The sequence below is a fragment of the Dermacentor albipictus genome, unplaced genomic scaffold (assembly GCF_038994185.2).
Source record: "Dermacentor albipictus isolate Rhodes 1998 colony unplaced genomic scaffold, USDA_Dalb.pri_finalv2 scaffold_118, whole genome shotgun sequence".
Taxonomy (NCBI): Eukaryota; Metazoa; Arthropoda; class Arachnida; order Ixodida; family Ixodidae; genus Dermacentor; species Dermacentor albipictus.
Window position 1 is genome coordinate 51,614 of NW_027225672.1, and position 72,089 is coordinate 123,702.

At 46.6% G+C, this 72,089-nt stretch overlaps 1 protein-coding gene across 2 annotated transcripts; it reads left to right on the plus strand.

Annotated features, from left to right (window-relative positions):
• The first annotated feature begins 27,749 nt into the window (after positions 1 to 27,749).
• Positions 27,750 to 54,071, plus strand: LOC139053413 (uncharacterized). Of its 2 annotated transcripts, none has more exons than XM_070530433.1 (5): positions 27,750 to 27,887; positions 43,979 to 44,946; positions 47,914 to 48,841; positions 51,421 to 51,793; positions 53,276 to 54,071. In XM_070530433.1, the coding sequence occupies exons 2-4, from the start codon at positions 44,054 to 44,056 to the stop codon at positions 51,781 to 51,783; spliced, it is 2,184 nt and encodes a 727-aa protein (XP_070386534.1). In that variant the 5' UTR covers positions 27,750 to 27,887; positions 43,979 to 44,053; the 3' UTR covers positions 51,784 to 51,793; positions 53,276 to 54,071. The 2 variants fall into 2 exon arrangements, with proteins under 2 accessions (XP_070386534.1, XP_070386535.1); XM_070530434.1 differs by having other exon boundaries at positions 53,279 to 54,071.
• Positions 54,072 to 72,089: the final 18,018 nt, after the last annotated feature.

Below are 72,089 nucleotides of genomic sequence, written 5' to 3' on the forward strand. Positions count from 1 at the left end.
TGAAAGTGCTCGCGCGAGGCGCTAGCAGGAGCCTCAGCCTCACCGAATTCACCACGACTCCTGCGTGCACCTTTTACAAGAGGTGTGATGAAGAGAGCTGTCCTGTACACGTCACCCAAGCGTTCGTCGAAGCATCGGACCACAAGGACGGCGCACTGGCGGACATCCTGGTATGACCCTGTTCTAACTATTTTTTGTCTGATCACAATAACAAAGGAAGTGATAACCTGCTAAAGACAGCGCCCGCAGAGGACTGTCCACATTGAATATTCTAGGAAAGTTACTAGGCGGAACTCTTGATTGTCATTAGCATATTGCGTCATAAATGCCACCATTCTACATGATCTACACATATGCACTGAGACTAATAACATTGCTTTAAGACTGTGAGTACTTGAAATTTATAAAGCTAAAATCTGTGATAAAAGGCGTCAAAAGAATGCTCAAGGCTACAGTTAGGCGCACAAAATGTACCGATTATCCATGATTCACACGTTAGCTGAATGATGAAATCACCAGACTTCCCTGTGGGAGACTCCGTGAGACATTACGGAATTAATCTTGGTACCGACAAATCGGACAGTAAACTTCGCTTGGTCGTTGACACATAGACTGCGACACACTGCGCCTTTCCTTGCGTGCACTTCTTAAACTAATGAAGTGCATTGTTAAGTCTCCCACATGTAAAATAAACCTACGACATTTCATGAAATTGAACTTGATCTTCGCCTTCCGTTCACGTAAAGACGCTTGTTCGAGGTATGCGAGTCGAGCATGACCGAATCATCAGAAAATGTTACTGCGAGAGCGGTTAAGTACTCGAAACTGGGTGTGGGACAACGATTGTGTTTTTCTTTCGACGTCCCAAGCCACCTCGCAATCCCCAGCTTCACCATTTGCCTAAGCGCGAAGAAAAAAATTACTACGGATCTCCACAACCGATCGTACTGGAATCTGCACTCCGTGCCACCGTAGCAATGTACATTGCAGAGTGAAACGCGCTAACCACTAAGTAATCGCGGAACATCAATAAAGGGTAATTAGTGCAAGGCTTCGCGCTGATTATCCAACGAGTGCAAAATGCTCATGCATTTCGTATACGAGAAGAAGCAGCATTGCAGGGCGCGAGGTATAAAATTCTTGTGCATTGGAAAACAATGTGTTCTTGAGAAGATGGCGGTGGTGTCCTTTTCGCGATGTTACTTGTTGTGTTCGTGAAAACAGCGCCGGTAGCACAAAAGAGGCCCTACAATACAATGATGACGATAAACCACACAAAAGGTACGTAACCACGATAGGAGATCCACCGAAGTATAAAGTTGTTGGTGGAAAACAACGTGAATAGCATCGCCGATGACGATGCTCAACAGCGACGTCTAAGGGTCAAACGTCGAATGCATATCTCGTATATCGCTTCTGGCATCAGTTGTAGTGAAAGATCTTGACTCCACACTCTGCTTGAAAGTATCAGGCAGGAACTTCGAAACGAGTCACCGAGCCTTAAAACCATTAGCGTTTTAACAGCGCAACGATTCTTTTACCGGCGTACTACAAGCTGGTACAAAAGACAAATTAATCAAGCGATGGAGCCAGATTTAAAATTGGTAAGACATTTCAAAAGCCACGCTGAAGTGACTAGACGTTGCACTAAGACTTTCTGCTAACGAACGAAGGAAATACGAATTGTGTAACTTTTCCACAAAACAAGTAAAAAAAACGCAATAGCTTATAGAAAAAGCACAAAAACAGTATATTTGCAGGGTAGCTCGAATACAATAACATGTCCAGCGTCACTTAACACGTGACCTTAGGTGAGTAGGCACGTTACTTATATAGGAAAGTTACTAGGCGGAACTCTTGATTGTCATTAGCATATTGCGTCATAAATGCCACCATTCTACATGAATTACATGAATTCATACATGAATTCTACATGAGCTACCTAATGCTATCAAGGCAGCCAGATTCAATATCCTCGCCATCGGGCAAACAAAAAGGGATGTTACACATCCAGCCACTATGAGCGGCGCTGGCTAACACTCTTACGGCCCTATATCTCGTAAATATAGATACCCAAGTTAGTGGCCGGATCGATGACCGTGGCTGTATCACAATTGGTAGTTCCACGAACGCGTAATGCTGGCGTTGTGGGTTCAGTTCCCAACGGTGACAAGTTACCATTTCGTCCACTTTCATTTCCCTTTTTCTTGATGATTGCGTACTTTTCAACAACAGCTAATTTAGCCAATGCGTCCCCAATATATATATATATATATATATATATATATATATATATATATATATATATATAGAGAGAGAGAGAGAGAGAGAGAGAGACGCTGCGCGCTAGGCAGGAGAAGTAACCATTCGTTGCAGACACGATTCCTGACAAGTGTTTTTTTACTAAACGGCGAATGCTTCAAATTACGTAGGCCTTGACCGGGGTTGCATCGGCCTAATCTTTAATTACACTCCCATGCTATCGTGTCAGCAAATGCCGAGTCTCGCGGGCCATTGCATTTGCAACCAAAATTAAAAATTAAATTATGGGGTTTTACGTGCCAAAACCACTTTCTGATTATGAGGCACGCCGTAGTGGAGGACTCCGGAAATTTCGACCACCTGGGGTTCTTTAACGTGCACCTAAATCTAAGTACACGGGTGTTTTCGCATTTCGCCCCCATCGAAATGCGGCCGCCGTGGCCGGGATTCGATCCCGCGACCTCGTGCTCAGCAGCCTAACACCATAGCCACTGAGCAACCACGGCGGGTGCATTTGCAACCAGGCTTATGTTACGCACTACGGCTATCACAATGTGACAACACGCTCGTCAATCACGTCGGATGCTTGCCTCCACTGCACATATGCCAAAATTTTGTGAACGAATATATTAGGTACTCTGATGGAGTGAAGAAATCGGGAAATTTGCAAGCTACACTTGAAATCTGCTCGCACAGCGGGATCGCTGTGAGAGGCCTTCATCATGCAGATGACATAAAAATATACTGATGATGATGATGACGATAATGAAGGCGATCTTCCTGCACCCACAATGGCGTTTGCCTGTAGTGTTTGGTTACTCTATCTCAAATCCTGTGGTTGCACTGGATGGCCAAAATGCTCATAATCACGTTGCGTAGACTTCATATCGGCAAACTCTGAGATTATTTCTGCGACGACGCAAGCGATGCTATGATCTAGACGGCGCGTCATATTTTTAAAGTATATGCACTGCTACTTTCAATTTCCTTATGTATTCCCACACGCTATCCACTTCAGTTCCGTTTTCGCGTACACTACAGAAATGCTTGGAGCGTTTTACTTTCGCAGGCTTACATTTCTTTGGCTTTCCCAACCGTGGCTCGTCTCTGTACACGCAGGAAGTGGCCAGGAAGAATGCATCCGCCATCTTGGACGCTGCAGACTTCGTGCTGGCCGAACAAAATGGCGTCGAGGGTGCCCGCGCCCTCGAGCTGATGCGTGACCACCCGCGTCTCCTCGAAATGGTGATGGAAGGTGCTGACGTCACTAAGGCCGAAGCCAAGAAGATGATCCGCAGCGCCCTGCTTCGCGTCCGCCGCAGCAGCATCGACGAATTTATGAGAATGACTGGCGTCGTGAAGGAGACGGTGCAGTGCCTCAGTCATCCCGGTGCCAGGAGGCTTCAGCTCGTCGACGTTGGCCACGACTGCTGGCTCCACATTCGAAGTTTCCTGAAGATAGCGGAGGTCGTGTCACGTTGAGCCAGTCTAGGTCGGTGAAAACAATCTAGCAGCTTTTTTTTTGTTTGTTTCGCCGTTTGCATGGGGTCGGGGCTTGAAGGAATAGCTGGTTTAACACAGCAAGACGAAAGTGAATGTGACTATCCAAAAACAAAAAAATGAAAATTACATGAATTTGTCCTAGATTGCTGGAAAGGCATTAGGCAGCGACTTACGGAGAATTTGTTAAGTTTGTCAGATGCCTGCTACGGCCGTCATTAGCGTTTTTATGACTTAATCGTAAAGCTCAGATTGATTTGTTTATGTGCCACATATTTCCTTTGGTAGTATAAAACGCGCAAGCTCAGAAGGCGCATATCTAGTAAATATTCAATAGCGTCTTGGATAGTATTTCAGTCACATGGATTATCAAATGATTACTATCTTATTAATACCTTTACCGTTTTTCATACACAATAATAATCTTGTGATGACATCACAGACAACACGACTTGTTCCATATGGTGGGCTTTGTTATTCATTGGCAGCTGTGCAGGCGAGTGAGTTTATTGGAATGTGAGCATACCATTCCGGTTATGCAGGCCTTTTTAGCTCAATTACGGAGAATAAAATGGTAGTAGGAGGAATAGAATGAAAGGAAAAAATTTATAATAAACGAGGTTCAGAGTTCAGATTCCGTGAAGCATTTACAAATTGCTATTTTTTTGTTTCCCTGTATATATAAAGGAAAACTGACATGCCCTTTCATCTAGTTAACTTTTGCATAAACCGAATGTCTTCGGCATGTACCATATAATAAACACCCACAGCACCAAACGAACCTAGAACATACCTAGTACTAGATGGCCCACAGACTACATTTGGGCTAATTTCTCGGCAGATTTGTGTGTAATGACGTCATAATGCAGAAAATCGTTAAATGTGGTGTGAACATCGGGATGGTTGGTTCACGTGTTTCATCACTCGGTGCGGTGCTGTGCTGCCGCCCAGGGGCACGCAGTGAGTAGCTGTGTAGAACATAGCTGAGCATTTTACTTCAGCTATTTAATTAATTTTTTTCATAAATTAACTTTCTTTAGGGTCTTCTCCTTTCCCTAACGCCTTCATTTTAAAGGCACACAAATTACCACACGTTAGAGGAACAAAATGGCGGTGAAAGGGAATGTTGGCGTCCATTCATGCAGTCTTCTTTTATGAACCTAGTACGAAAAGCAAGAGACCCCAAGAAATGAAGATAATTATAATGCGCAAACATAAACTACCGTCAATACTGTCATGACACACAGAAACAAATGGAACATACAAGGTCCTGATAGATTATGCTTCTGCAATACATAATTCATTCGTAACTAAAACATAGCTTTTGCAAACTAGAAAGGGATGAAATATCACGACCTCTAATTTTGATGAGTTAGCCTGTACGAATACTATTATTTTCTACACAACCTGCAGTGTGGCACTGAGACGACTAAGGGTATTCACACATATGTATGATTATCGCTTCCTCGTTGTGTTGTTAATGCTAATCAATAAATTTTACCAATATCTGCTTCATTTTGCAGTCTTCCGCAGCAGAGAATGGCAGCCTGAGGGGAGAAGAAAGCAAGGTGGCTCCTCCTGCTGGCGTCGAAGTACGTCTGTAAATAGGGGCTGTTGTGCACCTTTTCACTTTTCCCACTCGTTACACCTTCCACCCAGGAAGCTGTTAGGAAGTCACTGAACACCGTTTGCCATCGCCGATGTGGAACTGTTACAGCGTGTATTCACTTTGTGGTGGCGTTGAAGCAGTGGAGGAGGCGTCCTGTCGTTTTCCTCGTATTACTTCGCGTGACATCAACGGCGATTGGAGTTCACTTGACGCGTGCTAATTTTGGAACCATAGCGGCGGCCCCGTTTTTCTTCGTTGATCCTGATTTCAGTCCTGAAAGAAAGCTTAGACATATCTCTCTCTCACCCGATACTATGTGCAGCTGTTGTTTTAGTTTGCGTTGTGCACTCCGGAGCGACTGATATAAGGCACTTATTAGACGCTAGTGTTCTGCTTGGTTTTATTGCGGTAAATATTAACATGCAATAAAGCGACCATGCGTCTTTTGAGCGTGTCTACCACCATTTGTTCGAGTGCCGAGACGATTCTAACACTTTTGTATCGCTCTCTCCGCAAAGTGTCAACTCTCAGTGTTGTACTGTGCATTGTAGTCTTCCTGCCTGACGAAAGTAACAAATATTCTACGTGTGTTTCCGCAGTGGAGCCCGAGCTAGCATTTCGAGCAGGAATCAGTTCGCGACAAGCATTGAATGTGAGAGACTAGAGACGAGAACTCGAACGTATTTGAATTGAACGTGAAGAAGTTTCGGTTATTTCCCTCAACGGATTCTCATTCCTCTTTAAAAGCATTGTATTTAAGTTTCTCTTTACACAGGGGCAAAGTCAAGTATACAGTACCACGCACTCGACATAAACTGTCACCAATAGTTATATTATCGCAATTATTACCTCGGTATGCCTACATCAACAGTCAGAATGCGTTTCCTTTTTGAACTAGATATATTTCAGGATGTGTAGTTCTGACCTCTAACCGCGCGTTAATACTACAGTGGTGGAACTCAACGGACACAATTAGCTTACCAGACCGGAAAGAGTAGTGATGTTAGGTGTAGATATGTATAGATTGCCTACTCTATTACGGTGACATCTTCCCAAAGTAGAAGTTGACGGCATGTAAATGGGGGGCCGAGGGCACCGAAGGACTAGGCGCAGTGACAATTTCTAGTAATTTTGCCAGCGTAAGGCGAGTTTCATTCACACAGGAACCCATCACCGTGTTTTAGCAGCAAAATGTAGCCACAGTAGCACGTGAATAAACTGAAAAACAAGCAAGTTCCTTGTCGACAGATTTGTGTTTCTTGTTGCCTGTATGTACATAAAAGTTTCAATAAATGAGTGTGTCATATCAAAAAGACTGTGTGTGGACTTTTATTGAATAAAGCACATGCTGTGTACAATACAAATTGAGAAAGTGAACACTCCCAGGTTCAGTTTAGTAGCAAGGCATAATTAGTGAGTACAAGTGACTTACCCTATGTCGTCATTGGTGCCTGTTTGCTGGCTTCTCATGATATCGTTAATGAAAATCGGGCCCCTCAGTTCTCTTTCTTCTCGTTCATTACATTACGAGGGTTTCGAATCCGGCAGCATTGATGCCTTGAGGTAGTTCGTGTGGGTTTATTGACCAGTTGACGTTACCCAAATAGATGACGTAGTCGTGACGCCTGCGGCATATAAAATGTTCAACATCCGACGCCTAGGTTCGTGACTGGTGGCGCTGGCTAACACTCCTGGGGTTAGTTCTAGTAGTAAAGCGCAGAAAGTGAATGGGGAAACGGCGCCGCCATAGCTCTATTGGTAAGAGCATCGTACGCGTGATGCGAGCACGCCGGATCGTATCGCACCTGCGGCCAGTTCTTTTTCATCCACTTTCATTTCCATTAGTTTCTCATCTTGTAATTAGTAAGTACGTATTTTCCCCTATGGTGCGGTTGGTGCAATTGTTGGTTGGCTTCTTATGATATGGTTAACAAAAATGGGGCCCTTCGGATCCCTTTCTTCTGGTACCATTATATATCGATATATATATATATATATATAATTAGAGAGACAGGGAGAGAGAGAGAGAGATGTGAAGGAGAGGGAGAAGTGGCCGCACATCTTAGGGAAGTGACAGGAGATGCCTTTGCAGCTTGCAGGCTCTACAAAAAACTGATACGCTCCCGCCTCGACTATGGAAGTATAGTATATAGCTCTGCTGCGCTTATATTGCTTTGAAGATGCTAGATCCCATTCACCACTTGGGTATACGCCTGACTACAGGCACTTTTAGGACAAATCCCGTATAGAAAGCCTGTATGTGGAGCCTAATGGATGGTCTTTACATCTCCAAAGGACATATTTAACTTTTTCCTACGCTCTCAAGGTTAAATCAGACATGCAGCATCCGTGCCCCTCATCTATTCGTGACCTATGTACTGCCGGGCTTTTTCGTAACCACCCACCTATTGGGGCTCCGTTGAACCTTCGTATGATAGCACTGGGTGTCTCAGTCCCACAGAATGTCCTAATGGCACCCACTCGCCTGCCCCCACCGTGGGAATGGCAGAACACTGAATGCGACATCTCTTTCGTAGAAATATCTAAGAGGGCGCCGGAAGCACATATGCAATTTCATTTTTGTGAACTTCAGGAAAAGTACTCCTGTACAGAAGACTATACAGACGCTTCCAAGTCCTCTAAAGGAGTTTCCTGCGCAGCTCTGGGTCCTTTATTTTCAGTACCTGGGGCACTAAATCCACACACACGTATTGTTACGTTTCGCCTACGACGCGCGGTATAGCCGGCGCGGATGCAACGGACGCCAGGGCTTCGTTCAAAGCGGCGGACATTTTGGCCAGTTCGGAGCTGCCGCAACGCATCCCCGCCAAGCGCGTCCAGGCATGATTCAGTGCCACGTGTCTTCGTGTGTGCGTGTGTGTGTGTGTGTGCCCTCGCTTGTCAAAGCGCGGCAGCCGGGGAGAGGAGCTCCTCAAGTGTGAAGCGAGGAGATCTGACCGGCGCCGGCCCGGCTGATGCGTCACTACACTCGTCTCAACATGTCTCTCAGCTTGTCCGTGCCCTGCTGTCACGCGGCCTCGTCCCGTGACGTTCCCTCTTGCCCTCAACTCCGAGAGTATAAAAGCAGCTGCCCCCGGACGCCAGGAGAGAGGCTCCGATTTCTTCTGCTGAGTAACGTGCTCTCCCCTCTCTCCACTTCGGTCGACCTGACCGGCCGCTCTTTAGCGATGCTAGAATAAACAAGTTCTGTTAGCAGTCGACTCATGCTTTGCTCGGACCTTCGGATGCTTCCAGTTGTGCCCCAGGCCACCAGGCCAACGCTACCCTTGGGGCTTGCGACCCAGTTGCAACAACTCGTGCCAGCGGTCCGATTGCAACAACGGGTGTCAGCACGGAGGTTCCAACAGTATGTTTTCGGCGGAAGCCTACGCTATACTATCGGCTATTCAAAACATACGGCTCACAAACCTTGCTAGGGCTATTGGGTTTACTGATTCATTAAGTGTAGTCAGAGCCCTACTTAGTCCCAGAAAATATGAGAACTCAGTTTTTAGTGAGCTGTACAGTCTGTTGTGCAATATAGTAATTGTCATATGCTGGTTACCTGGTCACAAGGATATAAAAGGCAACAAATCTGCTGACGAAAGCGCTAGGTCAGTAACTTTTAGAGATGCAGATGGAAATATCCCCATCCCTACCAGAGACCTAAAGCCTTTCCTACACCGTAAATTGAGCAATCATTGCAAAGCGAGTGGGATACACAAGCAATGAATAAGCTTCACGTAATAAACCTAAAACTGGGGAACTGGATAAATGGGAAAACAGCACGGAGCAAGGAAGTGCTTCTTTGCCGATTAGGGATAGGCCACACATACCGTACTCACTGTTATCTCTTGACCGGAGGCGATCCTCAAAATTGTGTTAAAGGACCCTGAAACGATTTTGACGATTTTCTACAACCTACTGAGTCCTTAGAGTACGTCCTTCTCATCATTAGTTGACACATCTAAGTGCTCCGCGTAAGGCGTGTAATTTATTATAAGGTTTTAAAAAGGCACATCGCTGATGATCGCAGCACACTGCTCAGCGGAATTTTAAGCCGCCTCTGCCCATACTACGGAAATCACCCATATGACGTCAGTGGGGCGAACTATCCGATTGTCTGACCAGGGCGCGTGATCGATAATTTTTCCAACCTTATGGTAAACAAATGATCTTCGTAATAGTTGGAATGTTAGTTCATTTGTTTTTATAAAAAGAAAGCAACAGAAAGAGAATGCACAAGAACAATTTTTCAGTACAGTTAAGCACTTCCGGCACACAACAAGAGTCGCCTGCTTGTGTTACAACGTACTCAATTTTGACGAGAACTCCGCGGTCAGATTCGGCATCAGTCTTTTCGCGAGCACTATGATTCGACTTTGTTGCCTTGTGGGCTGCAAACGTAGTAACAAGTGACAAGTGACAAATGTCGCAGCTTGACAATATGTCAAGCTGCGACATCGTGTCCCTCTGCAAGGCAGCGTACGAGCGAACTGGCTGCTGCGTATCGGACTCGCTATCCGATCGGCGCCAGGATTTGCGCGTTTGTGGCCGTCACTTTACACCGGAAGATTGCTAACGCAATAGCGTTTCGCGAGTTCGGTTTTAGGCCAAACGCAAGCACAAGGGCACAGGGTCTGGCCGCTTGACTGTGCCGTAACGGGTTGAGCCATGAGATGAGCAGAAGGGCAAATGTGAATGGTCTGCACGGTGCAGCCACCTGGTGGCACAGAGCTCAACCATACACAGTAGCAGCAACGAAGTGTATTCTTTGCTGCTGGTGTGTATTTTTCGCGGGAGTGTAATAATCAGCACGTTGTTTTATAAATCTTTAAAATGTTTTTACTTGGCTAGAGCAAATTAGCGCTTTGTTTGGCTGGTTAAGCGCTGCGCCAACAAGTGTCTGGACCGTGCAGACCGATCAGGCCGCTCACGTACGTCTACGCTAAAGTTCCTTCATCAGCTCGAGTTTATGCCTCCAGTCATTTGCCGAAATGACCAGTTTGCCTGTGGTTACCGCAATACCAGACACGTTCGGCGCTACGACAGAATGCTCGCAACGCACGGTGCTTTGATAGCTCTAGATCGAAGGCCAAGCGGCTTGCGGAGAGGTCTCGCGCGGGCGGGGCGGGCTCCAAAACAACCGGAAGTGGACGACGTGACGCCGCATCGTGGCGTTGTACCAGTGAAGGCGGAGCTTAGCCCCGCTCGCTCGGCGAACGAGTTGAGGAAGAAAAGCATGGCTAGGGAAGAGGGTAACTTCTAATTGCTTGCAACTTCATTAATACGTAACGTTTCACCTCAATTGTAGTGCGAATGTTCTACTTAAGCTGTATCCTACGCGTGTACAAAATTTGTCCGAACCGTTTCAGGGGCCCTTTAAGTGCGGCAATAGTCTCAAAGTCCTCCATGTTCTTATTCAGTGTCCAGCAATAGAAAGAGAGAGGAAAAGTGTTTCCCTTCTGCATATCGCGAAAATATACCTCTCCACCCTGCATTTTTTATTATCGATGAACCGTTTTTTAATCTGCAAATAGTTTTAAATTTCTTAGACGAAACCGACACCCTGGAGATCATTTGACCAGTTAACTTTTAGCACATGGGCAACAGACCTGCATTCAAGGGCTCTCGTGGAACTGTGGTCTCATTGTTATGTTTTGTTGCATCATGCTTTTTTTAATTACAGCCCACTGCCATAGCCCACATCACTACGCAGTCAACATCGATATGTTTTGCATCTATATATTCCACGCCACTTACAGCGACAGTTTTTAGGCCCTTTTACAGCCATATCACATCTACAATGAGGAATTCATTGTGCACGTCATCCATAATACGTCGTTAACATTACCACTTGTCATGGCGCTCTTTGGCCACACCTTGTCCTAGCTCCAATGAAACACCACACGTCATCACTATCTGATCGCTTTGCGCTGGGAGTAAAACATAAAACATAAGAGCGCATGATCATGCACGGCCAACCTAAGGCAACCATGAAACATGTAAGCGGCAGGCGCTATCAAATAATTGTGATAAACCAGCATCCTTGTGGTGCATTTCAAGTCTAGTATATAGGCTTGAAATTACGATATATCTACGCTATAGCCTTCCAGCATGAGGCCGATGCCGCTGCTCAACACTGCGATCACTGCGGTTGGTGAACCAGCGCGGCACATATACAAGTCGTGTGCTTCGGCAGAGCCTTTTTGGCCTGTATACAGTCATAATAAATGAGAGGGATCGCATAGGAAGAATGCGATGGCTATTTTTGAGGACAAAATTTCCGTAATACGCGGGTGAGTTCGTCGTCGAGAACGGAACGAGCACAACCGAAAAAAAAAAAACTCGGTTATCATCCTCTTTCTCGAAAAAGCAAGAGAAAAGGGGCTAACGCCATAACACGACCTCGCATAGTCACGCCGTGCAACATGTATAGATATATAACCACTGACGCCATAGGCTTGGACCATCCGCTATATAGAACAAAGAGATCTGTAGTCCAGCACCTATACCACTGCTTACGACGCTCGCGCAGTTCGTAAACGGTCGCTTTGCTGGACAAGCTTAATTCAGAGTTTAACGTATGCTGCTATTACTAGCCAAAACTATTTTATTCATGGGTGGAAACCTCATCCATCGAACCAAGTAGTCACGCAATGTAACCTGCAGCAAACGGCTGAACGCTTGTCAAAGTATAACAATAAATCTCCTACCGTAGCAGAACGGCACCCACGCTGCTACGATTGTCGCGTATGTTTCATTTCTCTTAAACCGCAGCTTAGAACTAGAGGATAACACTGAAATAAGTACGAATTAGTGAATGGAATATTCAGAAACACACAATTGATCTCCGAGGCTGATTGTAGGCTCAAATATACGCGCGCTCCGTCCGCCTCAATGCCAGCAGAAAGAACGTCCATACTGGCTTAAACCACTTCAGTACGTCTCACACAACCGTTTAGCGTGCAGAAGGCGCAGGTCATGCTAAATGGTAAGTAAGTAAGTAATAGTAATAATAATAATAATAATAATAATAATAATAATAATAATAATAATAATAATAATAATAATAATAATAATAATAATAATAATACTTTATTGGTGACTACAGAATAATACAGTGCAAGAATCGGGCCTGCCGAAGCCGCAGTGGGCTTGAACGGCAGTGCCTGGCAGACAGCGACAGAGCCATCAGTAACACGTTGTTGGTTTGTTGAGAACAGTGAAGAAAACACACACACACATGAACAGGCTTCCGATCACGCATTAATGTGTCTAAGAGCCTTTCTGAGACCATATTTCGTCTTCACATCTTGTATGCATTGGGCAAGTAAATTAAGCATTGCTGGGCATAACACTTACGGAGTCTTCGACCGCATCTTGTCTTAAAGCGGGGTGTAACATAAGGATTCTTTGGCCTCAGGCAACGAATTGGCACATAAGCAACATTATACTGGCTTATCCAAAAAAGCTTTAAGACAACAGTTTCTAGCAGCAAAAAAAATGAAACCAGGTAAAGACAAAGTTTTGAACACATCAGATTCCGGGGAGACATCATTTGCAGCATGCTTCAGAATAATACGGAGGACGGAATTGACCCGGTTTACCTAATGTTGAGCGCCATGATCATATGTAGATATTCCATACCGGATTACACTGTAGCACAAGGCATGTACTACAAGCCTCCGTACAGAGAATGGCATGTAAAATTTAACAGTATACAAAAGACAAGACACTGCGCGAATTTTTGACAAATATGTGCGAAATGAGAGTTCCAGGATAAATCACTGTCAAAAAAACACCAAGGTATTTAATTGAACTAGCGTATTGCACAGGGTCACAAGAACAAGGATTGCAATGTAATGTGTGCAAATATAATGGGGACGATAGGGTAACTTGCTTGACAGGGTTGTGGAAACAGATTAGTTCATTTTGGACTCCTTGATATCGACTAAATTAGTCCGAAACCAGTCCATCACTTTTGTTGTTGCTTGATTACCATTAATATCACACTAACTTTTCTGTGTTATTTTTTCTACCTTTTTCTTGCTCTGTTATACGTTTGTTACAAACTTATAGAGTTCCTTTTTATTGCACTCATATGCAGCTTTATGTAGTTAATATGTTTCTCTGACTTTTAGGCTGTGCACTTGGCTGCTGTTTTCTTTTATTATTGTTGTTACTAGATTGTATGCCCCCTTACTCAATCCCCATGTAGGGGCCATGTAAGGTTTTTTACAAATAAATAAATAAATAAATAAATATATACATAAATAAATGTCGCCGAGGATGTATAGCAAGCTCGAACTAATGGAAATAGATGGAGAGTGGAAGTACAGCCTCGGAAGTGGTCACAAGCATGTTAGTCTACAGTTGAGAGCCCTGCTCAAAAGAGAATTGCAGGGAAGTTGAAAAGAGTATACAAAATTAAATGACGAACAAATAGCGCAAATAGCGGCCGGCATAGAGGAAGCAATAGAGAAACATCCCATGGAAAAGTGGGATTATAATCAGTTAGAACTACTTATTGGTACAAAAATAAAAGATGTAAAAGGAGTAAACCGCTGGAGAGGAAAGAGGAAGCCAGGAAGTTGGTGATATAAGAAACTTAGGGAGGCCATCGAACAACGACGTTTGGCATCATGGGAACAAAGAAAAGCAAAGAGGGCGCAGTTATCTGAAGAGGAAATGGGCAAAAAATGGAAATCTTATCGACAAAAGAATTAACAAGTGCAGGTCCTCGTCCAGGCTAAAGTAAAGCAGTCCTCTGATGCAACTAAAGGGGGGTCAAGAAAATTCTGGAACCATATAAGCTCGCTCGGTAATGCGAATCACAGAAAGCAGGAACAGATTCACGATGCCGAGGGAAATTGTTTAAAGAGAGATGATGATGTGAACTACGTTGGTTCAGTTATAGCTCAGTCATTTAGGAAAGATGACAGGGTAATCACGCCAAATGAGGGAGCAAGGATAGAACAATATAAAACAGCTTAGAATTGACCAATATTAACTGGAAAAGGCGGAAGCAAATGTTCCAAAATGCACGTTCACAGGGATAGAAAAAATTCCAATCAAGGTAATTAATGAACTTGACCCAAGAAGCAAGGAAACGCTGATAAAAGCATTGGAGGCAGTCATAACAAATAAGCGAATTCCGCCCAGCTGGAAACAGAGTAAAATAAATTTGATTTATAAAGGAAAAGGCGATAAGACGAACATAAAAACCTTCCGACCAATAACGATAACATCAGTTTTATATAGGCTGGCGATGCAGGCGGTGAAATTAAATATGAAGTCACGTGTAGAAAGTAATAGAATACTCGGAGAACTTCAGAACGGGTTCAGAAGTGGTAGGCGCTTAGATGATTGTGCCTGTCCGTGCTTACCCAATGCATAGAAATAGCTAAGGCGGAAAATATACACCTGTATTTAGCCTTCCTGGACATAAGCGGTGCATACGACAACTTGAACAGGGAACGCCTGTGGAACATAATAAAAGATGAAGGTATCGGTCATGAGGTAATTGACTTTCAACAGGAAATATATCGAGAAAATAATGTTGAAATAACATGGGAAGGAATTAGGAGTACGATAGCTGTCGAGGTATACAAAGCATTAAGGCAAGGTTGTCCGCTATCACCGCTGCTGTTCAAGCTTTATATGATGAGTATAGAAAGAAGGCTACAAGGAAGCAATCTAGGGTATAATCTGTCGTACAGATTACGAGGAAAGGCTGTTGAACAATAACTACCGGCTTTAATGTATGCGCAAGATATTGTACAGTTAGCAGATAGCCAGGAAGACTTGCAAACTCTGTTTAATTACTGTGGAGACGAAGGAGACTACTTACGTTTCCGTTTTAGTGCAGCTAAGTCTCGTGGCATCTTTTTCAACGATACAACTGATCAGTAGCTTGCAATACAAGGCCATGAAATACCCCGAGTGGTAGAATACAAATATCTCGGGGTATGGATAAACGAAGGGCAGGTGTACACGGAAAAGCACGAACAATCTCTCATAGCAAAAGGGCGAAGAGATGCCGGGATAATGAAATATAGGGAATTGTGGGGGTACAACAGGTATGAGGTACTGAGAGGTATTTGGAAGGGAGTAATGGTGCCGGGGCTTACTTTCGGGGATGGGGTCCTGTGCTTAAGGGCAGAAGTTCAATCGAGACTAGAAGTAAATCAGAGAGCTGTTGGAAGATTACCGCTAGGTGCCCACGGGAAAATCACAAACGAAGCAGTACAGGGGGATATGGGCTGGGCATCTTTCGAAGACTGTAAGCTAAGGGTAAAATACTATACGGAAAACGTCTGAGGCAGTTGGACGATAACAGGTGGGCAGCTAAGGTATTTAAATACCTATACAAAAAGAGTATTGACTCACAATGGCGGAAAAGAACTAGGAAACTAAGCAGTAAGTATACCAGACACGAGGATGGAGAAAAACAGAGCATTAAACGACAGGTTAAAAATGCGGAAGGTAAAAATTGGATAAATTCAATGGAAAAGAAGCATAGTGTTGAACTAATCGATACTGGAAACAGCAAATCAGGAAGGAAGCATCTTATGATAACTCAAGAGGCAGTGCCCTACTATTTGACGCTAGGTCAGGATGTCTTAGAGCGCGGAGATTAAAAAAAAATTAACGAAGGAGAAGACCCATCTACTGTGTGTGGGAAATCTGCAGAAACAATAGAACACCTCATACTAAAATGTGATGGTATCCATCCCTATGTCGAATGCAGACACAGTCAGGCTTCCTGAGGCCCTAGAGAGAGAGAGAAAGAGAGAGAGAGAGAGCAAATGATAAATGAAAGGCAGGGAGGTTAACCAGGCCTGAGCCCGGTTGGCTACCCTACACTGGGGAAAGGGAAAGGGGGACGGAAAGATTAAAGAAAGAAGAGAAAGTCCACCGGGGATATCGTTCAGTCACTGAGTCCGGATTACAGACGCTGACTCAATCCTGTATCTTTCAAATATCGCAGCAGCGCTTTTGTGGCCTTTTGTAGCTGCGATATGCGAGGCCATGGTCCCAAGTTCTTGTTCAAGGTGACTGATTTTCTATCTAACTGGTTGAGAGCTGTGCAGAGATCTTGTCTTTCATTTTCAAATGATGGGCAGTAGCACATCATTTGTAGCCCTAGGATTCAGAGATAACAAAAATCGTGTGAATAAATATGCAGTGGAAATTAGCAAAAGGCGATTGGAAGATTGGTGGCTCAAAAGTAGAGAGGTTTTAAAAAAAACGGTTTATAGCCGCCATTCCATAGCTGCCATCCACAATTGTGACCCGCGTCGAGGACAAGAGACGGGCTCTTGGTGGTTGGTGGTTACAAACTTTATTTCTTCTATTTACAAGAGAGCTGTGAGCTGAGCCCTAAGGGCCCAGCCCTTACAAAGTCTAGGGGGCGGTCCCTAGTCCGGGACCCCCGTGGCCTCTGCAGCGGCTTTGGCTCGGGCCACCAGGGCACGTTGTTCCTGGAGAGTTGAGCAGCCGAGCAGGGTGGCCTCCCAGTCCTCTCGGGTAGGGTGGGGGTTTGGGGGGAAAGCAGGGTTGGAAGGGCATGCCCACACCATGTGGTATGTGTCCGCAAACACCTCCCCACAGTGCGGACACTCGCCCGAAAATGCCGGGTTGAAGTGTTTCAGCACCGCCGGGCACAATACTGTATTTGTGTAGAGACGGAGAAGCCAGCGCTCCTCCGTCTTATTGAGGCCTTTGCAAGGGGGGAAGTATCGGCCGTGATTAAGCTGATACAGCTGTACGATTTCTTTAAAGGTGACTGCCGGTTTAAATTCAGGGACCTCGTCGACGGGTGATAGAGGCGACGCCCGGAAATGAAGCGCGCGGGCTGTAGCGTCGGCTACTTCGTTCCCCTCTATTCCCTGATGAGCTGGGGCCCAAATAATGGAGCGCCGGGGTTGGAATCCCTGGTTCTCACATTTCTTAAGGATTTGGAAGGCACGATATGCAATTTGGCCTTGTTCTATATTGCGGCAAGCACCCCTCGAATCAGTGATGATGACCCGAGACGCTGGATCTGCGGCAGCAAGCGCGATGGCCACCTCCTCCGCGTAAGTAATATTGGGGGCCTGGAAAGTGAGACCATTAACGGGTGTGTTTTGATGGACGACTGCCGCCGTAAACCAACCCCCGTGGTGAGGGCCGGCAGCGTCCGCATAGAATACTCCCGGGCGATCTCCATATGTTCTGGTGATCCTTGTAGCGCGCGCTTGGCGGCGGTTCTCGTGAGTATCTCGTGTCACGTTGTGAGGGAGAGGGTTTACCTGTAAGGTGAGACGCCCTGCGTCTGGCAGGGAGACTCTGGGTTCCGTGTGGGCTATATATCGAATGTGCAAGCGGGACAAGAGGCGGCTTCCCGCTGGTGTTTTGCTCAACCGCAAGAATTGATTGTTAAGATGAGCCTCGCGTAGTTCCCCAAAACTATTCGTCATCCCCAATTCGAGGAGACGTTTGTTGGACGTAGTTATGGGAAGATCAAGGGCTCTCTTATAGATTTTGCGTAAAATCACCTCAAGGGCGTTTTCATCGCATTTGCGTAGGTGGAGATAGGGCGCCGAGTAGAGTATTCGGCTGGTTACGAATGCGTTCGCTAGCCGCAAAGCGTCTTTGCATCGCAAGCCCCCCTTTTTATTCGATACCCTGCAGATCATACGACCCACTTGGTCCCCCACCTTACGGAGCTTTTGAAGAGTGGTATCAACTTTGCGGTTCCTATGTATGCAAAGGCCCAAAACTCGGATCTCGTCGCGTTCCGGGATGGGGCCTGTACATAGGCATAGGTGGAGTTTAGTGGTGCACTTCGGGTTGGGTCGTAAATGCACAAATTTCGATTTGGTCGGGGAGCATTCCAGGCCGCATCGACGGGCATATTCGTCCACAATAGCCGCCGCATGCTGCAGGTTGGCCTCGATTGCCCCAACCGATCCGTGAGTAGCCCACAATGTGATGTCATCCGCGTACAGAGCATGCTGCACGCCTGGGACCTCACCCAGTAGGGCAGGGAGCTTCATCATGGCCAGATTGAAAAGGAGTGGTGAGAGTACCGCTCCCTGCGGGGTACCTCGTGTACCGAGCTGGTACGGGCCATGTTCCGTGTCTTGTATCCGGATAAAGGTTTGGCGGTCTGTGAGGAATTTTTTAATGTAGTTGAAGGTGTTGAATCCACAGTCTACCTGCGATAAGTGGGTTAGGATGATTTCGTGCGTGACGTTATCGAAGGCACCCTTTAGGTCTAGCGCAAGGACTACCTTACCGTCACTAGGGTGTTCGACTGGCTCGAGAATCTCCATATGAAGTTGGAGTAAGACATCCTGCGCGGACCTGTGTGGGCGGAAGCCGTACATGGTGTCTGCAAAGATGTGTTGGGTCTCTAGATGGGTGGACAATCTATCCCGTACCATAGACTCCATCAGCTTTCCCACACAAGAGGTGAGGGAGATGGGCCGGAGATTGTCTGTGTTTATGGCTTTTCCTGGTTTAGGGATGAAGGTGACCAACGCCGTTTTCCAGTCAATGGGAAGAGGGGTGTCACCTTGCCAGATAGCATTAAAGTAAGTGAGGAGCTGCTCATAGGCTGGGTCGGGGAGGTTGGCTAGAAGCTTTACCATTACCTTATCCCTGCCCGGAGCTGTTCCTCGTTTCATTTTGGCAAGTGCCGCTTTGAGGTCATGAAGCTGGAACGGTCGATCCAGCTCAGCGTTCTCAGAGCCTGCATATGAGTACGCGTGACCTCGGGCATCCTGGTGTGTGGAGAGATATTTCTCTTTGAGGGAGATAGCCAGTGCGGCTGTGTCTCCATTAAAGTTGTGGATCGCTCGCTGGAGGTGTTTATGGGTTTCTGTCCGGGTTTTCGTAGGATCAATTAGGGCGCGGAAAAGACGCCATGTACTCCGGTTCGATATTTGTCGAGCGGCCGTATTGCATCGGTCTACCCAGTTGGAGTCGGCGAGCTGGGCCGCGTACTCTGCCGCCTCCTGGGTGAGTTCGGCGATGCGAATTTTGAGTTTACGGTTGTGTTTTTGCCGGCGCCATCGGCGGACAAGGCTGTGCCGGGCCTCCCAGAGGTGAAGGAGGTGGTTGTCCACCACCGGATTCGCCTCAGAGAGCTGAACCTGCTGTTCAGTGTCTGTGAGTTGCGTGATTAACTGTTGTGACCAGGTGGTGTACCCCTGTTCCACTATAGGTTGTGGGTTGTTGTAGTTGGAACGAAATTTTGGCCAGTCTGGAAGGGTTGCCTTGTGGTGAGGACGAGTGAGGGGTGAAGTGCGAATTGTGGTCGTGAGAATGCAGTGGTCGCTACCGAGGGTTTCCTCGGTATTGTTCCAATCTGCGTATCTTATGTTTTTAGTAAATGTTAGGTCCGGGCAGGTATCCCGAGTCACGGAGTTCCCAATCCGAGTGGGTTTGGCAGGGTCCGTGTGAAGAGTGAGGCCCAGCGTAGACGCAAGCTCCGCCAGCTTGCGTCCGCGTTTCTCTTCGCGGTGGTAGCCCCATAATCGACTGGGGGCGTTGAAGTCCCCAACAATTATGAGGGGTTCCCTATTTGCCACCTTTAGTGCCCTGCTGAAGAGATCAGCAAAAGTGACGTTTGGTAGGTTTGGTGAGCTATACACATTTAGAATGTGAAGCGGGGGATTGTTTTTTTGAAGCGGAAGAAGGGTGACCATCGCATACGAAAAAGCTACATTACAGTCCAGGTCCACTGGAGAGACCGTATAATTTTTATGGCCACAGATACAGCTCTGTGCGTCCTGCTGATAGCTTATGTAGTTCGTGAAAGTGACGCCCTCTCCCGGCTCTTGGAGGGCTACTACAGCAGGAAGTTGAGGGAGGGTTGTAATGAAGAGTCTAAGGTCAGCTCGCTTGGTGCGCGCCTTGAAGCCTCGACAATTCCACTGCAGAATTTCAGCAGTATTCGAGTTGCGTTGTGACACTCGGAAGGATTTAGGGTGTCCCGCCATGTTGAGTGCTGGAATTTAAAATGGTCAGGTGCGGGGCCTGTTCTGAGCCGTGGGCCCCGGCTCTTGAAGGGCACGAAGAGGAGCGGCCGGTGGCGACTCTCCCTCTAACAACGGGCCCGTTCTGCCTAAAATTCCTTTGGACGTCCTAAAGCCCCTCCATCCACGCGCCACCACCGCGGAAACGTGTATGGATGGGCTTTAGGACGTCTCACCGTCGACAGGACCGGTGCCGACGTCAACCGCGTCGCTTTCTTCTTTCGTCAAAGCAGGAGGCTGCATAAAACCGGGCTCCACGGAAAGGGTCAGCAGATTTGTAGAATTCTGAAGGGTGACAGTGGATTCGTCGTGGTTATAGTGTACTAGAACGGTACAATGTAGTCGTGGTGCTCTGTGCTCCCGGGCTACTCAGTGCGACCCACGGAAAGGGCTCGGCAGTTTCGTGGTACTGTGCCAGCACTAAGGGCAACCACTTCAGAAGAACGGGTAGGGGAGATTGGAGCGCGGGTTGTCTCGATGTAGGCAGGCAGCGTTGGCACAACAGTTCATACTCTGTCCTATCTTTTGGAGGTCATCAGTGGTTCTACTGGACAGGAGTTAACGAGAAGGAAAGTGTGCGTGGGACTAGGCAGGGCACTGATCGCGCTAGTTGTGTATTTGCAATACACAATTAGTAGTTCTTGCTGACAGCTTCCACAAGTGGTGCCTTTCTTTTTGGCAAGCTTGGTCGACTTAGTAGGAGCAGGCTAGCCTGACAGCACGAGACCAAAGGAGTTGCTCTCTGTCATTTCGCCCTTGCTTGCTTGGAGTGAAGTGTGTGGATATTATTTGAGCGTCGCATGGCCTATCAGGAATGACGCCACGTGCAGTCATGCGGGACCACAACTCAAAGCATCCGGCACTCGTATAAGGTGAGTCAAGAACTCCTGTTTTGTCGATGCAGTATCTTACCGCAACAAATTTTACATCCAAATTATATTTTACAACAGTTGTTTGAGTGCTCGCGCAACAAGCGTGGCCGAATGTTTAGAAGATGACGAAGCTAGTCGTCAATATATGCGGTTTAACTTGTTGAAAAGAACTCGTATACACGACCTTTGCTTCTTTTTTGGTTGTTCAGAGAGGGAGAGAGGTCTTACGTTGACGAACCGAAACAGCCGACAGTTGGACGAACGTCGTTGTTCCTTAACGTAGTAAGTTAAAATTCTAGCGCTGTATGACAGATCTTGCGTGCTTAAACCAAACATGACTGCATGCACACTATTTCAGCGGCGACCGCTGAAAACACGAGTTCGTAATGGGGAAGCGGTCGCGTTTTGTCCTCAGCGGTTGGTGTCAGTGAGGCGTATGTAAAATAACGTTAACACTATTTTGACAAGGTCACCACTACCAGTGTCATGGTAATGCGCAGCTGCTGCCTACGCCTGTGAAAACGATATTTTCATTCTAAAAACTCAGTCAATACAACATCTGAAGCTATTGGTTTTTTTAGTGAATTTAGCGCCATTTTTATAGATAGACAATTAAATCTAAATCTAAGGAGATAACATGTCTATAGGAATAATTCTACTCATAGTAATAGCTATAATGGCTGTGTATGTTGATTTGCGGCGATTTTGTCCTAATAGATGCTGAGAGGGACAATGCTTCGATAACGCCGAAATATTTCAGCACACCTCCAAGTGAAAAATTTGGATGGGACTAAAAGACTGGCGACACACATGATCGTTTTCGCTGTTTCTCAAGACAAGTCGGGCTATTAGAGTTGTGTTTTATATTGTAGTTGCTGTAGAACTGCTACAGAAAGGGGCATATTCTCTTCCTCTATTGGCTGTCAGACATATAAAGGCATATTTCAGTTGCATTGGACACCTCATATATTGGACGCGTTCATAAATATTTTACGATACATGTCGGCATCCCCCTGCACACTTTGGTATGCCAAATAATCACACGGAGGTATATCTTTCCTTGAGAAAACAGTTACTTGTGAGGGTGACACGATAAATAAAAAAATAAGATTTGCAAATTTTTACACTCGCCTTGCGCCTGCTATTAGTTTGCTATACTACTCAAAGTTAGCGCCGTTATCAAGGCGTTCGCTCGCAGTTGATAGTATAGACTGACGGCTTATCGTCTGTAGCTATACGGGAATTTCTTTAGCACCGTCTATGCCGCTGATTTACGTCTCACGAGAGCCGCTTGAGAAAGTTCTTTACGAATGCAGGTTACTTACGAACGCAGCTGCCCTGCACTGTAAAAATTCACGCTCAACGGTGGCGCAACCAGTCCTCGCTCCAAATGATAGCTGCAATGCACAGTGTCTGCGCACGCACGTGGCTTCTGGAGACGCCTGCATGCCGCTGCTATAGACCGTTTGTAGTCTCTCTCTATCGGCTTCGACACACCCTTATGATTCCATTATTTCAGCTTGCTGAGGCGCTCTTACGATCTGCTTGTGGCGCGCAGCTAAGGCGATTGCCGAAGTCATTGCTCGCGGCATGGGGCAGCCGCCTTCGTGCATGAATTTGCAGATTTTTGCAACTCGGTCGGCCATATTTGGCACCAAAGTTATGCGAAAAAGCCACTGCCCGTCAACATCGGGGCGCGCGCTTTGCCGGCAGTGTTTTAAAGCGAAGCTTTCTTTGCCCCTTCCTGCGGCTTCCCCTTTGTTGCTGCTGCTGCTGCCGCTGCTGTCAGGGGCACCGCTTGAGTACAGCGGGGGTGGCGAAGTCGGCTCAAAGCGTGTTCATACATGTCAGGAGCGAATCGGAGAAGAAAGGCCACACTAAAAACTAGTTTTCAGCCCACCGCGTCGAATGTGCACAATGCGCTCTGGAGCTCCCTGGCCGTCGCCACAATAGCCTCTTGACAGCTGTAATTACCCGTGACTCCCCTCAGAAGCATTGCAGAAACGGCAGCGCTCCCCTTTCTACTAAGGCGCGATTCCTGCGGGGACGCAGATAGTACTGTAGAGAGGAGGGAGGAGAAGAGGCAGTTCCCATACAAGGGAGGTGAAGGAGGAGAAGATGCACGAACAGAAGGCAAGCAAACCCTACGACGTTTTCGGGGGAACTGGATAAATTTAGGTTCAAGGTACACTACAGTATGTTGCTGCTATTTCTGAACAATAAACACCTTGCAAATACCTCAAGCAGACAAACTACGCAGGGTGCGTAGAAGCAGAGCCGCATTAATTCAAGCGCACTGCAACGTCCAGGCAACACTAGCGAAGCAGTGGACCGTCAAATCAATATTTCATCAAAGCCGCATTTCGACGGGAGCGAAATAGAAAACGCACGTGCACTAAGATTTTGGGACATGTTAAAGGACATTACAGCGTCAAAATTAATTCGGAGTCTGCCACTACGGCGCCCCTCATACTCCAATTGTGCAACGTACGTCCAATAATCCAATGCAAGTTTAATACGTCTGCCACAATGCGATGTGCCATGTGAGGCAGTGACTATGCCCAAACTTCTCAAAGGTTATGAAATACAGAGCACTACAACGCCTCAAGCAAACACCTCTCCCAGTGTGTTCTGTGCACTACGCAGAAAAACAGCAGTTGTGCCCGCAAGGTAACGTTTAATATCAACTCATCACTCTCGTGTTAAACTAAACGTTGAAGAAATTAGGCTTTGGTCATCAATATCACCGCTAATTATCGTCAATCAAAGCATAGAGCACGGAATGATTCACTCACATAGATTCCCATGACACTGCGTGGGATCTGCATTTTTTTCTCTTTCTTCCTTTTCTTTATTGTTTAACTATGATGCGAGTAAAAGTCGATCCGTCATTCGGAGTTGACGAGCCTAGAGTTTACGCTTATGTGCCTTAGAACTGTGATAGTACCCATGATAGCCCTCCACCTATCATAGCACCCAAAAAGTTGTGTTATTGCACAATTTGCAAACGCCGAGAGTCTAGCACGAGCTGGAATCTCTTGCCCGCTACGTTGAATGATTAACTATATGCGGGAAACTTGTGTATATAGGAATTTGACTCGAGTACTCAAGCTACTCAAGCCATTTAACGAAATCTGCAAGCTGGCCTAGAGCGAATGAATGATTTTTGTCGAGAACAGAATCATAATTATTTTACATGATAAAACTGCTGTACTTCCTTTTTACAATTAGATGCCTCAGTACTTTCATTTCATTTCATTTTATTGAACCCTCAAGGCCAAAGGCATTAAAGAGGGGAGTGGTTACAAAACAGAAATACATAAATAAATACAATGCATATTACAGAACAAGTATTATCATCTTCCTGTTATACAATGTTAGCTAGTGCAGAACGAAAATGCTGGTTATCAGTTATGTCGACTACATCTGCGGGAAGGCGGTTCCATTCGCGTGATGTGCGAGGCAAGAAAGACTGAAATGCAGTTTTAGTGTTACATGTTTCGATGCCAACTTTGTGACGATGGTCAATGCGATTTGACACGTATCTGGGGAATGAAATGAGGGAATCGCGTAGCATGGGGTGATGGTATAGTTTATGAAAAAGGCTCAAACGAATTGTCTGCCGGCGGGATGCTAGAAGAGGTAAAGAAAGATTAGCTTTCATGCTTGTTACACTTGCGGTACGGTTAAAGTTGGACAGGATAAAACGAGCAGCGTTATTTTGAACCAGCTCAAGTAAAGTTATCAGTTTTTCATGGTGCGGATCCCATATCGCGGCGGCATATTCCAAATTAGAACGTATTAGTGTTTTATAAAGCAGTAATTTCAAAGAAGATGGAGTTTTGGAAAAGTTACGGCGCACGTAGCCCAACATGCGGTTAGCTTTTTTAGTAATGTATTCAATATGGCGCGTCCAGTTAAGGTCAGTAGAAATATGAACACCCAGGTATTTATATGAAGTAACCGCTTCTAACGCAACGTTATTTAGGCAGTATACAGGCGGAGAGTTGGCACTTCTTGATATTCGCATAATTTTGCACTTATTAGTATTAAGTTCCATAAGCCATTCGTTACTCCAACGAGAAATGTTAGAGAGGTCACGCTGAAGAATGTTAGCATCGTCGGGGGATTTTATTTCGCGGAAAACAACACAGTCATCAGCAAACAAAAGAATGTTAGATGATACAATGGAAGGGAGATCATTGATGTAAATAAGAAATAAAGGGGACCAAGCACTGACCCTTGTGGCACGCCCGAGTAAACTTCGCTGAAAGTGGAGTTAAAATTATTAGCGTAAACGAACTGCGATCGGTTAAGAAGAAAGTATTCAATCCATTTCAGAACATTGTAGTCGATATTCAGTTGGGTTAGCTTTAAAAATAATAAGCGGTGACATACCTTGTCGAATGCTTTCGAGTAATCTAGGAAAATGCAGTCAGCTTCTGATGCGCGATCTAAAATATGGTGAAGTTTGTTAGTGAAACTGGCAAGTTGTGTTTCGCAAGAAAATGACTTACGGAAACCATGCTGTGCGGGTGTAAAAAATGAATTAGACTCGAGAAAGTTCACAAGGTTAGTGAAGATTACATGTTCTAATAGCTTGCAACAAGTACTAGTGAGCGAGATGGGGCGATAATTTATAGGGGATGTTCTACTTCCTGACTTGAATAATGGAACCACCTTCCCGACTTTCCATTGTGTTGGCAGAGTGGAACTATCGAGAGTCTGCTGAAATAACTTTGTTAGTATTAAGGAACTGTAGACAATTGTATTTTTTTTAAATTTAGCATGTATGCAGTCAAAACCGGGCAATGAATGAAATTTAATAATATTTGGGGTTTTACGTGCCAAAACCACTTTCTGATTATGAGGCACGCCGTAGTGGAGGACTCCGGAAATTTTGACCACCTGGGGTTCTTTAACGTGCACCTAAATCTAAGCACACGGGTGTTTTCGCATTTCGCCCCCATCGAAATGCGGCCGCCGTGGCCGGGATTCGATCCCGCGACCTCGTGCTCAGCAGCCCAACACCATAGCCACTGAGCAACCACGGCGGGTGATGAATGAAATTTAAGGGCATCAATAAGTTTAGCAACACCAGATGAATCGATGAAAATTTGAGGCATAGTTGGGAAATTATACCGGAGTGGAACGGGATGTTTGGTGTTTGATGTGCGCGAGAAGTTGAGAACAAAGGTTTCGTTAAGTTCTGATGCGCATAAATGAGCCGGAATAGGGTCACCCGACGCGTCAGTTAAGTTAATAGATTCTTCGGTATGCGGGTTGATGACGCGCCAAAATTTTTTAATGTTGGTAGATAGCATCGATGGTAAAGTGTTAGAGAGGAAGTTATCTTTTGCTTGCTAAAGCGCAGTTATATACGCATCAGCGGCAGTCTTGTATGCGTCCCAGTGTGCGTTACATTGTGATAGCCTGGCTGTACGACAACGGCGCTTTTTTCTGTTAGATAGGCGTCTTATATGGGCGGTATACCATGGGGCTTGAGGATTAGAAGTGATGGTGCGTCTTGGAACATATTTTTGAGTTAGTTCGTGAACTTTGGCCGTGAACATATCCCAGTTAGTTTGCACAGAGCGTTCGTTAAATTTTCTGAAGAAGGTTTGAGTGAAAACTGATAATTCATTGTTAATGGCATCGAAGTCTGCTCTAATATAATCTTGTATGGTCTTTTTCTTTCTTGCAGGTTTAGGACAGGCAGTGTTAATGTTGAAAATGAGCAAAGAGTGATCACTTATGTTAGGTAAATAGGTGATGGCTGAAGCAAAGTCGGCTCGATTGGTTAGGATCAAATCTAAAGTGTTGGCTGTGTTGACAGAGATTCTGGTAGCATTAGTGACTAATTGGGTAAGTGAAAAAACAGAGCATAAATCAAGAAAATCGCTGGCATCGGATGAAAATGGAGATAGGGTGGGAGGATGGGTAACCCAAGAAATACTCGGAAAGTTAAAATCACCTAGTAAAAACAAGGAAGCCGATGGAAATCTGGTGTGTATTATGTTAAGTTCGTCATGAAGGTCGTTAATAAACGAGCATGGAGAAGAAGGAGGACGATAGCATACGCCGAATATTATTTTCTGATGGTCAAGAGTAACTGATGCCCAGACAGTTTCCAAGACGCTATTAGTGTAGATGCATGATGACGGTAAGTCCTTCGAAATAGCAAGGAGTACGCCGCCTCCCCGTTGATTAGTTCGGTCATTGCGATATACTGCGAAGCGGTGTGCGTTGTGAAAGAGTTCATTATCGTGAATTTGAGATGATAGCCAAGTTTCAGTAAGTGCGATGATATGCGCAGAACAGGTGTCGATTGCCGATGAAAGAGAAAGAGAAGTTTTCTTATTCAAGATACTTCTGATGTTAGTATACAGAATCGTAACACCAGATGGCGATGATGAATGACCACTGCCCCTCTCGCGCCCCTAGGACGCCCCACGTGACGAAGCGCTTGATCCTTGGGGCGCGTGTTCGGATGGCTGCTCGATTTCATCGATTGTGTCGTTAGAAGGATTGTACATGAAGCATTTGCCGCGTATGTATAGCTTATTGTAGCGAAGGCGAAATTTGGGTGAACCCGGATGGCCAATTCCAAATTCCGTAAGTTTCCGTCTCGCAGTTCGAGTGGCGGGTGAAAAATCTTCGCTTATTGAAATTTTTTGTTCCTTGAAATCATTGCGATGTGATAGGATTAGTTCTTTTATTTTGTAGTTGGTAAACTTCGCAATGATGGGTCTGCATTTATTAGGGGAAAATATCCCTAAACGATGAACACGCTCAAATGGGTCGTTTGGTAGCGAGTTAAGAACCTTTGTTAGTGCATTGGTCAGTGTGCTTTCAGTTTGTTGCCAAGTTTCAGATGAATCTATTAGTCCATGGAAAATCAAATTATCGCGGCGTGACCTGTCCTCCATATCATCTAGACGCTTTCGTAAAAATTTATTTTGTACAGTTAGGTTTTCAATACATTCTTGCATGCCTGCAAACTTATGGCTGAAGGTATCAAGAACTTTCCCTTTCTCTTCTAGTTCATCCAGACGCTTCTGAACGTTAGTTATTTTTGTTTCGATGCTTTTCTGCCCAGCCTGAATGGATTTAATGTCTGTGGTCAGCTCATGTTGTGCCTTCGAACTTTGTAATGAGCGGGAGTGAACATCTTTGAGCAGTTGAAAAATTACGGTCATCTGTTCTGCAGGGTCTTCAGGTAGTGATTCAATTTCTAATTAGGGATTCGGATCGAGTGGTGGGGCCAGGGTTCGTTTCTATGTCGCCGGAACACAAGAGTAGGAAAGCCATAGAAAAGCAATCATGCACAGTTTCACACAGCCCCCCTGGGCACGGGAACAGCAATAAGCAGATGTCATCGCTTTTTTTAGCGTACAAGGAAAACGTACACACCTGCATCGGAGCAAAGCGAAAATCAGGAGCCATGCTTCTTGCAATGTTCCCGTGCCCACTGAATCCGAGGACGGAGTGGCCACAGCTTAAATTCCTTGCGGGCGATGATGCAGTCGTCGATGGGGCTGAACGGCCGAAGGCGAGCGATTCCATCGGGTGCGCAGGGATGAAATATTTGTTGAAGTGGCCACAGTCGGGCAGTGGCGGTGGTAGCATCTGAGCTGATGGGCATGAGGGAGATAGCGATTCCGGTATCAGCCAGGTGAAGAAGAGCGTCAGCGTAACCTGCATCGGAGCAAAGCGAAAATCAGGAGCCATGCTTCTTGCAATGTTCCCGTGCCCACTCTGTGGTCATCTAATGGTGTGTTGTAGTCGGAGCGACCGAGGCGCACACGAAAGACCTCTTGCATAAACGTTAGCATGCAGCTGCTTTCTCGTTTCCTAAATAAACGGTGAAGACGCCATTAACACCGCCGGAGTCGTATTCACGCTGGTGCTGTCGCAACCAGGGTTCAAAGCCCTGGGTGCATATTGAGCTAAGTCGAGCCCAAGGAAGCATTTGATTTCTTTTTGCGTCGCCGAAATGCGGATGTTAACAGCTGCCAGTGCAACGGCACTGGCAGTGAAAATAACGTTAACACTATTTTCACAAGGTCACGACTACCCTGCGCCAGGGTCAGGCGCAGCTGCAGCCTACGCCTTTGAAAACGGCATTTTCATTGCGGCGATTTTGTCGTAATATATGCTGAGAGAGGGGCAAAACTTCGATAACGCTGACATACTTCAGCACCACTTGCATAAAGTTGAATTGAAGCCAAAACACAGGTTGGGCTGTTATAGTGTTGTTTTTTTGTAGTTGCTGCAGAACTGCTATAGAAAGGGGGCATATTCTCGTCCTATATTTGCTTTCATACATATAAAGACATATTTCAGTTGCATTGGGCACCTTATAAAGTGGACGCGTTCAGAAATACTTTACTATACATGTCGGTATTCCCCTGCACACTTTGATATGTCCGATAATCACACGGAGGTATACCTTTTCTTAAGAATTCGAGTATTTGTGAGAAGAACAGGATAAATAAAAAAAAGTTTTGCAAATTTTACCACTGACCTTGCTCCTGCTATTAGTTTACTATACTGCTAAATGTTAGCGCCGCTATCAAGGCGTTCGCTCGCAGTTGACAGTATAGACTGACGGCACGTCGTCTGTAGCTATACGGGATTTTGTTTGGCGCCGTCTATGCCGCTAATTTACGTCTCACGACAGCTGCTTGAGAAAGTTCATTACGAATGCAGGTTATTGTGTCAGGACCTGCAAAAGCAGCCATCCTGCACTATAAAAATCCTCTCCCAACGGTGGCGCAACCAATCCTCGCTTCAAATGATGGGTGGAATGGACAGTGTCTATGCCTGCATACCATTGCTATTGACCCCTCTGTCGTCTCTCTATTGGCTTTGTCACGCCCTTTTGATCCCAATATTTCAGCTTGCTACGGCGCTCTTAGGAGCTGCTCATGGCGCGCAGCTAAGGCGATTGCAGAAGCCATTACTCGCGACATTGCAACGCCGATGGGGCTGCCGTCTTCATGCATGATTTCGCACGGGTCAAGATGGCGACCGCGAAAAATTTTTGCAACCCGGTCGGCATATTCGCATCAGGTGGGGGGGGGGGGGGGGGGAGGGCACAGCGCGTGCATACATGACAATATATGAGAGGGTTGAGTCGGAGATGAAAGGCGACACTAAAAACTAGTTTTCAGCCCACCACGTCGAATGAGCACAATCGCCTCTGGTGCCCCCTTGCCGTCGCCACGTTCTGCCCTCAGAAGCATTGTAGAAACTGCAGCGCTTCCCTTTCTACTAAGGTGCGAGTCCAGAGGGGACGTAGATAGAACTGTGATGAGAACAGGCAGTTCTGATACAAGTGAGGTAAGGGGGGGGGGCGGGGTTCGGAGAGAAGGTAAGCAAAGCAAACATTACTACTATACCAACTGGATACCATTAGTGTCAAGGTACGGTACAGTACGTTCCTGCTATTTCTCAAAAATAAAAATATGTCAAGCGGACAAACTACGCAGCACGGGCAGAAGCAGGGCCGCATTAATTAAAGCGCACCGCAGGGTCCAGGCGACACCACGAAAGCTGTCGACCGTCAAATCAACATTTCTGTGCCCGCAGCGGTGGCTTTGCGGCTATGGCATTACTAGAGGTCGTGGATTTGATCCCAAGCAAGGCAGCCGCATTTAGACGGGGGCGAAATAGAAAACGTCCGTGCGCTTAGATATCGGACACGTTGATGAACCTCACAGTGTCAAAATTAACCCGCAGTCCGCCACTACGGCGTGCCTCATAATCCAATTGCGGTTTTGACACGTTCCAGCCCCGTAATCGAATTTAAGTTTAATACTTGTCCTTTCTTTCTTTTCATTATTTTTTAACTATGTTGCGAGTAAAAGTCGATCCGTCATTCCAAATTGATGAGCCTAGAATTTACGCTTACGTGCTTTAGTACTGTGATATTACCGATGACAGCCGTCTACGCATGATAATACCTAAAACTTGTCGCACAATTTGCAGACGCTGAGTCTAGCACGAGCTGGAATCTCTTGCCTGTTACTTTGAGTGATTGACTATATGCAAACGACTTATGCATATGGGTATCTGGCTCGAGTACTGCAGCCGTTCAGCAAAATCTACAAGCTCCACTAAAGCTAATTAATTTTATTTTTGCGAAAGCAGGGGCATGATTATTTCACCCAAGGAAACTGCTGTGCTTCGTTTTAGGAGATATGCCTCAATAAGTTGGTGATGTTGTTAAAAGACATGTTTTTCGCCCTAAGGTAAAACACACAAAACGAACACACAGAAAGACAACACGGTCAGCACTTCCCACTGATTTAATTTGGGCTGCGACCCCTTGCAGCAAAAAAACGTGTCTTTCATCAATCACCAACAAGGCCAACAAGCAGATCCGTTGCAAAAAATTGGTAACGGTGCGTTGTAATCGCATGTCCCGAGGCGCACACGAGACAGCTCTTGCATAAACGTTGGCAGCCAGCGGTTTTCCCGTTTCCTTAAAGCAACGGTGAACTCGCGATGAACACCGACGGCGTCGTATTTACAACCAGGGTTCAATGCCCCGGGTGCATATTGAGCGAACTCGAGCGCATGAAAGCGTTTGATTTCTTTTTGCGTCGCCGAGAGGCCAATGTGAATAGCGGCCGTGCAACGTCGACTTCTCCACACTTGAGCTGCAGAACGCATGCCTCAGCACCGCCGTCAACCACTGCGCACCTGGCTTCGCAATCCGGTGGTCGGGACAGCATTCTCGATCAAATAGACGGACGGGCGGCCATTTTGTTCTTGTAAGTGGCCACTCCAGCACTGCTGTAAGACTGTCACTTCCAGTAGCACACTCGTTTGAAGTCGGTTGCGCCTCGGCACTACAAGTCTCCGACAAGCCGACCATGTCTCCTTACGGCATTGCGCAATTCACTTCAATGTATGGGGCGTGTAGTCTGAACATTGAAGGACACGATTGAGGCGTGTCAGTTCCTTGCGGCTCGTTGGAGGCTGTCGATCGTGTACTCAAGTGCTTAATTTCCGCTTGTTTAGCAGAACCACCTCGTCATGTAGTGTTCTATCCGCAGTACCACTGCGATGCGGAAATGAAAAATCATTGTTTCGATTTGTTAGGTGGAAGCCTTCAACAGTGGTGGCACGCGATAGTGCGACGTACAGGAGCCGGAGAGGCTGCCTCTTATCCTAGTCGTGCATAGCCTGTGATTTGTGCATGGTCATTGCATTGGCTTGTAAGATGGGAAAGCTGACCCTCTCGCAAGTAACGTTATCGTGCATGGACGAAGTTACGGTCACATTGCGCCTCGGTATGGGAACGTACGGCTGTCGTATTGGAGGCTGGCGCACCCTAGCGTGTTTTGCGTTGGCCTTTGCGACGACACCCGCAGATGCACCAGGAAGCTCTCGAGTAATGGTACGCCCACACTAGCGACAAAAACGCGCGCGACACGCCGCATGCGGCAAGCGCCCGCGCGGCAGACGCGTGCGGGCAAGTCCACAGTCGCGTTTTGCGGCACGCGGCAGCGGCCCGTGGAGTCCCGCGTTGTCTCGTTCCATTCGATACTTCTCGCGACAACGCGCTCTCCGTTCAGGGTTGCCAGATTTGGCTACTTTGCGCCAAATTGGCTACTTTTTGAGGCTGTTGGCGGGGAAAAAAATGCCTTGGCTACTTGGCTACTTTTTTGGCTACTTTTGAAATAGCTTGACTATTGTAAAAATTGGATAGAAACTTGTGTAGCTCATATTATGCAGCAACATTAGCAAATATTTAGGCCAACCCGCAACAACGACACTTCAAATCTTTTCAAGCAGGTCCATCATCATTGTCAATCAGACTCTGGCGCTTTCATTTCATGGAAAGGATTTCGCACTGGTGACGTCACAGCGTGTTCCATCTTCGCATTGACGTTCCGCGTCAGGCCTTCCACCTTCCACACATAGGGCTTCTTCGATTTTCGGAGTTCTGGCAGCCCGCTGGCAGCCAGCTAGTGCCGGTCCTGATGGGAAGGCAACGTGAGGTGGGATCCTAAGACAACCCGAAGCTGCCCGAAGCTTGCAAAATCGAACACTTGGACAGCTGGTCACGGGATAAACGTAAACATGCTACCAGCATGTCAGCGGCCGGTCTGGCCGGCGCGCTCTCGGGGTAGTCGGTCCATTTATGTGTTCCCAGCTTGAAAACATAGAGCTGTTTTCTGGAATACGATCACTTTTGCGAGATTTCGCGCGACTGGGCATCTCACTTTGCAGAGCGTAGCAAACGGCCTGCGACGCGTCCGATGCCAAGACGCAATATCGCACGTAAATAATCACGAAAGCGATCGCTCGAGGTTGCCTCGAGCTTTGACCTTCTTCGAGAAATGTGCGCCAAGATTAACTCAAACATTTACACTGTGATTCTGATTTGTGATAATATTCTAGTCATATTACATGCTGATCAAAGCGCTCTTAGCTGTAGTCATTTATACACGTTTCATTATATTTTTGTATGTTCTTGCATTTACTAAAAGCAACTTTAAGTGTTGGCTGTGATAATGTCTTCAGAGTTGCATAATAAATGAAAATGCAACGTTTTTCCATAGCGTGGCTACTTTTTAGAGCGCAGCTCTTTGGCGTCCGTTCCTGGGTTTCGCGTCGTCGTCGGCGTTGGCCTCGTAACCAGCTCCGGCCCCCTTCGCTGAAGTGGGAGACGAAGGACGCGAGCCGCGAATGGCGGAGACCAATGAGAGCGGCCCCTTCAGTGACGTGCGCGCGCGATGCTGGTATCATGCGGACCCTCCTTACGGCTCGATGCGCACTCGTGTCTGGTCTCAGCCGATCCGCTCGTTTCGTACTATCGTCTGCTCGCGCCACAGCTCTCGCCCGCGCCTGTTTGGTTCTGTTGGGTCGGTCTCGTTCGCGCTTGTTTTGGTTGTTATTTCGACAACAAACGGTTACAAATATCCCTCGAGGCCAGCGCACCTTCCACAACTTAATGCGGTGAGTGTAAGACTCGTATCTCCGCGAATCCCATTCATGCAAGTGCGACGACTGATGCACGGCGGAGGCCAATATGGCATTAAGGGCCCAGTTGTGAACGTCTTTGTGAACGTCTTTGAGAATCAAGCATTGGTGTACCAAGTCGAACATATATCAGTCTATTTCTCCGACCACAAAGCTTCCTTCATGACTGTCAAGAACTGTTAGTGGAGTCTTTGTTAAAGGAATACGTGTGAAAAATAAAAAAAAATTCTGTGATAGCGCATACATGTGTTGCTCGATTTCTTTGCCTCAATCTATCGAAAAGGTGAAACAGCTTATTTGCTGCACTCAAATTTCGCATTAGGAAGTAACGTAATCGTCGGTAATTTTTTTGGCTACATTTCTGTATGTGGCCAAAGTTGGCTACTTATCTGGCTACTTTCCGAGATTTTTTGGCTACTTTTCACATTTTGTACCTGGCAACCCTGTCTCCGTTCTGCCCATTTCGTCTTCCATCGGAAGTGTGTGTTTTTTTGCGCCACTGCCGGCCACGCTCAGGCATGTCGGATACGGACGAGGAGCTACTGGTGACTGTGAACACTATAATACTTGTTTGTTCTTTACTTGTGTGACGCCGACGTGCCAGACAGCGGACAAGAAAGTTTTGAGTGCAGTACAGGGACACTGAGGGCCAGGCGCACACTCTGCTTCCCCACCTTCACCAATTACTCACCTGTCATGCCAAACTGCTGTCCATAATGTGCCAGCGGTTGGCGCGCAGCTCCTTGTCCGACGCTCGATTTATCATAGAGGTACGCATATCCGCGAACGGTTTCCAAAAACGCCTCCATTGCGAGGCGAATTCTTCGTCGACGGCTCAGTGGCGGTGTGGTAAGGCTTAACAAAAACAGCCCCCTTGACTGGAAATGGCCTCTGAGATTTTACGGCGCGCGTGTCACTGTTCAGTCTCGGAGCTCATAGATTATGATTCTTTGCTTATGCGACAGGTGGCGCCACAACAGCGCGGCTCGTAAAGCGGCTCGCTTCGGATTGGTGGACGTTTCGCGTCTGCCGCGAAAAATGGGTCTCCCACCCATTCGCGCGTTTGCCGCGCGTTGCTGCCGCTTTTCGTGAATCTTGCCGCGCGCGACAGCACCGCTCGCCGCGCGCGTTGTGTCGCGCGCGTTTTTGTCGCTAGTGCGGACGTACCATAACAGGCGTTGTCGTTCTCGTTATTTCCTATGTAGCTTAGTACAGCCGACATTGGTGCGGACTAAGTCACCTGTGTTGAGTGTTATAAAGGAACGTTTTGCAATGCTCAGTTTGAGTTCTCTGGGCAGAGAACACAGAGAGGCATGTCGTACATTCACTCACTCCTTTACGGAAGACAGCTGAAGAAAGCATTGCTCATTTGCAATGGTCTCTCGCGGGGCATTTTCTTGCCATCGTGTCACGTTAGATGAACTGCCATGAGCGCCAGAAATTTCACTCGTTTCTTGACCAAGAATCACCCGCTTCTTCACTGCGTCGGACTGATTCGGTTGTACCCTTTCCCTACCTCCTCCCTTAGGAGTGGTTCCTTTCACGCGTGAACACGGAGGCAAGCGTGGCAGCCCCTGCAATGCTAATGCAGGGTGGGGGAAGTCAAGCCTAATTACGGCGTCCAGAGGGCATTGTGGATCCGCTCCACCGAAACGTTGTTCAAGTCGCCTATCTTGCCCCCAGCTTTCTCCCCCTCACCCCGCCCCCACCTCCTTCAACGCGGCGTGCAAGACTGCACAGCAGCAGCAGTAGAAAAGACGAAGAGGCAAAAAAAAACAAGCTTCGCTGTAATACAGCGCTGTTGCGTTCCACATTCCTTGCAGTACATGTATGAAAACAGAATGCGGCCCAGATGGTTGATGAGCTGAATGGCATGCAGTCGTACATTCTCTGCACTGCCCTGCACTACCGTGTTGGTTGTAACGATTAAAGAATGGCTCTCTTGTCACGTTTTGCACGTCGAGGACAAAGTTGACTGTGTTAAAGGTCTCTTCAAGAAAACAACTAAGGCTGTCGGCATTGAATTGGGTGCAAGTTCTACGGCGCCATGCTTAGATCAAAAAGAAAAGGACGGTCGTTTATTTCCTTTTGTTTCAACACCTGTAGTACTACAAGAGATATTGGTGCGCCGTATGACACTGTTTATGCAATTTAACAGCGACAGTAGTTGCGAATACACGTCCTTCGGCCAGCAGAATCAAAATGTATATATATAAGCAAGATACATTTTAGCGGAGCTAGTGAATGAACAAAAGAAAAAGTGCTTCTACGAATGAAATAAACAATGCATTTAGGTTTTCTCGGCGTGTATTATTTCAGTACAATTTTAACGCAGTAGAAAAAAATACATATAGGAATTCTACATTCCGTGTGTGAAAGTGAAATACAACCGTTCTTGAGGAGGGCCCGATAAAGGACACCTGCCTAATGACTCTTCAATTGTTTAGCCAGAACAACATACTTTCAAGGAAATGAAATCAATTTAAATGATGGGGTTTTACGCGCCAAAACCTCGATCTGATTATGAGGCACGCCGTAGTCGGGGACTCCGGAATAATTTTGGCTCCCCGGGGGTTCGTTAACGTGCGCCCAAATCTAAGCATCGGGGTGTTTTGCCATATCGCAAGAAAATCAATAAAGCTCATGAATATGACATGCGTTATTCCACTATATTTGTGTGCTTTATAAACTCCAACGAAACGGCATTGCATCGGGCTATTCTACGTCACGCTTTATTGATTTATTACGCTTAACTGCTGCATATGGCGCAGCATTTGCTGGCATATACGGAGTAAGCGAACAATCGGGAAGGTAAAATATTTAAATGTTAGGAGAATCACAACTGTCAGCAAAAATGTTGAGCAATAACTCCATCAAACATGTCTGTGTCATTTAGAAGCAAGCATACGACGACATTATAAGTACTGTGACTCGCCGTGCCATTGTCACTCGTGTTACGGAGAGCCCGCAGCGAAAGTGGACGTGGGGTGAACTGATGAGGGAGACGTTGAAATGAAGCAAATGCATCCAGCTTTCCCTGGAACGTCGGCATGGCGTTGTTCTTGTTTGTTGCGTTCCACAACGTGTTGCAGTACGTGCAATTCCCAGCTCTGCGCCGCGTCATTCGGTTGTTTCTGGCACAATCTGTCTTCACGCCAATACTCTGCGTCCCTGGGCTTCCGTTCTTCTTCACTAAGCGACTGCAGTCGCGTTGGCGCCATTACGGCAAATGCGACAGCACTGCGGCGCCAGGAACTGCTGCGGAAGGCGGCGCAACATGAACTAATGGGGCAGGCAAACTTCTCAAAGTGCCGCTGCCAGGTGCGCTGATGACATTCCGATTCGAAGCCGTGGCTGCTCCACAGTTATGGTGCGTGCCCGATTGTGCTCGTCACGTGATTCCTCTCTCACCAATGATCGCGCGATCGTCGTGCCGGGCGCGTTGGTCGCGTCCAGTTACGTTCGCGACGCCAGTGCGTCGAACCATCGGTCGCACTATCGACGCAGGTTGCTCTCGACAACGTGCCGTGACGCGTTACGCGCTCACGCTACGTCGGGCTATCTTTAGCCCTTCAGAGGGCAACTCCTATGTTTATAAAACTAGATGAGACGATTGTCACTTTCAAACGGTATTCACAGTCCTGTCACCGAGAGGGTGGTTCAATTTGCATAGAAATTCAAAAATAAATTTATATGCTCATAAACGAGGTACCGAAACAGAAACGGATGCCTGCCTCATGTAGCATCACGATGAGTCGATGACGTCAGATTCTACACTACCCCAGTGTAAACACGCCGAACGCCTGCTACACACGCGATACACGTGGCGGTAACGCCAAATAAGCGAAGCTGATGGCCGATGATATCTCCTGACGATACTAGGAGATTTTAGAGTTTTCCCGTCCTATGGACAGTGTCGATTAGAGCCAGGATTTCACCGACGGTGGCGGCGTAGTCTCTGAAGTCTCAAACACAAGGTGGCTAGTAAAAAGACACGAGTAGAGAACGCGCAACCAACGCTTAAAATTCATTTTCAGCACACCTAAATACAATATTGTTTGGAACGGATCTATAACCAGAGTGAAAAAGCGAGCGTATATTCAAAATTGTATTAAGATTAGCGGACACCGACAAATCGCCAGAGTTGCCCTTTAAGGTTTTCCAAGCGCCAGTGGCGCCGCACAGAAAGGCCGACGCGCGCACAGACATCGCCGGCGACTGGCTCAGCGAGGAGGAAGAGAAAGAGGGAGCGCGCACACACCATACAGTTTCTAAATAAATACTCCAGAGGAAAATGTGGCGCTAGTGTCTACGGGGTCTCCCGTGAGCGTTTCCTCAACCTACATGGGCATGATGGGAAGTACGGGCTTCGGATTGACTTCTACCTTTAGACTAATGGCATTTGCTTGCGGCGCAGTAAACAAACCTATGTCAAAATCATGGCGCAAAATCTAATCTTACTTCTACAGTATCTTACACTCTAAGAAAAAAAGTACTAAAAGGGGTAGGGAGGTTAGTCCTTTTGGGGACCAACTGATTTGCCACAACCGTTAGTCCTTTTAGGGACGAACTGACATGGGATGAACTGTTACTCCCCATGCGCTTACTCCTTCGGGGACTAACAGTTGCCCCTGCCCGATGGTCCTCAAAGGAGTAACGGTAATTCATTCCGATGCTCCGCAAAAGTGGAATTAATTAAATTAAGCATTTATACCCAAATAAAAAAATTAAAAACTAAAAACGTGCCCGAGAGCAGGATTCGAACTCACGTCCTCTCGCTCATATGTTAGGTACTTTAACCACTTGACCACGCCGCTTCTTTTTTTTTCTTTATTTCCAGACAATCAGCAAACACATCAATACACACTGCTCCCACCATCTGACAATATTCGCTTTCCCACCGCTGCACTTGAAGCTTGCGGTTGAAATTACAAAACTTTCATTTTGGCAAGGGCATCCATCAATGACAATAGATCATCGTCATACGCTAACTTCTGAAACACTTTCCGTAGTTTACTGATATTTTCAGCAAAATACGAGTTTACTGTTCTCACATTTATATCACAATTCCTTACAGACATGCGGTTTCTCCAGATACTGTGAAGGCCGAGAAGAAAGAACATGTCATAAGGTATACTGTCTTGCACTGTGGATAGGTAACGGATACCATTCGCTCCTAACGGGAATTATTTTTTAATAGTTCTTTGCATAATATCCCAAAAGAAGACCGCACTCCAACAGTCCAGAAAAACGTGTTCTATAGTTTCTGGTTTCTTGGAAATCAAACAGTTAGTCCCCCATGGTAAATAGTCCCCTCTTTCTTCTAGCCATGTTTTTACAGGCAAGGTATTAGTATGTAGTTTAAAAAAGAATGTTTTCACTCCCCCCGGTACAATCATTCGTTTCACACGTTTTAGGACATCTTTCCCTTGGCCTTCGCGGTACATTAATCGATATAATGGTTCTGGGAACATAATATATATTAAATCCGAGCTTATCCGCTTACGACTGACTGCAGCCAAATATTCTATGGAAAAGTGGTGGTGTAAAAATCTAAATGCTACGACCACTTCACGTAAAAATTTACTCGTTGCGTAACACCCACCCTTCCTCATCGAGACAACAAAGTTAGGTAAGGCATTGCTCAATCGGACTTGAATAACTGTTCGCAAGAAAGGATTTGTCGTGTCTCGTAAGAACAAAAATCTAGAAATCAGTTGCTTTAAGTATAAACTTGGTAATGACAAGCCCCCCTGACCGAACTTGCGAAACAAGTTGTTCCTGCTTGTTCTTTCATACTCAGACTGCCACACAAAAACAGCAAATACTCCATGGAATTTCTTGAAGTTGAATCGGGAACAGCTCAGGGCTTGCATGAGATACCACAGCTTGCTCACCAAGAAGATTCTGCAGATAGCCGCACGTGCAAATATAAAGAGGTCACGCCGGCCCACTTATCAGTTTGAGCTTTTAATTCCTGCACTTTCCCATTCCATAAGTCTTTAGTGCCTCGATGTGTGCCTAATGGTACACCAAGATAAATCCCAGGCGTGAACTTCCACTGCATACCTTCAAAAACACGCGGCGTTGTTTGCCACCGGCCGTGCCACAAGCCGGCACACTTATTCAGGTTTATATTGCTGTCCGTCATGTCACAAAACTCACGCATATTTGTCATGGTAGCTCGAACACTCTCGTTATCGTCACAGAAAACAACATCATCAGCGTAGGCTAACAAACGTACCTCACATCCTTCTAGGCTGAATCCTCGCACATCCGGACTATCAATAATCCTTTTACAGAGAGCCTCTAGATATATTGCGAACAAAAGAGGTGACAGGGGGCACCCCTGACGAACAGAGGAACGCACTTCAATCCTTTCAGTTAGCTCGTGGTTGACAATGAGGTTAGTTGTACAATTATTGCATGCCATTTTAACTCCCTCTGTTATCCGTGATCCAACACCGACATAATCAAAGATTGTAAACAGGAGATTGTGACGCTTCGTTGACAAAACGGGATATTTAGACAAGGTTAAGCATGGGAACACAAGTGCGGCAATATAAAAGTGACTCCGTATTTTGTGCAAGCTATGCAGTGAGATTCTAACGTTGAGTGTACTCGCAACCATTAGCGACTGCGAAAAGAAATCAGCCCGAGTATTCTTAGGGTGATTTAAATTGAGGCACTACGCCATGTCTACGTGTAGCGAGCTCAAACGGGGCACCGAAGACGACAGAGAAGGGCAATTTCTCTGTCACTTAGCGTGTGCCGTTTGAGCTACACATCGCTTCAGTTCGCAACCTCCTTGGAACGGAAGGAACTTCGGTAGTTTTGGCCAAGAAAATCTAGCCGTCTATCAACGACTTGCGCGTTTAATGTGTATCGCTCACTTATGGGGTGCACACGACGGGCATGCCTCGTCACATTCCAGTTTTAAGTTTCACGTAATTTTCTCACGAAGAGGCAAGGTGCTGCTTTGCATGTAGTTCAATAGACAATGCACTAACTTCGAACCATTCACGATTTATAGACAAAACCGTTTTCACCACATCGCTCCATGACACGGACGAAAACAGCGAAGTGACTGGGGAGTAACTGTTGCCGTTCATCCTCCCATTGCTCTCTTTCCTAGCAGGGACTAAACACTTACTCTCCGAAATTTGCACACGGCACGCACATTCATGCAGTTAGTCCTTTGAGGGACGAAAGCGCCTAACGGCGCAGTTACTTCCGTTTTCCCCGGGGTTTTTCTTAGAATGTATATAACGTACCATACGTTACATAAACTTTGTATGACTTTGAGATTGAAGCACGGGTTACTATGGTTTATTACGAGGGCCCACCAGGGTATGCATTCTTGTGCGATACTGTTCACGATTTAACGCCAGAGAATAATTATTTATTTATTTGTAGAACAGCAATGACAACCGTTCATGTACTTGTATAAAAATACTCATAAAGTATATATGGAAATAAAAATGTTGCATTGTGAGAAAATGTTGCGTCTTTGAGAGGAATGCTACAAGTGTCGTCTGCTACAACGCCTGCTCGCTGCGAACGCGACATTTTTCTCGCAGACGACAGACACTTGCGAACTCTCTCGCCCTTTCGTATGGCTGCGTCGGCTGTCGCGATTGTCACGTCTTCAAGTACTTTCAAACACATCTGCTGTAGTACTAACTAGGACGCTGCGGCTTCATTTTATTTTATATTGACGCTCCGCTTCCGAAGCGTTATGGCGTGGCGTAATATTTCCACTTACCCATTTTGCAACACTAGACAACAGCCAGGAAGCAGCAACCTTTCCTACCACAAGTAAGTTTGTGTTCTCAAAGTCTTCAAACACGCATTTCAATGAGCACCTAAACGAGCAATGCATAATGAAGCCCTTAATAAAATTTGATTGTCAAGCCACTAGATTGTCGTCTATCAGCAGTACCTTCTTTTTCCTATTCTGAAGTTTCATAAAGCAGGTAACGCTACAGCACGAACTTAACACACTTAACAACCAAGGTACAAACGGTCAAAATATGGTATTTCAATATTTACGACACCGTCGCTTTGTCGTCAGGGCTTCGACACGACACCGCGACACAAACAGCGTCCCAGCCGCTGGCCCAGCGCGCTATCGCCACTTCCAGCAACATAACAAATGCAGAGAGCTCAGCGTTGCACTGTCATATTGCAGGTTATAGCAATTGCGCTTGGAGCGAAACCAAAACTGCCAAAAAATACTTGTAGACAAGTTCGCCAGTCAACAGAATGCGAATCCACATCCTGTACTTCCCATCATTCTCATGACGGTTCAACGATCGAAGCGCCAGATTTCCCTCTAGTTCTATAATATGGAACTATGGAGCACACGAAGCGGCTTGCTCGCCGAAGGGACACAGCATTGGCGATCCCACGCAAACCTGAGGCCGTCGAGCACGCCGTGGGAAAGGAGGCGATAATGCGGGGACCAAGGGCAACTTTTTTTCGTGGTTGTGGACTTTTAGGCGTTCTTTTGCGATAGCAATTATATGGACACTTCCGTATAAAGTCCAAGGGCGATGAAACCGTCGCCGCGTGCCGCATATGCTGTATGTGCGAGTGAAAGCGTGCGAGGCTGAGCCGGCGAACGCGGTTCAATCTAGCGCCTCGCGTGCGCCAGCGAGGAACGCGAGGCGGAAGCGTGCCCTCTCCTGACGCGCGCGATGCACGGGGGTCAGAGGGCGTTCTCCGGCGGCTGCTAAGGTGCGTCGATGTCCTCCTCACTCGCCGCTCCATAGAGTGGAGACAACTGCGGCGTCTACTACGGCGTTGGGCACGCGAATGGCAGGCTCCGTAGCTGGCGCCTTTGACGGACGCCGTAGGGACGCCTTGCCGGCGCTCGTGGGTCTTGAAATCGACCTGCGATGTTTGCAGAGTGCGCAGAGTGCCGGTAGCTTGGTATGCGCTGTGCTTTCGATGTTTCGTTAGCGCAGAAGCGACTGACGCACGAAGATCAATTAGCTTGCTGCTGCCGCAATTCCAAACTCCAGCATTTTAACAGCGAGTTTTTGCGCTAATCGAGCCAGATGTGGTCATGTTTACCTGTGCGCGCATGGCACAGTGCTTGTTAATTTAGATAAATCACGTTGGCGGGCTTGTTGGCTTCAATCCATGATAGAATGTGCAAGCGCGACTGAACAACGACGTAGAAAGCAGCCGACACACAAAGAATGAGCTGTCTCTGGGTGTCTGCTTCTTTCTACGTCCTCGTTGTGTCAGGCTTACATATTCTATCATTGTTATTTTCGTTAGTAAGCGAATGTTTGAAGTTTATATAAGGTTGCTGAAACTACTGTCCTTACTTCGTACAGCTTTCCACTAATTTGCTATCATCGGTGCTTCTCCTTTCGGTCGAAACTGCGACATTTTTTCAACCGTTGTGGGCGGTTTGGCGCACTTCGAACGTCAGGGCACTCGCCATGGCTTTGGCGGCGTGACACAAATTGTTCATCACATAGGCGAGTAGTAACATAACGCAATCTTCGCAGCATTTCTTGCCATTTAGATAACTGGCCCAGGTTTGGGGATATCCTTTCTCTTCGTGGTCAAAACATGCTATACAACGGAAGTAACTTCCCTTGAGCGAAACGCGCTGGTCATCTTAAATTGTGAGGCAACAAATTAGTCACTAAATCTTTTCGGCAACCATATTTTTCTTCTTCTATGCGCAGGTTCTACGTGAGACGACTGACGGACTGCGTTCAGGGGGCAGCACAGCGTTTCGCCAAAGAAGCGGCCGGTGAACCATGTCTAAATCCTCGCAAGCTGTCGTCACCAAACGTGCACCCCACAGGTTCAACACCGACTGGAATGGGCTGATCATTCCGTGTACCAAGAAGGATGGTGCCAGCTGCAGCTTAATGAAACACCGTCGTGATTTGAACAAGCTTCTTCTAGGAGCTTGCCTAGAGCTTGGGGAAGATGGGTTTGGAGATAGCAGAGGTGCCGTCCTAATTGCGTGTGGCGCGGCATGCCTTTGCGGGTGCGCTGCATACGGCCCGGAGCAAGTCTCGCGCGAAGCAAGGGCATTGAATCTCGCCGAGCATCTTCTCGCCGAGCATCGTTGCATCACAGGGATAAAATTCAAGGTCATTTGGATGAGTCGCGCTTCGATGCGTTCAGCGATAAATCGCAATCGCTTTTTGAAAAGCATTACCTTCTGCCCAACAATTCTATCATCACCCCACGACGACGGTATCTTGCTCGAAATACTCAATCCTATCCCACAGCGTGGAAATGTCGCCTTGAGTGTCAACGAGTTCGACAAGGAATGGGGAGTCAACGTGGCCATGCCTGGAAGGTCACTCGGCTTAGGCATGGATCATCTGACAGCACTCGACATGTCAGAGGTCCAAATGGCCGCTAATCAGGCATGTTGGCTGATCCGGGAGCTCACTGACAACAAGAGCATCACTGAACTCGGTGTCTCACAACACGTGTTCCACTACCGCGACGAAGCCTCTAACGCGGTCTTCGCCAGATACCTCGCCAAAGAAGACTGCGCGCTCCGCAAACTAACTCTGAAATCGAGCATGTTTGATTACACAGGGTTGCCCCTGAGCGAAATCGTCGACGCAATCTGCAAGATGCGTAGCCTTCAGGAACTCTACGCAGACATCGTCACGCCGGGCGAAGCATTGTAAGTACAGCTTAGAATTGCATTACGAACCGACGGCACACCAATAGAGCATCTCGCAGCACGTATTACGGGCCTTGTAATGCCCAACTTGTCATATAAGAAAACTTGAAGCGTCATACTTAGTGTCAAGTATAATTTAACGGACAGAACTTAACGGAATGCCTATATTATTGTATTTCATGCGCTGAAGCGAGCTTTTGAATTGTGGAGAATTTAGCGAACAAATTATTAATTGAATATTTGCCACAGAGATATAAGAGAGCTTTAGTTTAGGGGACGCAAGCGGCTTGCGCACGCAAGAACTAGGGGCGATGGTTCTGCTCATGCGCAGACCCAGACGTAGGGGTCTGCGCATGCGCAGTACCGTCGCACCTAGTTCTTGCGTACGCAAGCGGCTTGCGTCCCCTAAACTAAAACTCTATATAGTTCCTTTAAAGTCAAGATTTTTTGAGTGAAAGTGGTCTTCATGGCTTCAAATAAAGGGGGACAAGTTTTATAGTTCCTTGATGTTGAAGTACGATTGGAAATTACGTGTTCATAAGGCGCTTTACGTCATTGCGAGTTTAGTTATTTTCTTGGACTTCGTAGTGCCGTTTGTTATGATTGCCATTGGTGTCGAGTATCCAAGCTCCAGTTGTATTCGTCACTCTAGAAAACAGCAGTGAGTGGTCATTATTTGACACTGAACTCGCTCATAAATGGACACGAAATCGCTATTTAAGTGAGTATGATTACCTATAGTTTTCAAATCATCGCTACTAATTCCGAGGGGAAATGAAAGCACCACCGGAGAAAAGGTCAAACTTAGTTGCGGTTGAATTTTGTGCCGGAACCTCAGCCCCTGATTCCTATGTGACTTCATGGATATGATTATGCTTTCTTTTTTCATTTAAGCCGTTTTATTGACGAGATGGATGTGGAGATCTTGTGGATCCTTTGGAATATAATGTGCAGGGTGTCTAACAATTTGAGATTTCCAAATTCCCTGAGTTTTCCAGGTTATCCCTGAGCACCTTTGCGAAATTTCCTTTTGAGCCAGAACGTTGCTTTATACCAAGACAGGCTGACACCATTTTGCTCGATGCTGTCACTCTCTAGTAAGCATATTGAAACAAAAAGATGGCTTAATGCAGCTTGAATAATGAGAAGTAATATCTATTTTATATAAAAACAGGTCACAGCGAAAAAAATCATAAATCCCTTTACAAATTGAGTCGAACATATTCAAATACGAATGAACAGGAGACGCATGCCTAAGTAAATATTTTTGAATATGGGATATTTCTGTCAACTGATAGCAAGCTCATGGGTATGAAGCCTGAACTTTGTCCCAACTCAGATTGTCTTGGAGAAGCTGGAAAGTCATCCTCAACTGTCCTGACATACTCTCAGCCCGTACACAACATCTCAGTGTTGGCTTTGACTGCTTTAAGTAGTTTACGCAAGTTTGAATGAGGAACGTTTGCATGTCGGCGTCAGCCAACACTTTGTTTTTTGAGCTCAAGCTCCTTGAAAGATGCGGCGGCACGCTTCCTTTCCCGTTAATTCCTCAGTGCGTCGGTCCTTTCTGTCCTCATCCTCCTTCTGTCACTCGTTCACCGCGTGGATCACTTGAAGCACACTCTTGGTCAGTTGTACAGTCAACGTCCGATATTTCGGACTCCCTAGGGGCCGCAAAAACATCCGAAAAACCGGGCAGTCCTAAAAGAATGAATGCATGTGTTTAGCTGCAGTTAGGGGCTTAAATTGTCAGAGGCACGTCAGAAAAAGCTCTTAAGTCCTTCCAGTACACTTATTAGATATATCAGAGCTCACACTGTGACAACAGACGGGGGTGCGCGCACGCGTGTATAATTAAGGAATACATACTGTGCCCCATAACAATTGTCCCTTCCGACGCTTTTTATCCTTCAGCGCGTAATAATGCTGTATTAAGGCAAGCCTAACCTTCAGAGATTAGCATTACGCAACGCACTGTGCTCTGCGAGCTTCGAAGCCAATCGCTAAGATTACATAGGCGAAGTCGGTGCCATTGCTGACAGCGGCGAATTCTTTCAATGAAAAACACAGCACCGCACGCAAGGAGCTTAATAGAGAACGTAGAAGCACCAAGGCCTAACGTTGGCGCTGTGGTGGCTACGGCGGCCAACGGACCTGCGTCCAAAAGTGCCGGTTCGAGGCGGCGCGATGATCAAAATGGCGGCGGTGGTTGTCTTGATTAATGCCGTTTCAGAACTGCAGTCAGGGCAACATACATTGACTATAATATAGTACGTGGTGGTGCCGCAAAGCCGTGCGAACTTTCGGGCATGTTCGTAACATCGGACGTCTGGAAAATCGGTCCTTAACCACTCAGGCCTTACCTCGTGCCGATGACACGGCGTCAATGACGATTCGCTACAATTCCTCTGTTACTGGAGCCAGCATTAACACGACTCCCTTTTCTTTGCCTGCACCTTTTAAACTAATGAAGTGCATCGTTAAGTGTCCCACATGTATAGTATTCCCACCGGCACTTGAAGAAATTGAACTTGCTTTTCGCCTTACATTCGCGTTAAGTCTCTTGTTCGAGGTATGCGAGTCGAGCATGACCTTAGCACCAGAAAACGTTACTGCGAGAGCGGTTAAGTACTCGAAACTGGCTGTGGCACCACGATTGCTTTTTCTTTCGACGTCCCAAGCCGTCTTTCAATGAAACTACAGCTAACTTGTCCTGATAAAAGCAAAACATTCCCTGAGTTTCCCCTGAGTATTTCGAGACTATCCATTTTCCCTGAGAATTCCCGGGTTTCCCGGTTGGTAGAAACCCCGAATGTGGTCCTTATTTCTAGAAACATAAATTATCTTCCATAAATTCAGATACTTCGACTTCAGTTCCTTGCACTGAATGTATTGGAGCTCTAAATAGCTTTTTACTTGAGGCATAATTCTTCAAGAAATATTTCTTTTCTCCACATGTGCTTCCAGCATGAGTACGGTCACCCTCTTTGCCGAAGTCATTACACGGAGTGCCACAATACGGCGGCTGAGGCTACCTTCGACGTTATGCGAGTGTATTGCGTCATCGTGGAATCCAAATCCCCAATTTCCGGATCCCCAAGCCGCGAGGTGCATGGAGTCCTTGTGCCAAGCCCTGCAGAAACAGAACTCGACGCTCAGCCATCTCTGCATCGACATGCGGATTTTCGGAGAAGCAGAGTGCCACGCCTTCTTCCGTGCAGTTGCGGACAACAAGGCACTCAAGGCGGTGGTCGTCAACACTTTGCCCTGCAACGACGGACTCGACAGAGTCTCCAAAACATTCCGGGAGCGGGGACTCGATGACCGCGTTGTCGTCAAGGGACACTGCGGCCACGACAACACAAGGCAGCTGCAGCAGTTCCCGCAAATCTGCAATGCAACCATCAATGCGGAAATTCCAATTGCCAACATCCCGCGCTCGATACTCCCATCTTTACGTGTTGTCAGTGGTTGCGATCAGATAACTTCGTTGCGGGTTGAATGCTTGAGATGCCAACGCAATGAATATTCCGCCTTGGCAGCGTATATAAGGGGCTCTACCACACTCACTGAGGTAGACATATACCTGAATCCCACGTATGTTCTTTGGCCGAGCTCCGTCCTTCGGAATCTGGAGGGAGCACTGGTGTCAGCAGTCGCCTTTAACATCAAGCTAGTCAGAGCCAATCTCAAGGGTTTGCAGCTGTCCTACGACGACTTGAACGTGCTCGCGCGAGGCTTTAGCAGGAGCATCAGCCTCACCGAATTCACCGTGACTCCTGCGTGCATCGTTTACAACTGGTCTGATGAAATGGGGTTCAACTGTTCTGTACACGTGGCCGAAGCGTTCCTCGAAGCAGCCGACTACAAGGACGGCGCGCTGGCGGACATCCAGGTATGACTCTGTACTATTACTTTTTTGTGTGATCGCCAATACAAGGAAAGCGATAGCCTGCTAAAGATCGCGCACGCAGAGGACTGTCCACATTGAATATTCCAGGAAAGTTACAAGACGGAACTCTTGATTTTCATTAACCTATTCCCTCATAAACGCCAGCATTATCCAAGATCTGCGCATATGTACACAGACTGATAACATTGCTTTGAAGACTATGAGTACTTACAAATTTATAAAGCTAAATACCGCCATAAAGGTAGGCTACAAGTAGGCGCAGACTAATGCACCTATTATACATGATTCACATGTTAGCTGAATGATGAAGTCGCCAGAGTTCCCTGTCGGCTACTACATGACACCTACGGAATTAATCTTGGTGCCGATTAATCGGGCAGTAAGCATCGCTTGGTCGTTGACACATGGGCGGTGGCACACTGCGCGTTTCTTTGCCTGCACCTTTTAAACTAATGACGTGCATCGTTAAGTGTCCCACATGTATAGTATTCCCTCCGGCATTTGAAGAAATTGAACTTGCTTTTCGCCTTACATTCGCGTTAAGTCTCTTGTTCGAGGTATGCGAGTCGACCATGACCTTAGCACCAGAAAACGTTACTGCGAGAGCGGTTAAGTACTCGAAACTGGCTGTGGCACCGCGATTACTTTTTCTTTCCCATTTTCCCATTTTCTTTCCCAATTGTTTTCCCAAGCCATCTTGTAATCCCCATCTGCACCATTTGCCTAAGCGCGATGAATAAGAAAGTACTACGGATCTCCACAGCTGCCTATACTGGAATGGGAACTCCGTGCCACAGGAGCAATGTACATTGCAGAGTGTCGAACGCGCGAACCATTATATAGGAAATCACGGATCATCGGTGCAGGGTAATTAGTGCAAGGCTTCCCGCTCCAATTTGATTCTCAAAGGAGTGCAAAATGTTCATGCATTTCATAGGCGAGAAGGACCAGGATTGCAGTGTGCGAGGATTACATTACGTGGGAATTGCAAAACAATGTGTTTTTGACAAGATGGCGGCGACCTTTTCACGATGTGCCACGTTGTCACGCTCGTGAAAACAGCGTCGGTGTCACAAAAGAGGCCTTACGTCCCAATGATCATGATAAGCAAAATGCGTTGGCGGGCTAGTTGGTGCGAATCCATGAATACTTTGTTTGGCGCAAAACGACACACACAACGTCTTTCTTGCGTGTGTCGTTTTGCGCTAAACAAAGTATTCATGGATGATGATAAGCCTCAAACAGGGTACGTAACCACGATAGAAGATCCCCCGAAATTTAAGGTTGCTGCTGGAAAACAACCTGAATATGCATCGCCAAAGTCGATGCTCGAATGCGACGTGTAAGCGTCAAACGTCGCACGCATATCTCGTAGGGCTCCACTCCATTATTTCACTTCTGGCATCAGTTGTAGTGAAAGATGTTGTCTCCAAACTCTAATTGAAAGTCTCAGGCGGGAACATCGCCATAAGTCACCGAGACTTAAACCATGAAGCATTTTAACAGAGCAATGATTCATTCACCGGCGTCCTACATGCTGATACAAAAGCCGAATTAATGAACGATGGAAGAAGACTTCAAATTGGGAAGTCATTTTAAAGCCACGCTGGGGTGACTAGACGTTGCAATAAGAATTTCTGCTAACGAACAAAGGCAATACGAACTGTGTATTTTTTCCACAAAAGAAATTGAAAAAATACGAGTCAACAAGCTTACCTCAAGTATATTTATATACTAAGACGTTGAATGGTCGCGAACAAAAGAAAAAGTTAACATTAGCCTTTGCAATAATAACTGCGAATATAATGATCTACAAAGCCGTACAGCCACAACCTCAGCATTACATATGCCTTGCGCGCGTAATATATATATATATATATATATATATATATTGGTAATTAAGTTGGTGTTGACCAGGGTTGCATCGGCGTGATGTTTAATTACACTACCAAGCTATCGTGTCAGCAGATCGTAGTTATCAGCTATAGTGCTTATGTACTACGGCTATCAAGGTGTGACAGCACGCTCGTCATTCACGTCGGATTCATGCGTCAACTGTACACATGCCAAAATTTTGTGAAAGAATACATTACGTACATTGATGCAGTGAAGAAATCGGGAAATTTGCAAGCTACATTTGGAATCAGCTCGCACAGCGGTGATTGGAGATCGCTGGGAGAGGCCTTCGTCCTGCAGATGACGTAACAATAGACTGATGATGATGATGACGATGATGAATGTGATCTTCCTGCACCCACCATGGCGTTCGCCTGTAATGTTTGTTTGCTCTATGTGAAATCCTGTGGTTGCACTGGATCACGCTTAACTTCTAATTGTTCAAAATCACGTTGCGTAGACGTCATACCTGCAATCTGTGAGATTATTTCTCTAATGAAGCAAGCTATGCTACGATCGAGACCTTCAAGTTCCTTATCGATTCCCACGCGCTATCCACTTCAGTCCCGTTTTCGCGTACACTACAGACGTGCTTGGAACGTTTGACTTTTGCAGGCTTACATTTCCTTGGCTTTCCCCACCATAGCTCATCTCTGTACACGCAGGAAGTGGCCAGGAAGAACGCATCCGCCATCTTAGACGCTGCAGACTTCGTGCTGGGCGAACAAAATGGCGTCGAGGGTGTCCGCGCCATCGAGCTGATGCGTGACCACCCGCGTCTCCTCAAAAGGGTGATGGAAGGTGCTGACGTCACAAAGGCCGAAGCCAAGAAGAAGATCCGCAGCGCCCTGCTTCGCGTCCACAGCAGTAGCATCGACGAATTTATGAGAATGACTGGCGTCGTCAAGGAGGCGGTGCAGTGCCTGTGTCATCCCGGTGCCAGGAAGCTTCAGCTCGCCGACATTGGCCACGACTGCTGGCTCCACATTCGAAGTTTCCTGAAGATAGCGGACGTCGTGTCACGTTGAGCTGGTCCAGGTCAGTGAAAACAATCTAGCGGCTTTTTTTTTTTTCGCCGTTTACATGGGGTAGGGGCTTGAAGGAGTAGCTCGTTAAACACAGTATGACGAAAGTGAATGTGGCTGTCTATAAACAAAAAATTGAAATAACACGAATGTTTCATACTTTGATGAAACGGAATTCGACAGTAACTTGCGAAGAAGTCTTAAGTTTGTCAGATTCCTGCTGCGGGCGTCATTAGCCTGATGACTTAATCTTAAAGCTCAAATTGATGTTTCTATGTACCACGTACTTAAATTGGAAGTATAAAACGCACAACCTCAGAAGGCGCATATATCGTAAGTATTCAATATCTTCTTGGATAGCATTTCAGTCACATCGGGGATAAAAAAAATTTCCGTTCTTATTTAAACCTTAACATTTTTTCATACATAATAATAAACTTCTAGTGACATGACTGACAACCAGATTGGTTTTCAGTGATGGCTGTCAGGCTTTCTTATTCATCGATAGCTCCACAGGCGAGAGAGTTTATTGAAAGGCAAACATGCTGTCCCGGTTATGCCGGCCTTGTTAGCTCGTTTACTGAGAATAAAATAGTATGGGGAGTAATAGAATTAAGGCGAAAAATTCAATAATAAACGAGCTTGACACTTGAGATTTCGTGTAGCATTTACCGATTGTTTTTTTTTCCGGTATATATATAAAGAAAAAGTGACATGCCATTTCATCTAGCCGTCTTTTGCATTAACCGAATGTCTTAGGCATGTACTATACAAAAACATACCAATAGCGCTAAACGAACCTAGAACATGTTTTATACTAGCTGGTCTACAGACTACATTCGGTTTAATTTATCGAGAGATCCATGCATCATGACGTCGTAATGCGGAAAATGGGCACGCGGGATGCAAACATCTTTCTGTCAGTGCTCTGCTCTGCTACCAAACAGGGCCGCGCAGTGAGTAGCTGTGTTGGACATAACTAAGCATTTTCTTTAACGTCATTATTTTCTTTTCATAATTTGACCTGCTAATGGCCTTCTCCTTTTCGTAGCGCCTTTATTTCCAAGGTGCACAAATTACCACAAGTTAGACGAATAAAATGGCGGTGAAAAGGGCCAGTTGGTGGTCGGTCATACTTTCTTCCTGCTCTCCAAAGAGAGACTCCAAATTATAATGCCCAAACTTCAACTACAGTCAATACTGTCCTGACACAGCGACAATAACGGAACACATAAGGTCCAATTGATTGAAAGACTAGACTTCTGCAATACATGTTTCATTCGTAACTAAAACAGAGCTTTTATAAACTAGAAAGTGATGAAATATCGCGACCCCTTATTTTGAATGAGTTGGCATGCACGAATGCTTTTATTTTCTACACAACGCAGTGTGAGACTGAGGCGAGTAAAGGTATTCACATGTTTGTATGATTATCGCTTCCTCATTGTATTCTTAATGCTAATCAATAACTTTTACCAATATCTTATTCATTCAGCAGTCTTCGGCACCACAGGTTGGCAGCCCGATGCTAGAAGAAACCAAGCTGGCTCCTCCTGCTGGCGTCTAAGTACGGCTGTAAAGAGAGGCTGTAACGTTTCAACTAGTAGGGCTCGGTTGTGCGCCTCTTGATTTTTCCTACTCGTTACATCGCCGACCCAGGAAGCTGTTAGGAAGCCACGGAACACCGTTTGCCATCGCCGATCTATATGTTTTCCAGTGTGTGTTCACTGTGTGGTGGTGTTTAAGCAGTGGAGGTCGTGTCGTTTTTGTCGCATTACTTCAAGTTACATGAATGGCGATAGGAGCTTGCTTGACACGTGCCAATTTTGCAACGATGGCGGCGTCCCCATCTTTCTTTGCTGACCCTGATTTCACTCGTGAAAGAAAGCTTGTAGTGTAGTATAGAAAGTGTTATACGTTTGTTACTAACTTATATTGTTCCTTTTTATTGTGATCATATGCAGCTTTATGTAGCTAATATGTTTCATGACTTTTAGGCTGTGCACTTGGCTGCTGTTTTCATTTGTTATTGTTGTTAATTGTATGTACTTGATTGTATGCCCCCCTTACTCAATCCACAAGTAGGGGCCTTGTAAGGTATTTTACAAATAAAATAAATAAAATATATATCTCTCACCCGATACTATGTGCAACTGTTGTTTCAATTTGCATTGTGCACTTCGGAGCGAGTGATTTGAGGCTCTTATTAGGCGCTAGTGTTGTGCAAAGTAATGTCCATGGTTTTATTGCGGTAATTAGTAACATTCAATAAAGCGAACGTGCGTCTTGCAGCGTGTCTCCCACCATGTTTTCTAGTTCCGAGACCATTCCTGTACTTTTGTATTACTCTGTCCGTAAAGCTTCAGCTGTCAGTGTTGTACTGTGCATTGTAATCGTTATGCCTGCTGAAAGTAAGAAATAATCCAAGCGTGTTTCTGCAGTGGAGCCCCAGCTAGCATTTAGAGCTGGAATCATTTCGCTACACGCATTGAATGTGAGAGACTCCAGACGAGAACTCGAACCTATTTGAATTGAAGGTGACGCAGTTTTGTTGATTTCCCTCAACGGATTCTCATTCCCTTTTGAAGCATTGTATTTAGGTTCTTTTTATACCGGGGAAACGTTAAGTATACAGTACCCCACACTCGACATAAACTGTAAGATATAGTTATATTATCGCACTTATTACCTCGGTATGTAATGCTACATCGACAGTCAGAAGGCGTTTCGTTCTTGAAATAGAAATATAACAGTATGCATAAATCTGATCTCTAACCACGCGTTGATACTACGGCGGTAGAACTCAACGGACACAATTAGCATCCAAAACCGAAAAGAGTAGTGATCTTAGGTTTAGCCATGTATTTACATTGCCTAACTCCATTACGATGGCATATTGACACAGCAGATGTTGACGGCATGTAAACGGGCGGCGTAGGGCAGTGAATGACTAGGCACAGTGACAATTTCTAGTAATTTTTCCTCCATAAAGTGAGTTTCATTCATGCAGGAACTACTCAACTTGTGTTAGCAGCAGAATTTCATAGCCACAGTGGCACGTCAATAAACAGAACAAGCTCGTTGTTGACAGATTTGTGTTTTTTGTTGCCTGTAAGAAAAGATTGCAATAAATGAGCGTGTCATGGCAAAGGGACTGTTTGTGGCCTTTTATTGAATACAGTGCATGCTGTTTATACTAGAAATGCTGAAATTTAACACTCCCAGGGTTAGTTTAGTACTGATACCCGAGATGGTAGATAGGAAAACGGCGCCGCCGTAGCTCAAATGGTAAGAGTATCGCTTGATCCACTTTCATGTCCATTGATTTATCATTTCTTTAATTGAATTAACAACATACAAAGGCACCGTATGTCGTCCTTGGTGCCTTTGTATGTTGGTTTCTTATGATATGGTTAATAAAAATTGGCCCCCTCGGTTCCCTTTCTTCTCGTTCATTACATTACGTGGGTCTCAAAATCCGGCAACATTGATGCCTGGATTTAACTTGTGGGCGTTTATTGACCGGTTGCTGTCGCCCAAATAGATCATGGACTCGTGACGCCTGCGACAAAACGGATGTCCCACACCCGACGCCTAGGTTCGTGAGTGGTGGCGCTGGCTGACACTCCCAGGGTTACTTCTAGCAGTAAACCGCATAGAGTGAATGGTAAACCGGGGTCGCCGCAGTAGCTCAATTGGCAAGAGCATGGTAGGCGTGATGCGAGCATGTCGGCTCGTATATGACCTGCGGCCAGTTCTTCACTTTCATTTCCATTCGTTTGTCGTTGTTTTGATTATTAAGTGTGTAATTTTCCTTGCGTTGCTCTTGGTGTGCGTGTTTGTTGGCTGAAGACGTGAAGAAGAGGGAGGAGTGGTAGTTTCCGGCAAGGACCCCCTCCCGAAATGAGTTTCTCGCTACGCCACTGCCTTCGTCACCGAGAGCCGCACTTCTCGTCGGCTTCCCACTAATGCCAGCGTGTCATCGATATCGCACTCTCCTATCCCTGTTTCCAGCAAGTTGAATCAGCACGACAAGATCGTCAAGGCATATCGCATTACCACTATGTGATTGGGCACTTAGTGCAGTAAGTTTCCCGTTGCACTAAAACAACGGGCACCATAAAAATTGTTTGTCAGCCCCTTTAAATCATCGTTTTCAATCTTGTCAGAGCACTGTTGAGGCAAACGAATGAGTTTCGTAATATCGCAATTTCGAAGCGAGGGCCAAGCAATGAATCCAGTAGGCATGGTTACACAAAGTGCAATGTTCGTAGCTGTGCTGGCAGTACGAATTGGAGTAAGCGTAAACAACGTAAACGTAAAAATGAGCTATCGCGTTAGACGACCTCTTTTTGAATCCTGCCATCGGACAATCTCATTTCATTTATTTTTTTAAATTTTATTTCATTATAAACTAAAGGCCCTCCTTGGAATGTATCACATAAGGGGGAAATGCAACATCGCTAAAGATAACCTGTAACAGGGGACAACAATATGAAAAACAATATAACAGTGAAAGCCAATGTCTTTCTTGACGAACACCATTTTTCTGTATCGGGTATGTTTCAAATCACTTTTCTGGGTCGATCCCGCAGGTTGTGCAAATCCGGGCTAATAAAATTAGCTTAATTTTCAGGTTTCAGCTTTGTTATTTTTTCGCCCTCCTAAAATTTAAGTCTCAAAGGAGTTATGCATGCGCTGTCGTTGTTTTGCTTCATGGCATTTGTTTGTGGGCTGCCAATCTCAAAATTCTGAGGAATAACTTTGTCAAGAATGTAAACCCTGAAGTGAGCATCTCTCTGCCAGGGTCTGAGCATGCGTGATGGTGTCCTATTAAGGAAGGCATAAGACTTCTCAGGCATCGGGTGAGAACAGCTATGAAGATATTGTAGTCAACGTTGAAAAGCGTGATTGACCTCCATTCGTCTGGGCAAACAGAGCATGGATCGTCCTTAAGTATCAGCACAATGCGACTGTCGCGAAAACTAGAGGACTATTCAAGGTTCTCAAAGCAGCGGCTGATAACCGATACGAAAGTGGCACCAATATCTTCCCAGAACGTTGGATAAAACTGAACGGGTAACCCGTCCGGCCTTGGGGCCGAGCCACGCTTCATGGAAGATTGAGCTCCCTTCTATGTATCCGCTGATGGTCGTGCACAAAGACGGTCAGCTCCCTCAGGTGGAGGCTACGGCGGCCGCATTTCGATGGGGACAAAATGCCAAAACACCCGTGTACTTAGATTTAGGTGCACGTTAAATAACCCCAGGTGGTCGAAATTTCCGGAGTCCTCCACTACGGCGTGCCTCATAATCAGAGAGTGGGTTTGACACTTACAACCTTTTAAATTAATTTTTTTACCTCAGGTGGAACCTGAGGCATCCCACTAAGTATTGTACGAAATTCTCGAATGTCAAAATCTATTTGGATACTCGTACGGGCCATGTTTTCGAAATGCGTTACAATGAGCGAGTAATCACACGAGGGAAGCGACGTAACACAATCTGCTCTTGCGGCCGCCGAACCGAATGCATTCGCCTGTCGAAAAAGCGAGTTTCTTGCAAACCGCAGAACTACAGGGTGTGCAAAAGGATTACGTCTGCATCGCCAAGCAGCAGCTGCCAAAGAGGACGCTGCGATGAGGTGTTGGAAGCGGCGCCATAGCTCACGCTGCCATGACCGCATCAGCGGAGTCAGTAGATTGACCCTAAGGGCAATCAACTGGAGCTTCGTGGCAGTATCCGCCAGGTCATCTGACAAACATCGTCTGAGTGCAAGTCCGTTAACTCAACAATGCAGACGCCACTGCACCTTGAGCGCGTCCCATGACTCTGGGTCAGATCTAGAAATAGAGGCGTGCAAAACTCTTGACAAACAACAGCGCGAGTGCGCGTGTAGAAAGTGGATGTCTAGACGAGAAGGTTTTGCTGATGAGAAAGTCGGGAAGCCAGTTTCAAGCATAACTGGTCTGTGATTGGAAATAACAGGGGATGAAGGTAAAGTTATCACATCAGATCGGGTGACATACCGCCCTAAAGTGCTTGGCACATACGTATGGTCTAACCTGCTTTACGACGCGCCGCGTCGCCACGTCCAGGCAGATCAAGAACCACGAAAAAGACGATGTGAATCCAGCAATGAAAATTGCTGTACGAGGGGACGCAACTCCCGTGCGTTCCAATCAGGGCAACCCCAGGCCGGGGCCTTCCACATCTGCTCGCGTGTCTAAGACGCAGTTAAAATCCCGAACAAGCACCACGTGATGACTAACCTGGATATACACGTCGAGGTGACGAAAAAAATCAATGGACTTATGGCCTGCGCGGGTACATATATGGACAAAATCCGTAACCTAAATGCAGATAATCCACAGTCAAATGCCGATATCTGCACTGTCCCATCTTAAGATACATGATGATCTCGCAAGCGAGTTCTGTTGAAAACAATAATCCCGACTCCACTGGAGCGTGATGCCTTTAAGGAGAAAAAACAGTCAAAACTATGTACTCGCAATGCATTTGAAATGTTAACAGAGCAGATTGAATGGGTACAGTTCAACATAGGGCTCCTTGCTATCAGCAACATCTATGGCACAAGCGTTCTGTTGAATTTTTTGAACTGTTGCATTTAAACGGACAAATATTTTTGGCGATAAGAGAGGAGAAGGCTATTTGTAGGCAGCAAACGTCACACCCTATTTCAAAGTCGCGAACTTAGAGAATTTAATTGGTTTAAAGCACATTTCTCACCGCAGCTACTGCAACAATGCTCTACACTGGCGTCCTTGACCTCAAATTTCGCATCCCACTTTGTGAAGGGACTGAGAGCTGCCCAAAGTGTCTTGTGAGAAGTTGATGGAAATGAAATGACCGTGATTCAAAGTGATATAATCCAGCACGCTGTTCGCGATTAAGGTAGCAATTATAATTTTATAATCCGCTCGAGTTCCCTCTCAACGACGGTCGGCCGTTTTTCCGAGAAAGTATGCCTTCCAACCACTGGGAATCAACCATCGCGGACAACGTCAGGCTCTTTCCACGTAAATAAGAGGCTCTGGATAGGAGCTATGCCGCTTCAAAGTATAACCTGGGGCCTGGCGGACCAACCAACTGAGAAATCTTTACGGCCAACATCCTGGGGTCACGAGTTCACATCACCGTTTTTTAGAGCGCAGCTCTTTGGCGTCCGTTCCTGGGTTTCGCGTCGGCGTTGTCGTCGGCCTCGTAACCAGCTCCGCCCCCCTTTCATCCCCCCAGCGCTAGCAGCGACCGACTGATACCGCTGGATGCCGCTGACGCCGCTAGAGAGTCAAGATAACGTGACTGCATAGAACACCGTCGCCGCCATGCAGAAAGAGGAGGAAAGGGTCCCCCCCCCCCTGGTTCTTAGCGCTGCGGAAGCGAGGGTATCATATTGTTTGTGTCGGCATCGGCGGCGTTGTCCCTGAAACCAACTCCGCAGCTGGGGTTGACTCACTATCGGCGTCAGCGGCATCAGTCAGTCGCTGCTATCTCTTCCCTCCTCCCTTTATCGTGTTGTCCGCTTGCTGCACGCGCTTCTGCCCCCATCGTTTGCCGCTGGGTGTACACGCCGCCCCCCTCCCACCCCTTCCTGCGAGTCTCCGGGTGTCAAAGCGCCGGCTCGAACTTTGAAGTTGGCGAACTGTGCGCCGCAAAGTTGCCCAACGGCTTGCTGGTAGTAGCTGCCTACTTCGCCCCTACCGCACTCACGAAAGACGTCGTGCACTTCCTGCAACTCGCATTAACCGTCCATCGATCCACACCGATGTTAGTAGTGGGGGACTTTAATGTTGACATAAAGACAAACAGCAATTTCCTAACACTTATGCGGGAGAACATCCCGTTCCTCTCGCTCGTAACGCGTCCCACGGCTGTGACAACCTCGCGAGGCACTTGTATAGATCTCGTCTTTGAGAATCAAGCATTGGTGTACCAAGTCGAAAATATATCAGTCTATTTCTCCGACCACAAAGCTTCCTTCATGACTGTCAAGAACTGTTAGTGGAGTCTTTGTTAAAGGAATACGTGTGAAAAATAAAAAAAAAATCTGTGATAGCGCATACATGTGTTGCTCGATTTCTTTGCCTCAATCTATCGAAAAGGTGAAACAGCTTATTTGCTGCGCTCAAATTTCGCATTAGGAAGTAACGTAATCGTCGGTAATTTTTTTCCTTTCTTTCATTTTTTTATTTCTTTTCTTCTAGATTATCATTATAACAGGGAATTACATATCTTCGCCATGACCGTCAACAAGGGGACCCTCTTAATTTTTTTTCTTGATACACATGTAATTTTCTTTCCTCTATTATTTATGGCCACTAACGTGCAGGTCATAAGCTACCCGGTTTCTCCAGTTGAGTGCCGTGTGTGCGGTTTAACCGAGCTCAGATAGGTCGGCCTTGACTGATCGAAGAAGGCATCACTGTAGGTTAAATGAGGCACACAACTGCCGTCTTCCTAGTGCTTAGGATCGCTGTCTTCCCAGAAAAAAACTAGGTCAGTTTCCTCCCCCCCTCTCCCCCCCTCATTCCGTCCTTGTCATAAGCTCCAGTATAATCACTGTCCAAAGCTGCAGAAAGGGTGAAGACACCACCGAGAGCCGTCAAGGCCGCCTGCTTTGTGCGAATCTCAGCGGGATAGTGCGACTGAACATTCTGAATAGTCACCCGGAAACGAGGGTGTTCGGACGACAAGAGGCAAGCGGACGCGACGAGCAGATCATACGACACTCGGAGCCTCTTGGTAAGCGCTGAAAAACTTCCCTGTTTTATTTTTGCACACAAGTGTTAAGCGCTGTTCAAATCTAGCAAAAACGTATCGTGTACCTAGGCGCGGTCAAGTCCGCGTGCATGCGTAAGATACGGGAAACAAGAGGATAGGGCAACCGAGAATTGACACTATGTCGTGCAACCTATACCGATCACCAAAAACCCGCAAAGGGCGGACAAATTACCGCATCTCTTACGCTTGAAGGGCCTTCTGTGCGGTGTTTGTCGGTGACAAGGTAGCCTAGCCGCCTACGGCATTATCTTATTGAGCTATGTCTTATGCTGGGTTGCGGTAGTCGGAAGTTCAAATCCGCCCCCTATTTCTTTTTTTTCTTTTTTTTTTAATGGTGGTGTATCTGCGTATGACATCCTCCACTGCACTAAATCTGCAGGCTTGGAGTGGCGCCTGAAACCGGCGAAAGATGCCGAGAGCGAATGGGGCTATACTAATCAAGGTACAACCAAATTAGGAAGGCCGACTAAGCTTCAACAAAGACACTCCCTCACCAGAACAGCAATTGGCCTACCCGGTGCAGTATTCGCCCACAACCTCCCTAATGAAACGATCTCCTCAATGAAATGGCCCTCAGTCCCCAGTGGCTGCGGAGCACCTGACCAACGCGGCGGTCAGACATGCAACGCAGCAGAGGGTGCTAAGAATATCTTGGTCCGGACAGGTCGCCAATGGAAACTGACCCTTGCAACCTTTAACACCCTAACCCTCACGAGTGGGGCAAGCTTAGCAGTACTTTCTTCGAAGAACTATCAGACATTGTTTGGGATATAATCGGCCTTAGTGAGATAAGAAGACCTGGTGAGGCTTACGCATTGCTGAATAACGGCCATGTCCTCTCCTATATATTTCTCCAGGATAAGAAGCAATACGGGGTGGGATTCCTTATCCATAAAGACATAGCGGGCAACATTGACGAATTCCACAGCATCAACGAGAGCGTAGCAGAACTCGTAATCAAACTCAACAGACATTTTCATTGTAGGAGGAAAGGGTACGCGGCGAGCATTTCCTTCTCTCTGGTTTGTACGATCCGGTGCGGCGCTGCTTGAAATTATTGCTTTTGCGTGCTGCGGAACGATTTCGAGAAGTTTTAGATCGTACTTGGCGAAATTTACGCAATGGCCGTTCATATAAGGTCGTCAAGGGAGCCTTTCGGTGTGTCGGTAACTACAGTACGGGGAAATATCTCTTGGGGGCGCAAACATGTGACGCGCATTGTCGGCGGCGTTATGTGTATGTGTTGTGAACTGTTTTGCGTATATCGGTTTTGATTCAACTAAGATAACCGGCGTCTCTGTATTACCAGCATGAAATGGTAAACTGCTCACTATCTGATCGCTTGGCGTAAGGACTAAAACTAGATCGCCTGCTCGTGTACGGTCAACCTAAGTCAACTATGAAACATCTAAGCCGCAAACGCAATCATATATTTGTGATACGCCGGCGTCATTCTCGCGACGATTCAACTCTAGTGGGCATGAAATCACTATATGTCAACACTAGCCTCCTGCATGAGGCCGATGGCGCTCTACAACACAGTGATCGTTACGGTTGGCGGACCAGCATGATACATATGAATAAGCTATGTGCTTCGGCATTGTCTTTTTGCCCTGTAATGCCATAATATCCGAGATGAATCCCATAAAAGGAATGCGATGGCTATTTTGAGGACAAAACAGATATGCCACTCTATGCACCCAGCAGTCGGTGAGTGCTACATGGTTTCTAGGAACTACGTACGGACCCGAAGAAGCCATTAATGATGATTCGCGACCCACGAAACGCACAACCGACGTGCACTCAAAGTGGACGCAGGTGCACAAATCAACCGGCGAAAGCCCCGCGATCCTTTCAAAATGTTTTCAGCGCCGTGCGGCATGCGGCAACACAGGAAAATAAAAAAGGCGGATTGCGACCCGGGTCAGCTGGTGGCGACTCTGTCTCTCTCACAATGGGCCGCTTCTGCGGAATATTCCTTTGGACGTCCCATCGTGGACAGGACCGGGCAGGTTAGGTGTTGATGTCAACGGCGTCGTTTGCCTCTTTCGTGGAAGTACAAGTCCAAGCTGGATAAAACCGGTCTCCAAGGCAAGGGTCAGCAGATCTGTGGAATTTTGAAGGCTGCCAATAGATTCGTCGTGGTGCTCTTTGGCCCCCGACTATTCAGTTCGACCCACGGAAGCGTTCGGCAGTTTCGTGGAACGTTACCGGCACCAAGGGCAACCACTTCAGAACAACGGGGCGGGGAGAGTGGAGGGTGATTTTCTCCTTCCTCAGAATCACAATATACATTAGTAATACAAAACCAGACGTTCTTGTTGAAAGTGTCCAAAAGTGGTGCCTCTCTTTTCGGCAAGCAATTTGGTCTCGCTCATCAACAGCTGCACTCGACTCAGTAAAAGCAGGCTAGCCTGATAGCAAGAGACCAAAGGAAGAGTTGCTCTCTGTCATTTCACTCTTGCTTGCCTGGAGTGAAGTGCGTGGATATCATTTCAGCGGTCGCATCGCCTATCAGGACCGACACCACGTGCAGCCGTGCGGTACCACAATTCAAAGCATCCGGCACAGGTGAGTCTAGAACTCGAGTTTTCTGGATGTATTATCTTACGGAAAAAATTTAATGTCGAAATTATATTTTACAAAGTTTTTTGAGCGCTCTCACAACAAGCGTGGACGAATGTTTGGACGATTGCGAAGCTAGTCGTCAATGTAAGCGGTTTACCTGGTTAATAAGAACTCGTATACACGGCCTTTGCTTCTGTTCGGGTGTTTGAGAGAGAGAGAGAGAGATTAACCGTTGACAAACCCAAACGGCCGACAGTTGGACGAACGTAGTTGCTCCTTAATGCAGTGAGGTAAAATTCTAGCTCTGTATGCCAGATTTGCGCACTTAAACAAAACATAACTGCATGCACAACATTTCAGCGACGACCGCTCAAAACACACCGAGTCCGTAATGGCGAGAGAGAGCGTAAACTTTATTTTGAAATCAGTAAGATTTGAGTCCGGCGTCTTTTTAGTGGGTCTGGGCACCCGCCACGGACGCGGTTCCGAGACCTTGTCTCGAAGCGGCTTCCTCGGCTCGCTGGATGGCACAGAGTTGTGCTGTCAGTGGTAGAAGAGATGGAGGGGTCGGCACTGCCTGAATTGTTTGTTAAGTGCTGACATTCCTATAACATGTGATTAAGTGTGGCAACCTCGCCACACGATGTGCATCTGTTTGTAGTGTATATGTCTGGATACATGGCGTGCATGAGTCTGGGGTTTCTGTACGAATCCATTTGTAATTGTCTGAAGTGAACTGCTTGCGTCCTGTCTAACCTTGCGCAAGGGAATGGGTATACGCGTCTTTGTAACTGCTAGTGTAATACCGTAATGGCGAAGCAGTTGTTTTTGATCCTCTCTGGTTAATGCCAGTTTGGCGCATGTAAAATAACGTTAACACAATTTTGAGAAGGTCACTACTAAGAGGGCCAGGTGCCGCTGTCGCCTAGGCCTTTGGAAACGGTATTTTCTTTGTGGTGGTTTTTTTTTGAATTGATGCCGGGAGAGGAGCAAAGCTTTGAAAATGCTGAAATATTTCAGCATACTTCCAAGTGATAAACATGGATGGGAACTAAAACACTGACGACACACAATCGTTTTCGCTATTTCTCAAGGCAAGTCGGGCTGTTATAGTTGTGTTTATTAACGTTGCTCTAGAACTGCTACAGAAAGGGGGCATATTCTCTTCCTGTATTTGCTGTCATATGTATAAAGACATTTCAGTTGCATTGGGAACCTTACACAGTGGATGCGTTGAGAAATACTTTACTATAAATGTCGGTATCCCCCTGTACACTTTGATATCAAAGATAATCTCACGGTGGTATATCTTTCCTTGAGAAAACGGCTATTTGTGAAGACGACATGATAAATAAAAGAAATATTTGCAATTTGCACTGTACTGCTGAAAGCTAGCCGCCACTATGAAGGCATGCGCTCGCCATTGAGGGTATAGATTGACGGCATATCGTCTGTCGCTATACGGGAATTTGTTTAGCACCATCTATGCAGCTAATTTACGTCTAAAGTGAGCTGCTGGCGAAAGTTCTTTACGAATGCAGGTTATTGTGTCAGAACCTGCAAGGGCAGCCATACTGCAGTATAAAAATCCACGCCCTACGGTGAGGCAACCAGTCCTCGCTTCAAATCATAGGTGCAATGCACAGTATGTGCGCCTGCGTGTAGCTTCTGCAGATGCCTGCTTCCCACAGCTACAGGCCGCTTTGTAGTATATTTATCGGCTTTGTCACGTCCGTACGATTCCAATGTCTCCGCTTGCTGTGGCGCTCTAACGAGCTGCTTCTGGAGCGCAGCTAAGGATATTGCTGAAACCTTTACTCGCGACATTGCAACGACGATGGTGTGGCCGGCTTCGTGCATGAATTTTCACGGGCCGAGATGCGGCCGCGAAAGACTTTTGCAACTCGGTCAGCCAGATCAGGCTCTAAAGTCATGCGGGAAAGCCATACGCCTTGAGAATAGGAGCGCGCGGCGGAGAAGAAAGGCGACGCTAAAAACTAGTTTTCCCTTGACCTCGCCGAATGTGCACAATGCTCTCTGGAGCTCCCCGGCCATCGCTACATCAGCCTCTTGACAGCTGTTTTTATGCGTGACTCACGTCAGAAGCATCACAGAAACTGCAGCTGCAGCGAATCCCTTTCTACTAAGGTGCGAGTCCGTAGGGGACGTAGATACAACTGTAGAGAGGAGGGAGGAGAAGAGGCAGTTGCCATACAAGTGAGGTGGGGGGGCGGGCAGGTTCGGAGAGAAGGCAAGCAAACCCTACTACTATATGAACTGGATGAGCTTTCGTTCAATATATGGCGCAGTATGTCGCTGCTATTTCTGAAAAATAAACTCCTTGCAATGTTATCAAGCGGACAAACTACCCAGGGGGCAGAAGCAGAGCCGCATTAATTCAAGCGCACTGCAACGTCCAGGCAACACTAGCGAAGCAGTCGAACATGAAATTAACATTTCAACAAAGTCGCATTTTGTCGGTGGCGAAATAGAAAATGCACGTGCACTTAGATTTTGGGAGATTTTAAAGGGCATTACAGTGTCAAATATAATCCGGTGTCTGCCACTAAGGCGTGCCTCGTAATCCTATTGTGGTTTTGGCACGTACAGCCCCGCAAACCAATTCAAATTTAATACTTCTGCCTCAATGCGATGTGCCATGCGAGGCAATGCCTACGCTCAACCCTCTCAGAGGCTATGAAATATGGCGCACAACAACGGCCTCAAGCAAACACCTCTCCCTGTGTGTTCTGTGTACTACGCAGACAATCAGCAGTGGTGCACGCAAGGTAACGTTTGATACCAACTCATCAGTCTCGTGTTAGACTAAACATTGAAAAAATTAAGCTTTTTCCATGAACATCGGTGCTAATTATCGTCAATCAAAGCATCTAGCATGGAATGCTTCACATACATCTATTCCGAGAGTGCGTGGGATACGCATAGTTTGTACGTTCTCTTCCTTTCTTTTCTTTATTTTTTAACTATGTTGCGAGCAAAAGTTGATGCGTCATTCGATGTTGTCGAGTCTAGACATTACGCTTACCTGCCTTCGTACTGTGACACTACCTATGATAGCCGTCTACATATGATAATACCCAAGAACTTGGGTTGTCGCACAATTTGCAGATGCTGAGAGTGTAGCACGAGCTGGAATCTCTTGCCTGCTACTTTGAATAATTCACTATATGCAGTCGACTTGTGCATATGGGCATCTGACTCGAGTACTCAAGCAATTTAGCGAAATCTACAAGCTGGCCTAAGGCTAATTATTGATATTTTTTTTTAGAACCAGAGGCACAAATATTTCACACGAGAAAACTGTTGTATTTCTTTTTACAAGGAAATGCCTCTATAAGTTGGTGATAGTGCGTTGTAGTCGCAGTTCCCGAGGCGCACACGGAATACCTCTTGGATAAACGTTGGAAGCCAGCGGTTTTCGCGTTTCCTCAAGTGAACGGTGAAATCACGATGAACACCGGTGCCGTCATATTTACGCTGGTGCTTTCACAACCAGGGTTCAGTGCCCCGGTTGCATATTATGCGAAGCCGAGCGCAAGGAAGCGTTTGCTTTATTTTTGCGTCGTCGAGAGGCCGTTCTTAACAGGGGCCAGTGCAACGTCCACATCCGCGCACTTGAGTTGCAGAACGCATTCGTCAGCAACGCCGTCAGCCATTGCGCACCTGGCTTCGCAATCCGGTGGTCAGGACAACATTCTCGATCAAATGGACGGACGGGCGGCCATTTCGTTCTTGTAAGTGGCCACTCCGGCGCACCTGTAAGACTGTCGCTTCCAGTAGCACACTCGCTGGAAGTCGGTTGCAGGTCGGCACTGCAAGTCTCCGACAAGGCGATGATGTCTGTTTTCGGCATTGCGCAATTCACTTCAATGTCTGGGGCGTGTAGGCTGAAAATTGAAGGACCCGATTGAGACGTCTCCGTTTCTTGCAGCTCGTTGGAGCATGTCGATCGTGTGATCAAGTGCTTAATTTCCGCTTGTTTAGCTGAACCACCTCGTCACGCAGTGTTCCATCCGCAGTACCACTGCGATGCTTAAATGTAAAGTCATTCTTTCAATTTATTAGGTAGAAGCCTTCAATGGTGGTCGCACGCAATAGTGCGACGTACACGAGCCGCAGAGGGTGCCTCTTATCCCATTCGTGCGCAGCCGATGATTTGTGGATGGTCATTGCATTGGCTTGTACGAGGGGTATGCTGACCCTCTCGCAAGTAACGTTATCGCGTATGTACGAAGTTACGGTCACATTGCGCCTGCCTATGGGAACCCACTGGGGTCGTATTGCAGGCTGGCGCACTCTAGCGTGTTTTGCCTTGGCCTTTGCGACGGCACCCGCAGATGCACCGGTAAACTCCCGAGTCACAGATGCTGTGGATAGCCGTTCTTGTTATTTCCTATGTAGCTTAGTACAGCCGACTTTGCCACGGACTAAGTCGCCTTTGTTGACTGTTACGATGGAACGTTTTCCAATGTTCAACCTGAGTTCTCTGGGCACAGAAAACAGGGCATGCCATTCATTCACTCACTGTACAGAAGAAACCTGAAGGACGCATTGCTCATTTGCAAAGCTTTTTGGCGGCGCAATTTCGTGCCATCGTGTCACGTTAGGTGAACTGCCATGAGCGCCAGAAGTGTAAGGTTATTCACCCCTTTCTTGACTGCGTCGGTTTGACTGTGTCGGACTGATTCGGTTGTACCCTTTCCCTTCCTCCTCCCTGGTCAGTCGTTGCTGTCACATGTGAACACGGAGGCAAACGCGGCAGTCCCTGCAATGCTTCTGCAGGGGGAGGGAGGGGAGTCACGCCTAATTACGGCGTCCAGAGCGCAACTGTGTACCCGCTATGTCGAAACGTGGCTGACGTCACCTACCTTGCTTCCCGCACCCCTGCCGCGACGTCAACCCCCCCACACTACCCCCCCCCCCCCCGCCGCCTTCAACGCGGCGTGCAAGGTAGCCACAGAATCAGCAGGGGTGAAAATGTTGAAGACTCAAGTTAACCGTGTTATCGGTCCCTTCAAGCAGTGGACTAAGGCTGTCGGTATTGAACTGGACTCAAATTCTGCAGCGCCATGCTTAGATGAAAAAGAACAGTCGTTTATTTCCTTTTTTTTAACACCCGTAATACTGCAAGGGTTATTCTTGTGTCGCATGACAATGTTTATGCAATTTAACCGCGACAGTATTTCCGAATACACATCTTTCGGCGAGCAACATTAAGAAGTGATCAAGAGATTTCAGCGGAACTAGTCAAAGAGCAAAAACCAAAAAAATTACTTCTACGAATGAAGTACCGTATGCGTTTAGTTTTTCTCGACGTGGAATATTTCGGCACAATTTTAACGTATAGAAGTAAAAATGAATATAGAATTTTTCATTCCGTGTGTGAATGTGAAATACACCCGTTCTGGAGGAGGGCCCGATAATGGACACCTGCCTAATGACCCTTGAAATGTTTAGCCAACGTAACATACTTTCAAGAAAATAAAATCAATTTAAATTACGGCGTTTTACGTGCCAAAACCACGATCTGATTATGAGGCACGCCGTAATGGGGGACTTGGGAATAATTTCGGCCACCTGGGGTACTTAACGACGTGCCTAAATCTAAGTAGCGCAGTGTTTTCGCATATCGCAAGAAAATCAATGAAGCTGATAAATATGACACGTTATTCTACTAGGTTTGTGTGCTTTATAAACCCCAACAAAACGACACTGCATCGGGCGATATTATGTCGAGATTTATTGATTTATTACGCTGAACTAATGCATATGGCGCAGAATTTGTTGCCATATACAGAGTAAGGAAACAATCGGGAAGGCAACATATTTAAATGTTAGAAGAATCACAACTGCCAGTTAAAATTATAAGCAATAATTGCTTCGAACATGTCTGCGTCATTTAGCAGCACGCATAGGACGACATTATAAGTACAGTGATTCGCCGTGCATGCTTTATTGTACGAGTACAGAAAACAAGCTCACACGCATTTTAATTAGTCGGCCAGTGAATATTCATCATCTTAAGTGCTCGTTTCGCGGAGCCAAGATCATTCATATATGACAAGAGAAACCAAGAACACACGCGAAAAGCCGTGGCATTAGCCTTCGCAAAGTAGTCTTCGCGTTAATATTCACCTAAGTACGTTTTCTTTAAATTTTGTTTGCAGTGTCCCAATATACCGGACACGAAATGCGCTCGTAAGGAATTTCAGGGAAACTCATCCTCTACTTTTATCCTGTGACTAGATATAGCGATTTCCGCCAACAATAAAAATTCTTACTACCAAATTAATTTCGCTGAAGTCTTTTTGAGCGTTCCATAGTTAAACCGAAATAACATAAAATGTAAGTAACACGTATAAACACTCATCAGAGTTTAGTTAGCTCCCGTCAAACAGGTGTCAACATAATTTCGAGGCCGATACATGAGCTCGTGCTTGCTTAGACATGTTGGCAATCTTGGACCGTATGACGCAAAACTATTGCTATCTGCTTTTATGCCACTCTCCTGACGTCAAAGTTACGTAACCAACAACACAAGCTTCGGGCGGTGACCTGCAGCATTGTCTGAAGAGCCCAATCAAACGTTCAAAACGAATAACATTGCCTACATTGAGCGGTTTTTCTTATCTAATTGGCTGTCAAAAAGTGAGGAGTACGCTAAAATAGAGAGGCTTTCGATGGGGCTGAGCCACTGCAGTGAATATAGATAACCATATGACGGCACTGACGCTGGCATCCGCGATTGGTCCACTTCCCCAACGTGATGAGCACTGGTTGTGCTCATCACGCGGTCACAGAGACGTGCTCGTGCCACTGATCGCGCGAACGTCGTGTCGGGCGCGTTCGGTTAAGTTGACGGCAACAGTGCGTCGTACCATCGGTCGCACTATCGGCGCAGGTTGTTCTCGACAACGTGACGTAAAGTGTGCGCGCGCTGACGCTACGTCGGACTACATGCAGCCACACAAACGGCAACTCCGGTGTGTTTTTAAACCAGACAAGACTATTTTCAAATGGTATTGAAAGCCGCTGGGGTGGTTCAATTTGCATAGAAATTGAACAACAATTTAAGTAACCCATAAACGTAATACTGGAACGGGTGCCTGCATTGTGTAACGTCACGATGAGTCGATCACGTCAGATCATACACTTCCACGGTGCAAACAAGTATAGTACAGCGTAAACACGTGGCAGACACGCAATACACGTGACGCTGACGCCAAAGAAGCCCAGCTGATGGCTGATGACATGTCCTGACGTGATTGACAGACAACGTGATCTCAGCGACAGAGGCGGCGTAGTCTTTGACGTCAGAAACAGAGGGTGGCTAGAACTCGCAACCAGTCTTCAAAATTCATTTTAAGGAAACCTAAATGTCTTGCAGCCATATTGTTTGGCACCGGTCGATAACCAGAGTGCAAAAGCGAGCGTATTTTCAAACTTTTATGAGCAGAGATGGACACCGAGAAATCGACAGGATTCACCTTTAAGGTTTTCAATCAGTCACTGTCGCAGCAGAGGGAAAGGCCGACGCACGCACAGACACCGCCGGCGATTGCCTCAGTGAGGAAGGAAGGACAAGTATACGAAGCGTGTTGCTCGCCGAAGGGAGATAGCACTGGCGAGGCCACGCCAACCTGAGGCTGTCGAGGGCGCTGTGGGTAAGGAAGCGAGAATGGGTGCACAAAGGCCAACGTCTTTTCGCGGTTGCGGTCTTCTAGGCGTTCCATTGCGATAGCATTTATGTGGACACTCCAGGCGCATTTCTGCCGTCGGCATGAAGTTCCGTATCAAGTCCAAGGGTGATAAAAATATTGCCGTGTGCGGTATGTTGTATGTGCGAGGTAAAACGTGTGAGGGTGAGTCGGCAAACGCTGCGTACAGATTGGCGAAAACCGCGGCGTCTACTACGGCGTTGGCCATGCGAATCGCGGACGCTGTATAAGGACGCCTTTGGCGGACGCCGTAGGGACGCATTGCAGGTGCTCGTGTGTATTGAACACGATCTGCGACGTGGCGAAAGTGTGCGCCCCTGTGCGCCTCATCTTCAAACCGATCTGCGATGTTTGCAGAGTGTGCGTATTGACGGTAGATTGGTATGCGCTGAGCTTTCGACGTTTTGCTTGCGCTGAAGCGCCTGATGCACGAAGATCAATTCGCTTGCTGCTGTCGCGATTCCCCACTCCAGCATTTTGACAGCGAGTTTCCGCGCTAATCGAGCGAGATGTCGTTCAGGTTTACCTGCGCGCGCGTGACACCGTGCTTGTTAATTTGGTTAAAACAGGCTGGGGGGCTTGTTGGTTTTAATCCATGATAGAATGTGTTAGCGCGACTGAAAAACAACGTAGAAGGCAGCCCAAACACTAAGAGAGCGCTGTCTCTGGGTATCTGCTTCTTTCTACTTCCACGTTCAGTCACGCTTACATATTCTATCATTGTTAACATCGCTAGTAAGAGAATCTTTATAGTTTATACAGTTGCTTAAACTACTATCCTTACTTCGTACAGCTATCCAATAATTTGCTATCGCAATCGGTGCTTCGCCTTCCGGGCGAAACTGCCACAATTTTTCAACTGTCGTGAGTGGCTTGGCGTACTTCAAACGTCAGGGCATTCGCCTTGGCTTTGGTGGGGTGACACACATTCTTCATCACATATGTCTGTCGTAACATCGTCCGCGGCGTTAATAATACTGGAGCCCAGGTGTCCATAATGAGTTGTAACCTCCGTCGTCGGCTGAGGAAGGTTCTCACACCTCCTACTACTCGAGCACTGTTGAGCACTGTTATCACTGTTGACGTCACTGGAATGTGTACTTTCCATATCAGCATTGCCGACCGCCACGTTCCTGTTCTTATTACAGTGCTGACCAATTGTCACCATGCTCGGACCCCACTTTCTTACGGCGCATTCCGC

What these genes read in the sequence shown, in the direction of transcription:
- LOC139053413 (XM_070530433.1), top strand. Translation starts at nt 44,054, where the DNA reads ATGTCTAAATCCTCGCAAGCTGTCGTCACCAAACGTGCACCCCACAGG. An exon ending in GTCACGCCGGGCGAAGCATT is followed by an intron (nt 44,947 to 47,913) that starts GTAAGTACAGCT and finishes ATGTGCTTCCAG; the next exon opens with CATGAGTACGGTCACCCTCT. An exon ending in GCGCGCTGGCGGACATCCAG is followed by an intron (nt 48,842 to 51,420) that starts GTATGACTCTGT and finishes CTGTACACGCAG; the next exon opens with GAAGTGGCCAGGAAGAACGC.